At 41.6% G+C, this 72,089-nt stretch overlaps 1 long non-coding RNA gene across 2 annotated transcripts; it reads right to left on the bottom strand.

Moving 5' to 3' along the window:
• Positions 1–20,987: 20,987 nt before the first annotated feature.
• LOC148112262 (uncharacterized) lies at positions 20,988–43,857 on the bottom strand. 2 transcript variants are annotated; one of them, XR_015729590.1, is made up of 3 exons: positions 43,637–43,857; positions 36,248–36,372; positions 20,988–22,786 (listed from the first exon to the last, which is right to left on the bottom strand). It is a non-coding gene; the product is annotated as an uncharacterized LOC148112262 (long non-coding RNA). The 2 variants fall into 2 exon arrangements; XR_015729591.1 differs by lacking the exon at positions 20,988–22,786 and adding an exon at positions 33,635–35,153.
• Positions 43,858–72,089: the final 28,232 nt, after the last annotated feature.

The raw sequence follows: 72,089 nt of genomic DNA, 5'->3' as shown, positions 1-72,089 counted from the left end.
AAATCACAAGTCTTTTTATAAATAAGTGTTTTTATTGTTTGGCTGTGCACCGCCCTGAGTCCTTCGGGAGTAGGGCAGTATAGAAATCTAATAAAATGTAAATGTAAAAAAAGTCACATGACCCTGGAATGCCGTAACCATCATAAATACATAAATGTTGCCAAGCATCCAAATTTTGGTGCTCACGTTGAAGCCGTGAAGGTTGCAAGTGTGTCGATTGCTCAAAAGTTCCTTTTTTTCCAGTGCTGTAACTTTGAATGATCGCCACATGAATTGTAAGCCGAGAACTATCTGTATTGTTGAAGTTTGGAGACTGAAGTTTTACTCAGGCCTCTAATATGTTTGGATGTCATTCTATAGCTATCTGTTTTTGCAACTTTCCCTTCCTAGATGTATGCATGAACAGAGCACGCTCTCTTGGCAGCAAGATACGTCGCTTGGTATTATCTGCCTGGAATGCAAAATGAGTCTTTAAAAATCTGACTTCTGTGGCTGGAGAGTGGAAGTCTTTGCATTTTTTTGGAGTCCTTCTTCGTGCATATGGTCAAAACTTTCCAAGCACACTCCATTAATTCCAGCCTCGCTTTTGATTAGATATGAAACTGTAGCGGGCTCCATAATTTGTGTGTCTCTTTCAGTGTCATGGCTGAGACCCATCCCTTCAGAGTCAAGATATGCTTTGAAGCATGTTGGCTAATGTGACCTTGACTCAGAAAAGTTCTGCTCAAGGAACGCTTGTAGTGGGGAAGTTGAGGGATGCATAGAATGTGCGAATTGATCTGGTCAGTTTCTGATTGACATGAAAACAGTGTTCCGAAGAGGGAGCCAAGCTATTCTCCAAAGCATCCTGAGGGTAGGACAAGAAGCAATGGGTGGAAATTAATCAAGGAGAGAAGCAACTTCGAATTAAGGAGGAATTTCCTGACAGTGAGAACAATTCATCAGTGGAAAAACTTGCCACTAGAAGTTGTGAATGCTCCAACACTGGAAGTTTTTAAGAAGAGATTGGATAACTATTTGTCTGAAATGCTTTAAGGTTCCCTGCCTAAGCAGGGGGTTGGACTAGAAGACCTCCAAGGTCCCTTCCAGCTCTGTTATTCTATTTCTGTTTTTAAGGTTGTTGGGATGAAGCCTATCTAAGAAACATCTGGATGTGACTTCTTTAAAAAAACCCACCTCTTTAAAGAGGGAATGGAAGGAGATGGCTACACATTTGAAAAGATGTTGTGGTGACGATGTCTTGCAGTCCCTGGTGAGCAAAAGAGGTGTTTTTGTTCTTCTACTTTTTTTGGTAAAAATAAAATAAAAGCATCTGCGTGCTTTGTTGCTTTGGAAAGTAAGTGGACCCCCCCTCCCCCTTTTGTTGTGACGGCTGCTCAAGTACCAAAAAACAGCCCACTATATTCAGAAAAAGAGTCTAAACAGTCACTTGTCTGAAATGGACTAGAAGACCTCTAAGGTCCCTTCCAGCTCATTCTCTTCTCAGGTGTTCTCAGATTGCCTGCCTAACTTGATTTCTTCAACTGAAGGCTTTCCAGAAGTGTCAGATTCTAGCATTCATGTTTCTCATTAAGTTGAAGATGTCAAAATGGTACCATGACTTCGCAGGACAAAAGGGTGAGAGGAATCCCGTCTCCATTTTGAATTTCAGTACAAGGTTGATAGACCTTGCATGGACCTCTGCATATTCCCGGCAGATCTATGACAATTCATTGGGGCCAACTCGCCATGGCCAAGTGGCCATGGCCAAGTTGCTATGGAACAACTTGCCACACGCAACTCGCCAAATGGTGGAATAGAATCACCAAAGAAAGGATGCCAAAGGAGGGACAAAATGATATGTGAAGAATTATAAGAATCATTTTTTTCAATTATTTTAAATAATTAAATTGAATTGTTAAATTGTCCCACAGTGAGTTGGCTGTGATGACTTGACTGTGGCAAGTTGGTTGTGATGTGTTGGCCAAAGTGAGTTGGCTGTGGTGAGTTGGCCATGATGACTTGGCTGTGGGGAGTTGGTTGTGATGTGTTGGTTGTGATGTGTTGGCCAAAGAGTTGGCCATGGTGAGTTGGCCACAGAGAGTTGGCCATGGTAAGTTGGCTATGGTGAGTTGGCCACAGAGAGTTGGCCATGGTGAGTTGACTGTGATGAGCTGGCCACAGAGAGTTGGCCATGGTGAGTTGTCTCATTCCTGCCGCAGCAGCAAGATCTGAAAACAGCTGCAATTTCTGAATAAGGCAGCCCTGTGTAGGTAGGACCGTATTATACCATTCTTCAACCTGGACGATACGAGTGCATGAATAACCATGGACTAGCTATCTCACTGTGTAGGAAAGGTTATAGGCAATGTTATCAGCCTGAGCAGATAACACACATCTGGATATACTGAGGCTCAACAAAGGCGTATCTGTGATCAACCCCCCTCCCGCCCCCCAACTGTGCAGCTGATCCTTCAGGGTGACAGCAAAAAAACCTTGCCTTGTCAGGACTGAGTTTCAATTAATCGCCTCTTCTGCCATCCGGCGCTATATCCAGGCATCATTTGAAACAGAGTTAGTTCAGCCTGACACTCGGCCTTCTCCCTGCTCAAGACCCAGGAGTTTTTCTCCCCACTGAAGGCCTAGGGCTTCTTGGAAAATAATCAGAGAAGTTTGCCCTCCTCCCTGTATTTAATTATCAGCCAGCAGCACAATTGCTTTCCTGGCTGAGTTTGGAGATGGGGGCGTAAGGGTTCCAACCAATCCTTTTTAGAACTTTACATTTGCATCTTCTAATAGCAGATTTGCTTAGTAAGGTGGATATCTAGGACAATCAGATGTCCTACTTTGCAAAAAGAAGAAGAAGAAGTAGTCCTTTGTTTGGGAAGCATTCTTGATGTGAAAGTTTGTTTAGGTCAAACCTAGTTTAAAGATAAAATATATTGGGGTGACGGGATGGCAATGTTCCAATATTTGAAGGGTTGTCAACAGAGAAGAGGGGGGTCAACCTATTCTCCAAAGCACATGAAGACATGACAGGAAGCAATGGATGGAAACCTATCAAGGAGAGAAGCAACCTAGAACTAAGGATAAATTTCCTGACAGTTAGAACAATTAATCAGCCTCCAGAAGTTGTGGGTGCTCCATCACTGGACACTTTTAAGAAGAGATTGGACAACAATTTATTTGCAATAGTATAGGGCAGGGGTCCTGAAACTATGGCCCATGGGCCGGATACAAAGCCCACATGGGACCATGAGGCTGCCCCACCCACATCGCCCCACCTACCTGCTGGCCCCAACCCACCTACTGGAAGCTGAGGAGGCCAAAAATGGGATGCTCAGAGGTCTCAGGAGGCCAAAAACAGGCCAAATTTTGGGCGGCAGTGTGGTTCTGGAGGCTGAAGAGGCCAAAAACGGCCCCAGTTTTGGCCTCTCTGGCCTCCAGGGAGAGAGAGAGAGGGGGAGAGGGAGAGGGAGGGAGGGAGAGAAAGAGAGAAAGACCCCTCCCACACACGCACAAACAAATTAAAGTTTAATTTGTGTGTATTGTTTAATGGACTGCTAAATTGGCCATGCCCACCCAGTCACATGCCCACCTAGCCATGCCCATCCAGCCAGTCTGGCCCCCCAACAGTCTGAGGTGAATTACCTAGCTTAAAACCAAGGATCCCCCAGTTCAACCCAGAGCTATAAATGTTTTTCTTTATTAATAGAGTTATAATATAGCAACTGGCCCATAATTTTAACATAAAGCAAATAATTTGCATGAAGAAAATCCTGAGTTCTATACTTTGTATTTCCAGTTTAGAAGTGGCCTCGGACCATCATAGCATCATGAAAGCTGAAAAGATGGACCACTGATATATTTCAGGGTTCTCAGATGAACTTCTTATTTTGGCTACCAAATATGGTTTCCCCACACCAAACCACATGGCCTGGAGCATTATCTGATTAATGGGCTCAATTAAGAGATCAGTGGTGCGATTGCAGACTAAAAATACAACTCTGATTAATCAGAGCTAGTCATCTTCCACTGCCTAGATACATTCTATTGTTTTCTTTTTCCCTTTTCTCTCTCTGCCCTTTCTTCTAGAAGCTACATTTGTGCTTGAGGGAACTCAACTGAAGAAGCTTCTTGGATGAGAAATGAAACGTCTTCAAGGAAAACTGAGAAAGTCCAGTTGCCTCTTGAAAAAGCACCTTTGGGATAACCGTGACCTGGATGACTGAGAATCTCCATAGACAATCCCCTCTAGTTATGTCCTGGTTGTGGAATTCCTTCCCTTGGTGTGTTATCTGTTTTATTTGTTTGTAACGATTGCCATCCTGGTCTCATGTGACTTTTATGGTATTAAAAAAAGACCTTCACACTGATACTATTTTATCAGGGTGGCTAGTTAGGTTTATAGAAGATAGATAGAATTCTTTATTGGCAAAGTGTGATTGGGCACACAAAGAATTTGTCTTTGGTGCATAGGCTCTCAGTGTACATAAAAAGAAAAGATATATTTGTCAAGAATCATAAGGTACAACACAGAATAGAATAGAATAGAATAGAATAGAATAGAATAGAATAGAATAGAATAGAATAGAATAGAATAGAATAGAATAGAATAGAATAGAATAGAATTCTTTATTGGCCAAGTGTGATTGGACACACAAGGAATTTGTCTTGGTGCATATGCTCTCAGTGTACATAAAAAGAAAAGATACGTTCATCAAGAATCATAAGGTACAATACTTAATGATAATCATAGAATACAAATAAGCAATCAGGACACAATTAATATCAATATAAATCATAAGGATACAAGCAACAAGTTACAGTCATGCAGTCATAAGTGGAAGGAGATGGGTGATAGGAACGATGAGAAGATTAGTAGTAATAGTAATGCAGCCTTAGTGAATAGTTTGATAGTGTTGAGGGAATTATTATTATTTGTTTAGCAGAATGATGGTGTTCGGGGAAAAAAACTGTCCTTGTGACTAGTTGTTCTGGTGTGCAGTGCTCTATAGCGTCTATAGCATCTATGGTATTTTGATATTGCAATCAATTAACTTCTATTTATAATATGGGGGGCAACTCTGAGGACAATCACATAAAAAAAGCTTGTTACCATACAGCTGTTGTATTTACAGTGGGTAGTAATATTCCCTGATTGCTTTCTTTAAAAAAAAAAAATCATTATCTAATTGATCTGCAGTACATCACCTTGATGATGCTTATGGAACTGCAGTTCAAAAGTATTATGGCTAAAGTTACTAATATACAAATATACATCGAGGCTTTGGTCCAGAACACACACAAAAAAGTGCCTCTTTCTATATTGGATAATTGATAGAGTTGGCTGCTGCAAAATGTTGTGATGGTGGCTTTCTCCTTAAAAGACAGCGTGTCCTTGTTCCATTAGAAGAAGTGGTTAGTTCAGATTTATGAACTGCTACGGGTAATGGAAATATCCATGCTTATAAACTGGTATCCAACTGTGAATTGAACCTTAAGTGGTAAAGACAAGTTTCTCCATCTTAGAAGTTCTGAGAGAACTTCGGATAGTTGACAACAAAATAATAATAACAGTAACAGAGTTAGAAGGCACCTTGGAGGTCATCTAGTCCAACCCCCATAGACCTATACTAGGGATTCAAACTGCCAAACTGCCGACCTTTCTGATTGACAAGCTCAGCGTCTTAGCCACTGAGCCACCTAGCCAATAGAATATAAATAACATATAAATAAAAGACCATGGAGAATGGGAATCTATGGAGATCCAGGTCATTGTTGTCTCAAAGGTGCTTTCTCAAAAGGCAACTGGATTATTTTTTTCCTTAAGGAAGAGAAAGAAGAAACTTCTCAAAACTGATGTTAAAATGTTGCATAAAATTGAGATCTAAGAAATTCATGAATGGGAAGGGAACAAGAATTCACACAACCCTTTTTGCAATTCCTTTGTTCTTTCTAGAGTGCAGCTGGTTTTTCATGCAACAAACAGGGTTTATTAATTCCTCTTCTTTACTAGCTAAACCCTCCAGCTAACCTTCCGTACACAAGGAACATCTTCCTGTGTCTCAGTATTATTTTGGGTCTTGTGAAGGTCTTGAGAAATTGAGTCTTGTCCAGCTCTTGCTGTAGAGGAAATGCAAGAGAGAGAGAAAGAGAGACACACAGAGAGAGAGACAGAGAGAGAGAGAGAGAGGAAGAGAGAGGGAGAGAGAGAGGGAGAGAGAACACCATTACTCATGAAGTTAGAAAGAGCCATGAGCAAAGAATCATAATAGATTAATTTTCCAAATGAGTTTTGGGCAGATTTGATCAAACTTGATAACCAGTTTCCCACCATTGAGTTAGGACTCATTGAGTCATTGAATCACATGACTCATTTAGTCACAGTGTCGGAAGGAAGCCTGAAGTCTCAACAAACTTCACAACAAACGCAATAGAAGATAATCTCTCTGGATCAGGGTTGAACTTGAAATCTTTGGTGTTCTTGTAGCTTGGTTGTTTGCTTGCAGATATTTCATGACCCGTCTAGGTAACATCATCAGTGCAAGTGAGTGTGGTGTTTACTCCCTAATTAGCTTGCCCTGCCAGTGTTGGTGGGTGTGTGGTTTTTTTCCTTGGCAGTTCCTTGGTTAGGGTATTCTTTTCTGCTTGATTGTTTCTCTGGTGTTAATACCTACTTATTAGGGTGTTGCCTGCTGGAAGGGATATGTTCTGGTCATTTTGTTTCCTTCTTAGCTTTTTTAGTCTCTCCTTTCAATGGTGTGTAAACAGGGTTTGTTTCTATGTGTCTGTTGATGGCTGATTTGTCTGCATGCCAAAACAGTCATTAGTAGACGCAGAGCCATAGACACATTGCAACAAATCTCAAAGCAATTATACATTATCAGTCATATGTGGACTTGCAATCGCTCCCTATTGTTTTATTTCTTCCAGCAGCAGGCTGGGAGGGAAGTGTTTGTCCTGGCTACTTCAGATGCAGATGTGATGGGCAAGGTTATCCGCTGACTTTACAGCTAAACCTGAACTTATGTTTCCCAGCGCCTAATCAAATGGGCAAACTACTGACATTGTGTGGGACTGTATTAAAACAGATCAGATTAGATCAGGGCTCTGCTCTTATTCAATGGCACATCATCATACAATGGCAGAGAAGTGACTTGCTTTTAATCTACTGGGCAAGTACAAAGTAAGTGATCTGGTAATCCTTGCATAATCTAGTTTAGGAGGAGAAGATTAGGCACACCTGTCTAGAAATAACCCTCATTAGGAGCAAGTCAAGTAAATACGGAAAATGCAGAGGGAGGGAAAAAAAAAGACTTTTTAGTTTCTACAGACTGAAAAATTAAATGTGGAATTTATTTGGGAGACTACATAGTTGGCATTAAGCATACTTTTCTCTACTGAGAAGATAGTGTCTTCTCCGTTGCAAATTATACATGACTTTTGACTGGAAGATCTAAACGCAACTGGTAAGCCTAAGAACAGGACACCTCCTTCCATGCACTACAGACAGGGATATGTTCACATTCCCACATGCTCTGAAGCATCTATAGGGTGTCAATATGAAACACAATTCAACCCTAAGGGAGAATCCCAGAATTTTTTAAATCATAAGACCACCGGGAGATACAAAGATATGACATACTGGTTCACAACTTCTCAATTACATTATACAACAGTAGCTTTTGATGCATAGATACTTAACTTCCAATGTAGAAGAAAGCTGAATGGGCAAACGTTTAGAAAAAAAAAAAGATGACACACCAGTTAATATGGAGAGCCAATTTGATCTAGTGGTTAAGACACTAGTCTAGAAAACAGGAGATTGTGAGTTCAAGTCCTGCCTTTACCATGAAAGGAGGCTGGGTGACCTTGGGCCAGTCCATTCTCTCTCTCAGCCCAACTCACCTTGCAAGTTTGTTGTGGTGAGGAAAACAGGAGGAGGAAGGATTATGTTAGATATGTTCAGCACCTTGAGTTGTTTGTAAAAACAATACAAATGGGATAAAAATAAAATGTAAAGTAAAATAAATAAAAATATACTGTTACATTTCCTTTTGATCATAGTTGCAAATGTTTAGTAGGTATTTGATGATGACAGTGGATAATATTTTAGCCTGACATTGTCTTCCAAATATCTTCCAAGTCCTACATTTCCCTCGGGGAGTTAATCATACTTCCAACCCAACCAATCAACCCAACCAACCAACCAACCAACCAACCAACCAACCAACCAACCCAATCAACCAACCAACCATCCACTCATTCAACGGAATGTCAAATGAATGAGTTCAACCAAAAACTCAACCCTGCCCTTATTTGCCATTCCAGTAGGAGAAATTTAAATGTAAGTATGATGTGAATAATAATCAGATGTGTCAGTCTGTTAAGTGGAAGGATTTTATTGCCTTTATTAATGTTCTGTGTTAGAACATTCAAGCTGTAACAGAGCTACCTTTAATTATAAACAACTCTTTAGCTGTCGTATATTAACCTCGCTAGTTTTAAGAGGGTGGAGTGTAATTTATTAAGCATTATTTAGCTGGTATACAAACTGGCTTTAGGGTGGAGTCCTAATAAGAACCTTTATGAAGACTCCAGATGCCTGCGGTGATAAAGGTGAAATGCATTGGAGGAAATTTCTATGGTTGATTTGTGGATGGGAAAGAGACTTGGCATTCCTGATCGACTTGCTAAAGCCACAACACGCTGAATTAGGTGAAGAACAAGAACTGGAAGGAGAAATAGGGAAGGGACTGCATGGAAATATTGCTACCCTACATATACTTTCTGTCTGACCTGTCAAGGCCACATTAATCACTGTCTGGATTTCTGCAGGAATTCAAAGAGAGGTACTGAAGTATTGAGGAAGGGGAGTGTGATGGCTCAGCTGTTAAAGATGCTGAATTTGTCAGCTGGAGTAAGGTGAGTTCCTGGAACTTGCTTCAGCTCCTGCCCACCTAACAGTTCAAAAGCATGCAAGTGCAAGTAGATAAATAAGTACCACTTTGGTGGGAAGATAACAGAATTCCATGAGCCTTTTGTATATAGCCATGCTGGCCACATGACCACAGAAGTGCCTTCAGACAACGCTGGCCCCCTCAGCCAAGAAACAGAGATGAGCACAGTGTGCTAAAGGCCGACACAATCAATCAATCAGAATAGAGATGAAAGGGACTTTGGAGGTCTTCTAGTCAAACTCCCTGCTCCAGCAGGAGACTCTATACCAGTGATGGTGAACCTTTAGACACAGAGTGCCCAAACTGGAAGGTGCGCGCATGCCAGAGCACTGGAAACCCAATGACCAGCTGGCCAGTGCCCAAGCACACCTTGGAAATGACCAGCTGGCTGAGCTGGAGCGATGGCACGCATCCCCACAGAGAGGGCTCTGCGTGCCATCTCTGGCAGGCGTGCCATAGGCTCACTATCACGGCTCTTTACCATTCCAGACAAGTCTCTTCTTAAAAACCTTCAGTGATGGAGTCACAACTTCTGACGGCAAGCTGTTTCACTGGTTAATTGTCCTCACTGTTAGGAGGTTTCCAGGTTGCTTCTTTCCATGATTAGTTTCCATGCATTGTTTCTTGTCCTGCCTTCTGGTGCTTTGGATAATAAGTTGACCCCAACTCTTCTTTGTGTCAACCTCTCAAATACTGGAAGACCGCTATCATGTCCCCCCTAGTCCTTCTTTTCTCTAGATTAGCCAAAATGAAGTGGATTTGGAGAAGGTTGACTTGGTAGGACTTTGCATTCCTTCCTTCAATTTAATTTGATCAAGGAGAGAAGCAACCAAGAACTAAGAAGAAATTTCCTGACCAGTGAGAACAATTAATCAGTGGAACGACTTGTCTCCAGAAGTTGAGGGTGCTCCAACATTGGAAGTTTTTAAGAAGAGATTGGACAACCATTTGTCTGAAATGGTAGAGGGTTTCCTGCCTGAGCAGGGGGTTGGACTAGAAGACCTCCAAGTTCCCTTCCAACTTTTCTATTATTTCTATTTCTAAATCCTGCAACTGTTCTTCATATGCTTTAGTCTCCAGGTCTTTAATCAGGAAGGAAAGAAAGGAGGGAGGGAGGAAAGGGGATGAGAGGAAGGTAACAAGGGAGGGAGTGAAGAAGGAAGGAAGGAAGGAAGGAAGGAAGGAAGGAAGGAAGGACGGATGGAAGGAAAGAAGGAAGGAAGGAAGGAAGGAAGGAAGGAAGGAAGGAAGGAAGGAAGGAAGGAAGGAAGACATTTCCTAGTAATAGAAGCAAGCATCCAATGTTTGGAGATTGTACAGATTCCATGCAAACATTTCTGTGGAACTTCTTGGAAAGGAAAAGCAGTGCTGAGTCTGATAAAATCCACTCCCTTTCCAAGCTGTCGGATTTCAACATTTCCCCACCTGACTCCTTTTCCCATGTCAAAAACCGAAGAAAGGCATTTCATGCTCTATTTCAACATATTCGGATGTTGTTAGCTTTTGTACTCTCTCTCTCTCTCTCTTTATTTTTTTTCCATGCGTTTCGTGCCAAGAAACATGAGTTGCGGCATTATGAAACCACAAAGAAGCATTTGCTCATACAAATTACTCATTCGAAGAATTTATCAATTCAATGAGAACAGCATGCAACCGCTTCGGATCGAGAGGAAGAAGAGAAAGAGAAAGAAAGAAAGAAAGAAAAAAAAAAGATAATTTCCCATAACGAACACTTCATACCACCATGGAGATTTTCATAACTGGTGTAAAATACACTTGCAAATGAAAAATACGAAGCACACCTTGATAGAACTTGAGTGCATTTTAAAGAGTGATGAGCCCAGGGAGGGTGTGTTGTTTATATTTGCTTAGTCTATTTGTTGAGGATGCCAAGGGATAACTAGTCCGAATGCTGAAATACAATTCCAACATCGTATTTGCAAAGCGATAAATATTTGCAATGTTACACCTGGCCACGCCTGAGAGTATACAGGCTGGAAAAATAAGCACAGGAGCCAAGTAGCAAATTTGTATTTTTAATTGAGAGCTGTTGGAACACGTCCTACATTTGTCAACAATTGTGTGATGTTATCTGACATGTTTCTTCTGATGGGTTTTCCATTGCTTTCTTCTTGGTTGGCGATCAGGGAGTTTCATCTACACTTAAACTGTGTTACTGGTTTTGTTTCACAATTAATGGTTTCTACCTCGTTTCTAGGGCAAGCCTCTTCTGTAGCTTTTGGGGTTTGAAGTCAACAACGGGGTCATGAAATCAGCTTTCTAGGAGGTTTCGTGGTTCGGAACCTAGGAGTACTCATCTCAAATGATCTAAGCCCCAGAGCTCACTGTAACAGCATCACCAAAAAGGCATTAAGAGTTGTTAACCTAATTTTGCGAAGCTTCTTCTCTGGTAACATCGAACTGCAAACTAGTGCATACAAAACCTTTGCCAGACTAATTCTCGAATACAGCTCATCTGCCTGGAATCCACACTGTATGTCAGACATTAATACTATTGAGCGGGTCCAGAAGTATTTCACAAGAAGAGTATTCCACTCCTCTGCTCATAATAGAATCCCTTATGCCAACCGGCTTGAAATTTTGGGCTTGGACAATCTGGAACTGTGCTGCTTGTGGTCTGATCTAAGCATAGTACAAAATTGTCTGCTACAACGTCCTACCTGTCAACGACTACTTCAGCTTCAACCACAATAATACATGGGCAAAAATAGATACAAACTCAAGGTAAACCGCTCTAAACTCGATTGTAGAAAATACAACTTCAACAACAGAGTGGTCAATGCCTGGAATGCTCTACCTGACTCCGTTGTTACATCTTCAAACCCCCATAGCTTCAACCTTAAACTGTCTACTGTGGACCTCACCCCATTCCTAAGAGGTCCTTAAGAGGGAATGCCTAAGCGCACCAGCGTGCCTATTGTCTCTGTCCCATGTCACCATTTATTTGTACTCATTACCTGTGCTCATGTCCATGTTTATACTTATACCTGTTATCTCATACAGTACATGTTTGACAAACTAAATTAAAAAAAAAGGCACTTTCTAAGAAGTTTCATGATTTGTATGGATCCAATTTCACTTCATCTTTGTTCATGAGAGATGAAGAAGTTGATGGCACCAGGGTGAGATCTTGGGTGCCTGGGGGACAACTGATGAAAGGTCCGCTACGACACTGCAATGCAAAATCTACATTTTTTTTAGACTTGTGTCTTGACATCAAACCAATTTTGAGATGGATGGAGCTTGTCTCATGACCTCGCAATCTATTTTTCGTCCCTGTAATTTTCACTAGATACCTTTGAATGAGATCTACAGGTGGTTTCATTTAAATCATGGCTGTCCAAACTTTGGGCTTGCCTGGGGCACACTGAGTCAAGAGGAATTGTCTTGGGCTGCATATAAAATATATAATTAATGTACTGTATATCAATCACACAACATTCAAAGTTTACGATCTTGCGGGATCATATTACTAGCTGTCCAGGGCCTGTGGACTACAGGTTGAACACTCCTGATTTAAATTAAATTTGATTAAGGTTTAAAAGTCTATCGAGCTCAGCTCTTGGTGATTTCCTGAACAAACGGTGTCATTTTTCCCTTATCAATAATATTGAAGTAATTCACCTTGGCTTCTTTCCAAGATTCTGTGTTATTTCCATCTAGCCTACTACTTTGCGTTGAGAAATTATAGGAATATGGGTGAAGGGAGAAGAAAGAAGAAACATGGCTTCCAATGAACAAGTCCAGAATTTTACAGAGCCTATTATAACTTTTACCAAAGGTAAAAGCATCCAGCTGTTAATCAGGGGTGAATTTTTTGAGGTTCTGCAGGAAAGTGTTAATTGACATGAAGAACTCAAGTCAGGAAATGCTTGGAAGTTAGCAGCTTGTTGAAACACTGCTCACCGACCCATGTTAAATGAGTCCTTTATCAAATGCCTTCAAATTGGATTTTAATTCTGAAACAGAGGTAGGTTGTTGCATTGGTAAATGTTTACACCTAACTGTCTAAAAAGAAAGAGAGAGAGGAGTGTTGCCCAATAAAAAAAGATTAATAGTTGTGTCTTTCTTTCTTTCTTTCTTTCTTTCTTTCTTTCTTTCTTTCTTTCTTTCTTTCTTTCTTTCTCTCTCTTTCCCTTCCTTTCTCCCTCCCTCCCTCCCTCCCTCCCTCCCTCCTTTCTTTCTTTCTTTCTTTCTTTCTTTCTTTCTTTCTTTCTTTCTTTCTTTCTTTCTTTCTCTTTCTCTTCCTTCCTTCCTTTCTATCTTCCTCCCTCCCTCCCTCCCTCCTTTCTTTCTTTCTTTCTTTCTTTCTTTCTTTCTTTCTTTCTTTCTTTCTTTCTTTCTTTCTCTCTCTCTCTCTCTCTCTCTCTCTCTCTCTCTCTCTCTCTCTTTCTTTCTTTCTTTCTTTCTTTCTTTCTTTTTTTTTTTTTAAAAAAACCCCTTTAGAATGATCTGACTTTATTAAACTCTGTTATAGACGTAATAGCCTGCCTTCTGGGATTGCTGTTCTGAGCCAAAGGAGCAGGATAATGGAAACTGTAAATTAAAAATAAATTTCAGCATTTGGCCTTTTCCATTGAAACCTATTAGCAGAGTCGAAGATGGAGCAAAAATAATCAGAGGTAAATGAGGCCTGGGCTAGTCCAGGTTTTTTTTTTTAGAAGAAGAGATTTCATATTAAGGGAACTTCTATTTCTGAAATACAGTGCCAGTCTTGGAATGTACAAGTATATTTGTTGCTGCTGTTAGTTGCGAAGTCATGTCCGACCCATTGCGACCCCATGGACACTCCACTGTTAGAGCTATTTCTACAAAACAAGCATTCTCTGGAAGCCTTAACCAGGTTTAGTGGCTGAGAATATTGGGTGGCGGGGAGAGCTTGGATTCCATATTTATTTGAAAGGGTGATGCTGCCTCTCACTTTAAGATTGTTTCCATCCATAATATTATCGGGGTCAAAAAACCTAGACTGGTGACAACACTGATGAAGCCGTTTTTCTTTTACATATCTTCCAATGTCTCATTGAGTATATAGATAAGTTGTGACAGCATCATAAATTGTGAAATGTACCGATTGACAGCAAAATATTGGATATTGCTCAATATTTTATCCTTATTTCATAGGGTAAGGTGAACAGATGCTTCCTTAGCTACAATTACATTGGTGCATCTGGAGAACATCAACCTATCTGGGGAAGAGGAGCCCCACAGGGCCCATTTCTCTCTTCCCAGCTTTCTTTTGTCCCAAGGCAACAATTTTCCTTAAGATGAAAGATGGTCTCCGTTGATATCACCAACAGAGGCAGCCAACTTCCTGCCTTCCTCAACTTCTTATTCTTTGTCTTGTCTGAAGATGTCCAATCAATTGTAGAGATTGTATGCTGGACCAGCAGCGTTTTTCCCTCGGATGTGTCATAGAAATTGTAGCTCTCCGGGAAGAGTGGGATACGGTGGTGAAGATTGCGCATGGTTATGGAATCAAGGTAGATGACCCACTTGGATTTAGGAAATGCAGTTCTCTCGAGAACATCCTGGTTATGTTTTTATTCTAAACCTGGTTCCAAATATACAGAGTTATTATGAAGATTTGAAGATTCATTATCAGGGGTGGGCTACTGGGGGTTTGCAGGGGTTCGGGAGAACCTCTAGCTAAGATTCTGTGCAGTTCGGAGAACCCCCAAATCCCATTCCTGGCTGGCCCAGCCCCTCCCAGGACTGTGGCCCGTTTTGGATGCAGGTAAGTGCAGGGCACGCGTGGAGGCTCAGGGAGGGCGAAAAATGGGCCTACTGGAAGTTCAGGAAGGCTAGAACCTGGGGAGTAAGTGCAGGGCCTCCAGAGTCTGGGGAGGCTGTTTTTGCTCTCCTGGAGGCTCAAGAAAAGCCTCTGGAGCCCGGGGAGGGCCTTGTTGCAGGAGGCCGACTAGGCCACTCCCACCATGGCCACACCCATCCAGCAACCAGGCAGAGCTAAAATTGCTAAAATTTTTGAAGCCCATCCCTGTTCATTATGGATGGAGGGAAGAAATCTAGATAACATTTTCATTTTGCTTCGCAAATCCAGCATCTTCTGAAGGAACACAAACTCTTTGACTGCGTATCTGAGCAACTCCTCTACAGAAATCAAGGTATGAAGGTGTGAGGCTAAGCAGCGCAGTGGCTTCTTGCTTTGCATTGAGCATTCGATTGGACATGTCACTCATTCCCGGGTTCATTCAGTGTTCTCACCTGTAAAACGTAAGTGGCCGTGTCTTTGCTTTTAAGAGCACAACTCCGTTATCTGGGTTCTTTTGTCAATTTGGCCCGATGTGACAATTACAGCTTTTTCAGAGATGAAGCTTTGTAATCCTATTATTCATTCATCAACTTGCAAACGATAGCAGGAACTTGCCAAGAAAACTGCAGGAGCTGCTTTCCTTTCATCGGTATGAAACCAAGCTTAATTTAGGCACAATAGGTGTGTAATTTTAAGGTTTTGTGGAGCTGAAATCCAATCATATACTTGACTGTTAGATCACAAAAAAAAAAAAAAAAAGAAAGAAAGCCAAACACACAGCCAGGAGAGGAGGAGGGAAAGGGAGCTAACTTTGCCTCACACAGTTTAATCCAGTGTTAGAAACAATTCCGCCTCACGCAGTTTGATGCTATCTTTCTTCGCGTCAAAAATGTCCAACGATGTAACGTGTCACTTCTAGGCAATGTTTTGTCAGAACAGAGCAACGACTGATAATTCCTACAATCGACTGGGAAGATGCCCTTTAAACAAGACCGAAACCTTCAAAATTCACATCAGATTTCTGGTCAGGCAAAATTGACTGGCAGCCTTTGTTTTATTCCAACAGACAATTATTTAGCTTCACCCAGCAAATACAAGGGGAGCTTTATTTATTGAACATATGGATGCTTCACTTCCCTTTCAAGAAGTTTTATCTGGTTTTTTGTCTTCCAGTAGCTTAGACTAAGACTGCAAAGAAAAAGAAAAGCATCAATTGGTACCAAAAAAGGGACTGTCTTCAAGATGAACTGTGTAGTTCCTACAATATTTTTTTTTTCAGCTTCTCTATCTATGCTACAGCATCGGTGGTCTCCCATCCAAATATTAATCAGGCCTGACCCTGCTTAGCTTAATAATTGTTATGGGACGAGGGTTTGCTAGGTTCTCCTCAACTCCTTTTCCTCCTGAACGCCAAGCAAACTAAAGTCTTCTGGGTGTCCCTGAATTACCCATTCGGAGCGAAGCTTCAAATGGAACTGTGGAAAGGATGAAATCTGTCAACTCATATTGGGTGTCATCGAATTGATCTGGAGGTTTATTTGCACACCCGCTTGCACATGAATACTATGAATAGAATCAAGTCAAATATCTGAACAGAATAACCTTGAGGATTTGAAGCACATCTGGGAATGCTTTGCACGTTCCTCAATTGTACTTCTTCATGGTTTGGAAATTATTTGAAGTTCTGCAATTGGTTCTGATCCTCTGCCTTAGTGTCAAAAGAGGGGCTTCAACCTATTCTTCAAAGCACCTGAAGACAGGACAAGAAGCAATGGATGGAAACTAATCAAGGAGAGAACCATTCTAGAACTAAGAAGAAACTTCCTGGCAGTGAAAACAATCAACCAGCGGAAAGACTTGCCTCCAGAAGTTGTGAATGCTATCTATCTATCTATCTATCTATCTATCTATCTATCTATCTATCATCTACCCATCCATTCATCCATCCATCTCTATCTCTATTATCTCTCTCTGTCTCTCTTCTATCTATCTATCTATCTATCTATCTATCTATCTATCTATCTATCTATCTATCTACCTACCTACCTACCTACCTACCTATCATCTACCCATCCATCCATGATCCATCCCTCTATCATCTATATCTATCTATCTATCTTCTATCTATCTATCTATCATCTATCTATCTATCTATCTATCTATCTATCTATCTATCTATCTATCTCTCCAAATATATCTCTCTTAAAGTTTCTAAGTTTTTTTTTTGCTCCTACGTTCTCTACACCGAATGCCTCATTAAGGTACAAATATGTCATTTTAAGACACCCTGATTAACGAGGCATTTTATGAGGCTAATATAGTTAAAAAAATTTAAACTCCTCGAGTGAGGTTCTGTAATTACCCGTTCGTTTAGATTTTCTTTTCTCTCTCTCTTTCTTCTTTTTAGAGGCGATAACTAATCACAAGTGATCAGAATCACACGGAATGATAGGATTTATGATTTTCCCACCGGAGCGATGTTGAATCATTCAAGCAGGTTAAAAACTGCACTTTTCTATGACAGCAGCTGGTCAGCCAGCTCCCCACACCCCCGATAAGATGTTTTACTATACAGATAATTATTTTTATGTGGGAGTGTGTGGTTCCTCACCAATATTTGTGCAAATGGAAGCAACCCCTGTTGCATAAGTCAAAGGTCCAAGAAAGGATATCATTAAATGTTGGATTTTTTAAAAAATCTGCAACGCCCAGGGCTTTGTCTGGCAGTGTAAGACTTTGCGGTCGACGGGCCTTTGCCCATGTAGTAATAAATATAATAAACATTGCATTATTGATGATGATCATCATCACTAATATTATTATGACCTCAATTAAACGCTTTCTCCTTCTCCCATTTCTGCAGACACATTAGCAACTAAAGACAGACAGTTTTGCTGGCCGGCCTTCCTTGGATGCACGGCTTTCCATTAAAATCAAATTGATCAAACCTATTTCCCATTTTCTCGGTGAATGGATAACTCTAATGGGTCACCTCTCAGCGGGGGAAAGGAGGGAGCTCCCTCGTTAAAGCTATTAACACCTTTTGTTGTGGGGCTCCTGTTTTCTTTTCCTTTTTTAAAAAAACACGCCCCTGGGAAGGTTGGAGAACTTGAGACCTTCCAATCTGTTCGGGATTGGGAAAAGCTGTGACTTTTGAGGGAAGTGTTTTAATTACTCGTGCTGCCTCTGCTCTGCTAGGAACCCGTCAGATTGCTGACACTTAAAACAAGTCTTTTATTTAGTGGTGAAAAGCAGAGGCAGCCCAATTAAAGCTGATTTGGACCAAGGCAGTTCTATGGTATTGATCTTGTAGCGTTGAAATGAAATTCCCCCTATTGTTTCTCCCATCATTTCCATGGGGGATATTTCTTTGGGGGAAATATTGCGCTGGAAAGGTCCACAGAATGGACATCTCCTGTGGCCGTTAGAACTTTCTACAGCTGTTTAAACTCAGCTAGGTGGCAACCCTTGGTTGGTCTTGTAGGAAGTTAGCACTCACCCCTCTCCTAGAAAAATGAAATATTTTAGGATATACTAAAAGGGCAGAATATTTTCCCTAAAAGAGAAGTAGAAACTCAGAGAAGCAGAAATTCAGTCCCCCACCTTTGTTAATGGACCATTAAGGCCTCAACCAAGCTCACTCATTTCCCCCCACTTTTGTCAATGGACTATCATCTGCAACATAATAGGACCCATCTAGCAACAGAAACTCCCCACATGGCACCTGGGAAGATTACATCAGCCAGCAAGGCTAGTTATGACCTCTGGCAGCAACCAATCAGGATACTCTTCCTGGGCTCCAGGAAGTTCAAAGCCAGAGAGGGCATAAAACCAAGGGACTCGCAGCATCTCGACCCCCTTTTCTGTTCAGAAACTCAAACCATGTGATCCTGTCCACCATTAAACCATCTTTCCAAGCAGTCTCCATGTTTCCAGTGTCTTTTTCCCCACTTGGAGCTGAACTCAGAAGGATATTTCTTCTAACAGTCTCAAGAAGTTAAGCAGATCAACTCTGGCTAACTTGGGATGGAGACTCCAAGAAAATCTACAAGAGGTGCAGACCAGAAAGGTCAAAGAAGGCCAGAAAAATTCAAAAACAGTGTACCTTTGTTAATGCCAAGGAAAAAAAAGAGAATAGAATAGAATAACAGAGTTGGAAGGACCTTGGAGGTCTTCAACCCCCTGCTAAGGCAGGAAACCCTATAGCATTTCAGACAAATGATTGTCGAATCTCTTCTTAAAAACTTCCAGTGTTGGAGCATTCACAACCTCTGGAGGCAAGTTGTTCCACTGATGTTCCACTGATGTTCTAACTGTCAGGAAATTTCTCCTTAGTTCTAGGTTGCTTCTCTCCTTGATTAGTTTCCACCCAATTGCTTCTTGTCCTACCCTCAGGGGCTTTGGAGAATAGCTTGACCCCCTCTTCTTTGTGGCAGCCCCTGAGATACTGGAACACTGCTATCATGTCACCCCTAGTCCTTCTTTTCATCAGACTAGACATACCCAGTTCCAGCAACCATTCTTTCTATGTTTTAGCCTCCAGTCCCGGCTCAGTGGCTAAGACGCTGAGCTTGTCGATCGAAAGATCGGCAGTTCAGCGGTTCGAATCCCTAGTGCTGCATAATGGGGTGAGCTCCCGTGACTTGTCCCAGCTTCTGTCAACCTAGCAGTTCAAAATCACGTAAAAAAAAAAAATGCAAGTAGAAAAATAGGGACCACCTTTGGTGGGAAGGTAACAGCGTTGCGTGCGCCTTTGACATTGAGTCATGCCGGCCATATGATCACGGAGACGACTTCGGACAGTGCTGGCTCTTTGGCTTTGAAACAGAGATGAGCACCGCCCCCTAGAGTCGGGAACAACTAGCACATATGTGCGAGGGGAACATTTACCTTTACCTTTACCCCTAAAAGTAAAGAAGTACCCAAGAAGTCACTAGAAACTGAGCTGGATTCAAAGAACAAGTTCATTTTGTTTCTGTTCAATAAAATAAGAAAGAATCCTGAACCTGCTTCCTTAGGGAAACATTTGCAGGCAGCCAGTTGATGGAACCAATGATTTGTTTTGTTTTCCTCACGGTGTTCTGCATTATCTCTAGCAGAGATAATCTCAGCTTTGCTTTAAACAAGCAAGAAATGTCTCTTTTAGCTTCCTCGCATGATGGGCGACCACAGAAGGGGTTGGAGGCAGCTCATCCATCTTATTTTCTTAAATGAAGACCTTCCCACTTAGAGCCCCTGCAGGGAAACACTCTAGAAGCCCACCTACCACCAAAAACGTCTTCCTTGGCAGAAGTTAATTTGTTTTTACTTAAGGCATTTTAAGGGAGGGGTATCCATACCTCACTAAACAGCAAAAAAGGCCTCTCACTTAGCACTGCTTTGCTATTGATGGGGGTGGCATTTCAACCACCATCATCTTAATACAGTCTGTCATTCATACGCCGTCTGGAGACTAAAATCAATAAAGAGTGAGAATGGACTTCCACAGCTGGTAGAAGAGGGAGAATAATAATAAAAAATAAAGCTAGAGATGACTAGAAGGAGAAATTTTATTTTCCTTTCGCCTCCCCCCCCCCCGTGTAGGGATTTGCTGCTTCATTAAAACCTATGTACAGGCATGCACAAACAAACACCTATTAATTATTGGTAAACATTTTTAGAGAAAGATGCAATTTCATAGACTGAGCTGATGTTTAATTGGTTAGCAATAGCAATAGCACTTAGACTTATATACCGCTTCACAGTGCTTTTATAGCCCTCTCTAAGCAGTTTATAGAGTCAGCCTATTTATTTATTTATTTATTTATTAATCAGATTTCTATACCGCCCTACTCCCGAAGGACTCAGGGCGGTGAACAGCCAAGATAAAATACAGATAATACAAATATTAAAAAATCCCTTAAAATTATTAAATATTTCGGCCGAAACACAGATTAAAGCACCCAATTTGTAAAATCACGAATTAAAAAAAATTAAAAATTTAAAAGATGGGAGTTAGGCCAGGCCAGCTTGCTGAAATAGAAAAGTTTTGAGAGCACGGCGAAACGTGCGCAGGTCCGGGATCTTCCGTATCTCTGGGGGGAGCTCGTTCCAGATGGTAGGTGCCCCCACAGAGAAGGCTCTCCCCCTGGGGGCCGCCAGTCGACACTGTTTGGCCGACAGCACCCTGAGGAGCCCCTCTCTATGGGAGGGTACTGGTCGGTGAGAGGCTATTGGTAGCAGAAGGCGGTCTCGTAGATACCCCGGTCCGATGCCATGGAGCGCTCTAAAGGTGGTAACCAAAACCTTGAAGCGCACCCGGAAGACCACCGGGAGCCAGTGCAGCTCGCGCAGGAGGGGGGTCACATGGGAGCACCACGTCGCTCCCATAACCACCTGCGCGGCCGCATTCTGGACCAGCTGGAGCCTCCGGGTGCTCCTCAAGGGGAGCCCCATGTAGAGAGCATTGCAGTAGTCCAAGCGGGAAGTAACGAGAGCATGAGTGACCGTATTTAACGAGTCCCGATCCAGAAAGGGACGCAACTGGCGAATCAGGCGGACCTGATATTGCCCCCAACAATCTGGGCCCTTGTTTTACCTACCTCGGAAGGACAGACGGCTGAGTCAACCTTCAGCCAGTCAGGATCGAACTCCTTCAGTGGGCAGAGTTTGCCTGCAATGCTGCATTCTGCAGTAAAGCTGGCTGGGGAATTCTGGGAGTTGTCGTCCTCCAGGCTTAAAGTTGCCAAGGTTGGAGACCCCTGTCTTAGAGAATTTACAGGAATGCAAAGGAAGAGTATGAGTAAAATAGATAACAACAACAGTGAGTGAGCCAATTGAAGTTTGGTTTGGGTGATGGGATCTGGAAAACTCTCAATGGTTGGGTTAAAAAAGAAATAGAAAGTTGCACACCTCTCTTGTAATGAGAGAACAAGGTTAATTTTTGTGGCGATCACTCTCTTAGCATGCCAACGACATGCAGAAGATTCAGAGTTCCCTCCTGTGAGGTTGGGAAAAAAAAATTCCCAGTTGATCTAATAGAGATTGTGCATAATGAGCTAAATAGACTCACATATGTTTGGGTTCTCTGCTTTGACACAAAACCAGCCACCATTCCGTTGAGTTCTGGAATTCCGTGGCTGCATGAGAATGCTCAGATTTGCAACTGAGCTGCAAAGGTCAGGAGTCCAGTTCAAGTGGTCAGCTTAAAGCCATTTCACTTAACTATCCAACATCTTTCAACAATACTACAAATTGGGCCGGGCTTCCATTATATGAAGTGGAATGAGGTGGGATGTGACGAGAGAGATAGACTTTTTACCACTGGTGAAATCCAATTTTTTTTACTATCAGTTCTGTGGGTGCGGCTTGGTGAGTGTGATGTGGCTTGGTGGGCATGGCAGGGGAAGGATACTGCAAAATCCCCATTCCCTCCCCACTCCTGGGGGAAGGATATTGCAAAATCTCTATTCCCTCCCCACTCCTGGGGGAAGATGGTATATGCCGGTTCTCTGAACTACTCAAAATTTCTGCTACCAGTTCTCCAGAACCTGTCAAAACCTGCTGGATTTCACCCTTGCTTTTCACCATGCTTGAAGGAATCCTCCACCCTCAAGGATTCCCCCCCCCATTATTTTGTTTATTTTTATTTATTTATTTGTTCAACAAACGCGACAAATTCAAAGACAAAATAAAAAAATCAAAATGTGAGAGAGGTGAGGTCCACAGTATTTAAGGTACAATGATAGCTGGGAAAGTTATTGGCTGAGACAACTGAATCTGGTAAGTTCTTCGCTCGGCTAGGAAGCAGTTCCTTGTTTAGTCCGTCTCGGAAGTGATAGACCAGCGTTCGACAATTTTGTTAGAAAAATCTATTTTTTTACCATCACGTTTAGAGCGGTTTCAGTGAAGAGCAATCAGACTCCCTCCTCAATGCGTGAAGAACATCAAACACGGGTATTTTTCTTCCTTCAGAGGGGAACAAAAATTGTTCACAAGGATCTTCAAGGCCTTTACACACCCATGGACCTTTCTCACGTGGACCGATGTGCTTTCTGGGACCGCGCCTTGCCTAGCTCGAGAAAGAAGAGAAGAAAGAGCCATTGTCACGAAATAACCCCCGCCTAAAGTACAGCTGGGGCAAAGCCATTAGGGAAAGCAGTCAAGCAGCAGGCCACATCTGTGATTAAATACTCCATCTTCCCAGCTCCCCACTGCTGTATTTACTGCTCCTTAATGTGGCATTGTTTACTCACAATTAAACTCTTTACCATTAATTTAACTTTCAGATGTTGAATTGGTCACACGGATTCAAATCCCAGAGCTCGGACAGATGTGTTCTATACACTTGTTTAAACACAGCTCTCATTAGGAAGTAATACATGTACTGCAAGCTGATTACACCGCTAAGGCAGGGTGCTTTATCATGGATGGAGGGGGGGGTGTCCTCTCCGGAGGCCCCAGAAATTTGTCAGCTGCTCCTGCCGCTGCTGCAGTGTCTTTTCTGCCTGCTCACATAATGAGTGACAAGGAAAAATCCAGGTTGCCTTTTCGGGCAACAATAGGAATTATGTTGCTTCAGCCCACCAGCCCGCCAGCCAGCGTGGCCCCCCTCCCCAAAGAAAGCTGTAGGGCTGCTAGGATAAGGAGACATTAATTGTTGTTGGTCTACATCTCACAGCCCTGATAACAAATGTTTGCAACCAAAGCACTGTTGCGAAGAGATAAACAAGCCTTCCTCCTCCTTTTTCAAGCCGGTATAATTAAGCACAGCCTGCCAATGGAATCAAGATTTGCCTGGGAATATTGAAGCTGTGAACTGGTCAAGGGGCTGGGGTTGCGGGCAAACATTTCTCAGCAAAGAAAGCCATTGCTCCATGGGAAGTGTCCCAGGAAGTATCCAGACAAGGCCCAAGCATCATCACCGTCTGGTGTCAAGCTCATGCTTTCGGCCTCCGTGGAGAAGGAAAAGGAAAAAGTTCAAAGTTGCAATCCGTTTTTGGCGGACAAAGAGCTGTGGATGCGTCAGTCCTCCGAGATATGATGTCAGTGGGCTTTAAGGTTTCTAAATAAAGTTTTAAGAATTCCAAGAACTGGACGTTGAGCTACCCTATAGGACAAGGAAAGAAGGACTGAAGAGCATTTGTATGGGAAAAAGAGAGTTTGGGTTGTAAATGCGGAATGTATAGAAATGAATGAAGAATGAAGAATGAATGTGACTCTTTCCCCAAATTACATTCGATAATAACGGAAGAACTGAATAGTTGGAAGGGACCTTGGAGGTCTTCTAGTCCAACCTCCTGCTCGATCAAGATACCCTATACCTTTTCAGACCAATGGCTAACCAGGCTCTTACTTAAGCACCCACAACTTCTGAAGGCAAGTTGTTCCACTGCTTAATTGTTCTCACTGTTAGGAAATTTCTTCTTAGTTCTAGGTTGCTTCTCTCCTTGATTAATTTCCATCCATAATAAACTAATAAACTAACAAAATCAAAGTAACGAAACTTCTCTTCAAAAACTCCCAATTCCCAAACGGTGGCGGCGTTAATATTTGACAGCTTTCTCATGGTAAATGAAAATTTATGGATGGCTATTTCTTGAACCCAACATCGTCAGCGAGGGGAATGCAAATTCATTTTAAGAGATGACTGACTCCCTTTGAAATTTGATGGACTCTGCCATTGGCCGCTCTTTAGATTGAACCTCTCTTTTGTGAGCCAAAATAACACTCCCTTCCAGCTCTGTTACTCTAACAACTGGATCTGGATTACGGTCCATTAAGCGTTTTGAAGAGCTCAGGCTAATTCTGGGGCATTGTGTAGTGTGGAGGGGAGCCCTTCTTCTTCTTTTTTGCTGAAGCCCACACATTCATGGGTGAACTTTATTAGTATTTGTGTGAGTGCCACACCTGCGGGTTTTAAATGAGTAACCCAACAGTTGTGAGTGGGTCAAAGCAGAAAGCCCAAAGTGCAAAGGTCAAACTATTGTGGATGGCAACTAAAAGAGAATTGCTTGTTAATGATACCTTCTTGAGAGCTTTCTTCAGAGAGTTGGTGGTGTCAAAACACTACCTCAAGCTATTCTAGCATTGTCCTTTGAATAGGGGTTAAATTATTCTGTTTTGTCATTAAGTGGTCCTTGATTGGCAAGCCAATACACAAAAGGAGGTGATCATTAAGGGCCATAAAATTGTTAGGGCCCTTGAAAAGTGAATTGTGAAGCGGAGGCAAGAGTTCAGCCGGGCCTGTCTTTCTTTTGGGCAATTGCAGCTGCAAAGAAAGGATGAGTAAGGCAACTCTTGAGTGGTAACATTAAAGAAGTTCCTTTTGATCAACAAACCCACTCTTTTGGAGATGTGCTTGATTCTCATTTCTTTTTTTAGGTGAAATGGGAATATATGGCCAGTCTGTAGATTGAAATGAATTTTGTAGAGGCTGTGATAAATTGAACAGAATAGGGACCTTGGAGGTCTTCTAGTCCAACCAGTGGTGAATTCTGAACCAGTTTAGTACATATACTGGGGTGGTGGTGGTGTGATCAGCTGTAGCACGCGATCTTCGCAGCCTTTTTTTTACTTTTAAAAGCATTTTTTTACAACCCATTTGGGCGAATAGGTTGTAAAAAAACGCTTTTAAAAGGTAAAAAAAGGCTCTGACGATCGCGCGGCATAGCTGTGATTGTCGGGGCCTTTTAAAAAAATTTTAAAAGCATTTTTACTACCGGTTCTGGAGAACCAGTAATAAAAAAATGCTTAAAAAGTTTTTTAAAAAGTTCCAACATTCACGCATTGCTCAGCTGATCGTTGGAATTTTTTTTTTTTACATTTTTTACTACTGGTTTGGTGAACCAGTAGCCTTTTTTAATACCGGTTCGGGCGAACTGGACCGAACCGGGAGCATTTCACCCCTGAGTCCAACCCCCTGCTTAAGCAGGAAACTCTATACCACTTCAGACAAATGGTTATCCAATCTCTTCTTGAAAACCTTCCGAGTGGAATATCCAAAACTTCTGAAGCCAAGTCATTCCACTGATAGATTGTTCTAACTTCTTCTTAGTTCTAGGTTGCTTCTCTCCTTGATTTGTTTTCATCCATTGCTTCTTGACCTGCCTTCAGGTGCTTTGGAAAATAGGTTAACCCTCTCTTCTTTGTGGCAGCCCCTCAAATATTGGAACACTGCTATCATGTCACCCCTAGTCCTTCCTATCACTAGACTAGCCATACCCAATTTACAGAATATAAAGACTATACAGAATATAAAGTCCTTATGGATGAAACCTTGAGCAAAGCAGTGTACAGCCATAACCCAGATGGTAGAAATTTGCAAGTGTTTTTAGTTAGGAATTTTTACTTGAAGCTAAGCCGTATTCAGAACAGAATTCTAGTTGGGATATTAATTCAAAGTGATGGCATTTTGCTTAGATACAGATATACCAAGTTGTCTGCCTTGTTCATTTCATTTTCCTTGTAAAAACTTTATTGCTCATTAGCCCTTAGCCCATATCAAAATGCAGAACAAAACATAAAACATTACACAATAAAACCATGTGTAACAATGCAATTCAAGAAGATGAAAAGAATAACATAAGGAATATAATATCATGTCTCTGTGTCACACCTACAATTTACCCCAATCAGACCCACCTACGTGGATCTCAACTGAACTATTTTACTCAAATAAAGGGCCATGTTATATGTGATTTTTGAGTTCTGAATGCACATGAAATATATTGTTTTAATATAAGGGCCCCAATAGGTCTTTTGCCTAATGTCCAGTCCAAGATAGGCAATCGTTCTTATACAGTCGACCGTCAAATAATATATGTGTACTGTATATATTTGCGGTGGCTCAGTGGCTAAGATGATGAGCTTGTCAATCGATAGGTCAACAGTTCAGAATAGAATAGAATAGAATTCTTTATTGGCCAAGTGTGATTGGACACACAAGGAATTTGTCTTTGGTGCATATGCTTTCAGTGTACCTAAAAGAAAGATACATTTGTCAAGAATCATAAGGTACAACACTTAATGATAGTCATAGGGAACAAATAAGCAATCAAATCATATTAGGAAACAGTCAATAGAAATTGTAAGTGGTTCGAATCCCTAGTGCCGCGTAACGGGGTGAGCTCCCGTTCCTTGTCCCAGCTTCTGCCAACCTAGCAGTTCGAAAGCACATAAAAATGCAAGTAGAAAAATAGGGACCACCTTTAGTGGGAAGGTAACAGAGTTCCGTGCGTCTTTGGTGTTTAGTCATGCTGGCCACCTGACCACAGAGATGTTTTTGGAAAGCGCTGGCTCTTCGGCTTTGAAACAGAGATGAGCACTGCCCCCTAGAGTTGGGAACATATGTGCAAGGGGAACATTTACCTTTACCTATATAACTGTTATTGGTGGAGTTCCTCAAATACAAATGCATTCATTATAAGGGGCTTGGTTAAATCTTCCACCTTTTTTTTCCTTGTAGAAAAAGATCCAGCAGAATGATAGGCTCAGGATACAGGCTCAGCTGAGTGCCAAGCAAACTGGAGCCCATTTAAATACCAAATGTGGGCATCTGGATGAATAAGGGCCTTAGGCCTTAGCCTTTTTCCATAGCTCCTCTTTTTTCAGGAGCTCTTCAAGGGCCTTCCACAGCCTGCAGCTGAGCCTTAGGAACCACTTTGATAGTTCATGCTTGAAAGACAGCTGGTTGCTGGCATGTCACTTACTCCACGATTCACCAGACATCAACAGTGTCACAACCATGTTGCCTGTTACTCTTGTGTGTTTTGACCTACAGATTTCTTTTGGATTTCCTTCCAACGCTGCTCTCAGTGTTCTTTACTTTGTGCACCAGCTCTATGAATTGTCCAAATCAACCAACCAACAACCAACCAACCAACCAACCAACCATTGTGTTTCTATGTTATGCCTCCAGAAGTTGTGGGTGCTCCAACACTGGAGGTTTCTAAGAAGAGATTGGACAACCATTTGTCTGAAATGGTATTGGGTTTCCTGCTAGAGCAGGGGGTTGGACTAGAAGACCTCCACGGTCCCTTCCAACTCTGTCATTCTATGATTTATGTGAAGTGAGACAATGGAGAACTGTCCTTTTTTATATAAAAAAAATAAAGAGGCGCTCAAGTTATATATACAGAATCTAGAACCATGATTACATTTGAGTCACATTAGAGCCAACTAAGAATCAACCGTACATTGTTTTCCAGTTCTCTTGATAGCCAGGTTTGATTAAGCCCCATTAATTCAGACTATATTTGATCCTGCACATGTAGAACATCGTCAGTTCCTGGAGCCTTTCATCCCATATTCACAAAATGCAAATGGCAAAGTTCAAAGAAGGCCACCATCAATCCTGACCTTTTGCTTTTCTGGTGGCTGAATTGGCCATTACCTTAAAAATGATGTATTGATCTCCGGGCTGCCCTTCCACCTCACACTTTCAAAACAAAAGTTCTAAGCCGCTAGAAGAGCTCACAGGTCACAGCACTGGAGACCCAGGTCCACCCTCAGGAAGAGCCATTAGCTTTGCTTATCTTTTGAACTGGACTGGAGATTTACCTGATGATCCATTATAATTAGGTTATCCTTAGCTCTTATGGGTCACACAGAGAGACGTTGGGTCCTCTTTCCATGCACACACATCTACGCACCCTACCCCAGCCCCGAGGCTGCTAATCTTAATTGAATCCATTTCTTGGCATATGTTGACAATGAAAGATTACTTGAAGCTGGGAGGCCTGGCTGGACAGAGCATCCAGAAGGAGTAGGAAGGGAGAGGGGGGATTTAATGTGTACACTTATTCCCATTTACTTCCATTCTTCAACGTCCTGGGTGATGTACCTCTTGCCACCTAGCTTTTGAGCAATTGCTTCTAAGTGTCCCTCTCTTCGTACTTCCCAAGAGTTGGAGAAACTAATTTGCTTGAGATGTACAGACCAGTGAAGATATTTATTGCTCTCGCCTTCATTTCAACTTCAGTTTTTGGCTGATGGAATCTGGGGATTTCAGCTGGACGTTCTTGGAATCGATACCTTGAGAGATGTTCTGAAGCCAGGCAGCTGGGCATCCAGTGAAGTTGGTCTATGATGTCTCCTTTATGCCATATTGGGACCTCTCACTGGTTTTTCAAATTCAAAAATGCTGGTAGGCAATTAAGACTCCCAATTTGTGCTGATCTCCAACCATTCAAGATAGGAATCTGGTTCACAGGCTATATACTCCATCCTAATACCAAACCTCTTCTAATGTGACTGTTGGGAGATGAGCTTAATGTATCCTATACCTCTAGCCAATTGTTTTCACAGAATTTATTGAATTTCATAGTTGATTGAGCAACTGAAGGATGTTTGTGGAGATAGGAGATGACTCTCAATTTTGTGATCTTCTGGAAGGGTGGAAGAGGCAACTGGGTGAGTTTTTTGAGGAGTAAGTAGTTATAAGGGTGGGAATTAGATATTTTCAGGAGATCAGAGAATCATAGGATGGGAAGAGACCTTGGAGGTTTTCTAGTCCAACGCTCTGTGGAAAGCAGGTGTCCTCATACCATCTTGCTTGTCCAATCTTTTCTTGAAAACCTCCACACTGAAACAATCATCTTTTGGGTTCCCCACTTGTGGATAGATTTTTTGGTTATGATAAGAAATTAGAGAAACGAAATGAACAATCACCTCCCTGATTAAAATTATCTTTGTGTAATGAGTCTGCAACAAAGCAAAAATGGTTTTTTGATACATAAAGAATGAACTCTAAGCAACTCCTTGCAGATAAAAAAATCTAGTTCTTCAGGTCCTTCCGATGACTTCCTGCTTTGGCGGTGCCAAAACCATTCCAGCACCTCCAAATTTTGTGTCCCTGCTCCTCCTGTCCTTCCTTTCACCCTCACCAACCACGCTATTTGGGAAAGCACAGCTGGCAACAATTCACCAAGGTCCAAGGCATCCTTTGAAGGCATTCTTAATCATTGCAAGGGATTCTGTGCCAGTGGTTCTGGAGACAGGGTAGACGTAAATGAAAAATTTTGCTGTTTCAACAAGCCCCATGTTTTTCCACTCACGAGAATTATTTTCTTATTCATATATGACTAAAGGGGAACCATCTGGGACGGAGAACATTTACCCCTGAGCTTTCCGAGAAATGCCTTCCATCCTTTGCCATGAGGCAAATATTCCGCAGATGGGCCTGAACCTGGAAAGAGTTCTGGTTTTTCCAGAATAATTAGAACAGCTTTTTATTGAAAACAAGGTCCCTTGGTTTGTATTTGAGGTCCTCGGTCTATTTTGTTGCTGTAGAAAGAAAGGATCAAAGGTTCTTCTTTTGGGGGTTCAGCCAGTTGAAGGAGAGTTCCCCAACTCCAGTTCCCCCTTTTAGCGAGGTTTAATTCAATTGTGTGATTCCTTTTTTGGGGTGGAATCTGTCAATAGTCTGGCATCCCACAGGTGAAGAATTTATCTCTACAGCCTATTCTCTTAGGGAAGATGGTATCACTCCTTCCAGATGGACTCAGCTGAAGGATAAATTCCATTTCCTCTTATCAATGACAGCCATCCCATTTGCATATTCTGCTGGCGAAACTGATAATGGGTGGGTGGAGTGATTAATGGGCCATGATCTACAGATAGATACCTGTTTGATCAATGTCCAGCAAATGGAACTGTCTGTTGTAGAAAAGACTGCAAGGCCTTTCATCCACCAAGGAATCCCTCCACCGCAAAACTACTCCTTGAGTGAAGTAGTAAAATACTTCACAGTCATTCAAGGCTTCTGGACCATCTCAAGTTCAGAGAAGATAAATTACTCATGAGTAAAAATATGTAACGATGGGTGTCTTGGGCTGTTCCTCAAGATTGCCATTATTCCAGTATTTTCTCTTTCTTATGCTTCTGTTTCCCTTTGGAGAGCTTCTATAAAAACCTCCTCTGTGGGTGTATTTATATGTGCATACACGCAAACATATATAAATACAAATATGACAGACAGAATGATGGAGTTACACAGTTTTCCTCCTCCTCCTTCTCCTCCTCCTTCTCCTCCTCCATCTCCATCTCCATCTCCACCTCCTCTTCTTTTTCTTTTTTCTTCCTTTTCTTCTTCTTCTTCTTCTTCTTCTTCTTCTTCTTCTTCTTCTTCTTCTTCTTCTTCTTCTTCTTCTTCTTCTTCTTCTTCTTTTTTTCTTCTCCTCCTCCTCCTCCTCCTCCTCCTCCTCCTCCTCCTCCTTCTTCCTCTTCCTCCTCCTCCTCCTCCTCCCTGTCCTTCTCCCTCTCCCTCTCCCTCTCCTTCTCCTCCTCCTCCTCCTCTTCCTCCTCCTCCTCCTCCTCCTCCTCCTCCTCCTCCTCCTCCTCCTCCTCCTCCTCCTCTTCTTCTTCTTCTTCTTCTTCTTCTTCTTCTTCTTCTTCTTCTTCTTCTTCTTCTTCTCTTCCTCTTCCTCTTCTCCCTCTCCCTCTCCCTCTTCCCCTCCCCTCCCCCTCTCCCCCTCCCCCTCCCCCTCCTCCTCCTTCTGCCAGGGTATTCCTTTTATAGTTGATTTGACTGAGACCCCTTCAGTGAAGGTTGAACCTTCTCCTGAAATATATTTATTGCGGTCATTTAATCAGAAAAAGCCAGTCATCTGAAGTTATTCCCAAGAGGAGGGTACTTCAAAAAGGAGAGAGTGAGAAAGTACTAAAAAATGCAAATATGTTACCAGTTGGCAGAAGGGGAAGCTTTCTTCTAGTGAACATTTAAGGTTGTTAGACTTTATTGTATTTTTCATATCTTGTTAGCTGCTGAGAGACTTGAGATTGGCAAAGCACATTCGATTAATAAAAAATAATAAATACACAAATAAGATGCAACCCACAAGTCCTTTTCTGAAAAGCTTTGCATACAAGGAGAAATTGATCTTTAAAGGTTAAGGTAAAGGTTCCCCTTGCACATATGTGCTAGTCGTTCCCGACTCTAGGGGGCGGTGCTCATCTCCGTTTCAAAGCCGAAGAGCCAGCGCTGTCCGAAGACGTCTCCGTGGTCATGTGGCCGGCATGACTCAACGCCAAAGGCTCATGGAATGCTGTTACCTTCCCACCAAAGGTGGTCCCTATTTTTCTAATTGCATTATTTTTATGTGCTTTTGAACGGCTAGGTTGGCAGAAGCTGGGACAAGTCACAGGAGCTCACCTCGTTACCCGGCACTAGAGATTCGAACTGCTGAACTGCCGACTTTTCGATTGACAAGCTCAGCATCTTAGCCACTGAACCACCACGTGCCTGACTGATCTTTGGGAATCGGAAATGTGACAACCTCAGTCACATAATCCCCTTTGACGACCTTCTGGCAAGCAAAGTCAAATAACCATGTTACTCACTAAATAGCTGCAGATGATTCACTTAAGAACAGTGGCAAGAAAGGTTGTAAAATGGGGGCAAAACTCACTTAACGGCCGTCTTCCTTAGCGTGAGAAATTTGGGGCTCCATTGGGATCGTAAATTCGAGGTCTACCTGTATCCTGTGGTTGATGGTTGTTTTTTTTTAAAGCCAATGATAAAATATTTCATCACTTGTGCAGCCAGTTGTAAACTTGAGGTTATGATAATGTTTTTCTACAATATTTTTTTGACCTTCACCCTTCCCCTCTCTCCTATCCTCTTCATAATACTATTGGTTGTTGTTTCATCTGTTTAAAGAGCTGTAACATCAGCTGGAGTTGTTTCAGACTTCCTTTCATTAAAACTCAAGAGCAGTTCTCCCCATCCGTCATTTTCTAAAGTGTAATTACTCGAACGATAAAAATAGCTTATTGTAACAGCAAGCCATTGAAAGAAAAGAGTCAGCGTTTCCCATAATCAACATTCTTATTGAGAGGTTTACAATTTGCTTGTGTGAAGAATGAAGTGGAGCCCATGTTGGGATCTGGCATCTATTGATGTTATTTATTGATGTTATTTATTCCGGATGTTAATTTTTAATCCACCTCCTCTGATGATAAGCACTTTGGATGAAAGAGACGAGGGTTGTTGCCTTCCGTTCTGAAGAAGGAAATTGCACCGTGCTGAACAAATGTGAGCAGAGATGCCTGCACCTTTCTGATGTGACTGTTGAGTGGATGGAGGGAGCATTCCCTAAATTTAAGAAATGCAACGTCCCAGCAGGCTGTGAATTCGGAAGGGTGCGCGTGGATTCATATCTTTTTTCTATTTCCTTAATATAACTTTATTTACATTTGAAGAAGAAGAAGAAGAAGAAGAAGAAGAAGAAGAAGAAGAAGAAGAAGAAGAAGAAGAAGAAGAGGAAGAGGAAGAAGAAAGAGGAGGAGGAGGAGGAGGAGGAGGAGGAGGAGGAGGAGGAGGAGGAGGAGGAGGAGGAGGAGGAGAAGAAGTAGTACTAGTCAAATGTGCAGGGGAAAAAAAGAAAATGTAAAGTACTTTTTCTAACATACGCAGTTTCCAGGAATGAATAAATGAATGAATGAATGAATGAACAAATGAACAAATGAATGAACAAATGAACAAATGAACAAATGAATAGCAGCCAGTTTGGTATAGTCGTTAAGGTGCTGGCTTAGAAACCAAGAGAGTCTGAGTTCTAATCCTGCCTTACGCATGAAAACTGGCTGGGTAATTTTGGACAAATCACCAGGAGACAGTGAGTTCTAGTTCCTCACGAGGCATGAAAGCCAGCTGGGTGACTTTGAACCAGTCCTTCTCCCTCAGCCCAACCCAACTCATAAGATTGTTGTCAGCAAAACAGGAGGAGGGAGAAATATTATGCATAATTGTCACCTTGAGTTACTTATAAAATAGTAAAACCAGAATATAAACATAATAAATAAATAAATACATGATTCTTACTGCAACACATTTTGTTGCAGTTTCCCTGAAAAATGCATTTTTACTAGGAAGGATACATTTTTATTTTCATTTTTTTTTTAATGAAACAGCCAGAAAGTGTATAGTAGAATACAGAATATACTAATTCTCACAACCCTTCCGATGGAATGGAATAAATTTCTTTCTCATCCCGGGGTGTGTGTTGTACGGAGGCAAGGAAGAATGGAAAGGGGTGGGCAATGAACAGATTGGACGAATCTTTCCCATTTCTGATGTGGTTTTCACACGCTTTTGACTTGAAGGCTCTCTGTGTTGCAGGGGAAAGTGGTGTGTACGCCATACAGAATGCTGATTTTTATTCTTTAACCTCCCTTTAATTGCTGTGGTCACATTAATAACCCACGCTTAATAACTCACAGCTTGGAATATTATTTAATATGGTTGACAGAGACTTGGTTAAAATGTCAGTGTGGGTGAGAGCTTGATGATTGTCAACTTTGCGTGGAATGGATAGCAAAAGAGCTGGGGGGTTTTTTGTGTGGTTTTGGTCTGGGAGGTTGTGTTGACTGTGAATTTTTTCATCACATTCTTGTCTGTGTGATATTCAAGTTGGTGCCAAAACGATTTATGGGTAATGTTGTCTTTTGTATTGAAGGCTTCTAAGCTAATCCTTTTTGGCTTTCTTGTTTCCTGTTTTCCTCCTTCTTTCTGTACAAATATACACAACTAGCTGGACGCCCGTGCTTCGCTACAAAACTATGTGATCGGGCGTGATAAATTGACACTTAAAGCCTGAAACTTAACGTGGAATGTGTAACTCCGTAGCATCAGAGCATGTTAATATAAGGCAGCTGGCAATTGGAACAGAGGGGCAGGGGGAATAGAATGAGTCACATGCTGGCCATACCCTCTCCCGGTTTAGCGAATGGGTAGCATCAGAGCGTGTTAGCATATGGCAACTGGCAGTTGGAACAGAGTTCTTTTCAGGTGGGGAGGGGGAGTAGAATGTCTAACTCCTTAGCATCAGAGCATGTTAATAATAATATAGGAAATACTAATGCTCTGATGGCCATTTCAAAAAATCCTTTCTTAGTGAGCACCTAGAAGCCAAGAGGAACATACGTGGCAAATTTCAAGTTTGTAGGCTTTATGGTTCTGGAGATTTTGTGATGATGCGTGAGTGGTATTTCACTTTTATATATATATAGATGTGGAGGAGGGGAGTTTTATTACACTTCTATATCGAGTGGTGTTCTATTGCATTTTCTTTTGCCAAGAATGCCAAAGTTTCATACAGGCTTGTGAGTTGAATTCTTAGCTCTGTTCTTCAACAACAATGGAGCATCTGGTGAATGAACCTCCAGAACTGTCGAACTTCCATCTGTCAGAAATGGTGTAGGGTCTCCTGCTTGGGTGGGAGGTTGGACTAGATGACCTACAAGGTCCCTTCCAGCTCTGTTATTCTGAATTGAAAGTAATCAGGCATAGGTGTCGATGGTGATAAAACTGGCATGACACCATTCCACCAATCACACGAATAATGTTCTTCATCCTTCCCCTTTGGTGGGACCTCTGTTGCAGAATGACATCGTGCCAAGCGTATTGGCTTTTTGACACAACCTGGTTGTTTGGGTAACTAAAAGCATGACAACATCAGTTCTAGTTTAGAAAAGCTTCCTAAACAAGCAAGCAGAGTGCCATTGATTGGAAAAGTATTAGGTAATAAAGTAATGTTACAGCGTGTTGCAATAGATACTACTTTGAAGGAAATCCCACTGAAGTTGTTGTGGTTGACCCCAAAATAAATAGTTGCCAAGAGGCCAACCTTGAATGAATTACCTGTACTACTTCTGAGTATATGATTACAGCCTTTTAAATGAAGGGATTTATTTTCATCTTCTTCTCTATCCGCCACTTCTTTTTCCAGATGCTGATTCTAATATTAAACTTGAACGGGCCTGTAACACTAGCTTTCTTTCCACCAGTAAACCCGAGCAAACATCTGTAGCTCCGTAAAGGTTTTGAAAAGGCTAACACAAATGAGCCCAGACAACATGGTTTTGAAACATCCAAACTTTGGCTTTTTTCTCTACTCTTAGCCCCTGCTCTTATTAAAATAACATTTATTAATGTGGAAGTGTATGAGAAAAAAAGAAAGAAAAAAAGAAAAAGAAAGAGAGAGAGAGAGAGAGAGAAAGAAAGAAAGAAAAAGGAAGGGAGAAAGAGAGAGAAAGAAAAGAAAGAAAGAAAAAGAAATAGAGAGAGAAGGAGAGATAAAGAAAGAAAGAAAAAGAAATAGAGGGAGAGAGAAAAGAAAGAAGAAAGGAAGAAAGAAAGAAAGAAAGTTCTCTGCCATGCTTTTGATTCACATTTCTATGTTCCAAACTAGCCTGAATTCAAAGTAAATAAATTTGAAGAGTAAAGGTTTACATTTGATTAGTTACAGTAACTTCAGAGTGATGTAGGGTAAACAAATCAGTCTCACCTATGATTATCAGATTTATTATCAACTTTTCAAGAATTGCAACAGAAGCTAGTCCCCACCCTCCTCTTAATAAATCACCTGCTAAAATTATTCCTAAGAAGCACAGCGTTGGAAGTACATAACTGGAGGAAAGCATCCACTTTAAGAGACCACTTGACCTTTTAAAATAATCAGGAGGTTGAGCAAAAGTTACCCAATGACCTGAAACTGTTCCTAATGACCACTGACAACCTAAGTCAACTTACCTATCTCCAGATTTTGGAGATCCAAAGAGCAATCTGGCTTTGTGGAAAGTGAGCTGCCCTTTGTTACTGACTCTTAGATCAGGAGAAATGCGAATGCGTTTGGAAGACTTCCAACTCCCAGACCCCTAGAAATATGATTCAAAACATATAGTTATCTTTTGACACCTGCCCCTGGCCAGCTAAAACCAAGTTATGTGATCTACCTTTCAATGAGATTATTTTATTTTATTTCTATCCCACCCTTTGTTTTTACAAATAACTCAAGACGGCAAACATAGCCAACATACCTTCCTCCCTTTATTTTCCCCACAACAACCACCCTGTGAAATCAGTTGGGCTGAGAGGGAGGGACTGGCCAAAAGTCACCCAGCTGGCTTTCATGACTAAGGCAGAACTAGAAATCACCGTCTCCTGGCGATTGGCCCCAAATCACCCAATCGGCTTTCATGCCTAAGGCGGGACTAGAAGTCACTGTCTCCTGGCGATTGGCCCAAAGTCACACAATCAACTTTCATGTTTAAAGTGAGACTAGAAATCAACATCTCCTGGCGATTGGCCCCAAATCACCCAATCGGCTTTCATGCCTAAAACAGGACTAGAACTCACTGTCTCCTGGTAATTGGCCCAAAGTCACCCAGCTGGCTTTCATGTCTAAGGTAGGATTAGAACTCACAATCTCTAGCTTTCTAGCCTGGTGCCTTAACCACTAGACCAAACTGTCTCTCTTACTCTTATCCTACCGCTATTCATTACTACTAATTATTTTACTACTTAGTACTACTTGTCCATTTTATTTTCCCTCTGATTGGGGGTTAAGCATTTGAAGATCTTGATTTTAATCTAATCTTGATTGTAGGAAACATGACTTCTGCAATAGAGTAGCAAATGTCTGGAACACTCTACCTGATCCTGTTGTTAGTCTCTCTAATCCCCATACCTTTTACCTTAAACTGTCTACCATGTTCATGTTTCTTAAGAGGTCCCTACGGGGATGTGCATAAGCGCACCAGCGTGCCTTCCGTCCCTGTCCTACTGCCCCCATTTATATGTACTCATTTTATGTGTTTATGGCTATGTTTTGCTTATTTATTTCCTTTTATATGTGTCCATGTCTATACTGTTACTTGTTTCCTTGTACTTGTTGACAAACAAACAAACAAATAAATGCTACTTAAGTCACTCTGGGAAAATGTCGCAATTGTTCTGAAATATATTGCTCAACTGCCATGCTAGAACTCCTTTTGTCAATGGTCATTTTCATCATCATTGCTTCTTTTTCAGATGGCTGGCAACTACTCAGGGCAGAGTGGGAAAGTGGAGTTATTTCATCTTAAGAAGGAAATAGAGCACACACCCAAATAACATGGTGCTTTTCACTAGGCACAGAAAGGCAACTGTGATGATGCAAGAGAGAGTCAGAAACAGATGAGTTTTTTGCCAAAAAGAAAGCTGGCCTTTGCTTTGACACGTTGCTTGAAATGTCACTCAGATGTCTTCCCTCTGGATTTAGTATTCCCAAGAGATTGGTAGTACACCAACATGACTCATCCTGGCATACCAAGATTCTGAAACTTATGATTTGTTATGGTTGCAAATCTCAAAAGCTAAACTCCAGTTCCACGGCAATAGGTCCCCTGTGGCTTGACCAGGTTTGTTTTGGTTTGCTGACAGCCAGGAAAGGAGGCCATCATTTGATGATGCTTCTTCAACATTCTTGCTCTTCACAGAGATGGGGTCAATTAGAGCTGGCTTTCCTCCCTTCTCTTATTTCTTATAGGGAATGGTTCCAACTGGTAGAGTTTAGGCAAGATGCTCACACTTACAAATCAACAATGCTTTAAGCTTTCATAAAGATGGAGAGAAACCACCTCCAGTTAAAACCTAAACAAACTCTGAAACTGATTTCCAGGAGAGTTGAGAACCTTCATGAGTAGAGAAAAGAGAGAACAATGCTTGAGCGGATTTAAAGCACTGACAGTCTAGGATTGCGGCTCAGAGACAAGGCATTTTTGTTGTCCATAGTGCAGTGGTGGGATTCAAATATTTTAACAATCGGTTCTCTGTCCTAATGACCAGCTGGGTAGGCGTGGCTTGGTGGTCATGTGATCGTGGGGGCATGACCAACTCAATGTCACTCACGTCGATGGACGCTTTGCCTTAGTTGTTACAATGTAATAAGGGTTAACCAAAGAGGCAGTTTCTGTAAACAGGGCAATAAAGATTAGGCTAGAAACACCACCAGAATGTTTCCTTCCTGCCTTCCTTACAGGATTAGCCCTGTAAAGTGGAAAAAAACAAAATAAGATTTCTTCCAACAACTGGTTCCCCGAACTGCTTAGAAAGTTAACAACTGGTTCTCCTGAATAGGAGCGAACTGGCTGAATCCCACCACTGCCATAATGAAGAGGAAGATGGTACCATCATATGCCATGCACATGAATTCATTGAAGCCTGGTACTCAACAAACCCATCGAACCAGCCTACGAGCCTGTAAGGAGTTGGATCAATCGAGCGACCGATGAATGACAGCACCAACCACCTCTTCACCAGCTGACCTTCGCACGACACGACCGCTAAGTTGTGCAACGAACTGACCACATGATCACAGATGATCTATATACTGTATTATTTGGACTATAAGACACTCCGGACTATAAGACGCACATTAGCTTTAGAAAAGGAAAACAAGGGGGGAAAAAATCTGCCTCTGCCTCCCAGCAATTTGCCTCCTTGCAGCAAACAGCCTGGTCAGCTTTAGCACAGCCTGATTTAGCACAAGCAGCTGATTGGCAGTTGGATTGGCCTCCCAGAATACCGCTGATCAGCTGTTCCAGGCTGCGGGATTCGCCGCCACCATCCCCGCCTCCGCGCGCCCTATTTTTGGCATCCGTGTGTCCGGTTTTCACCCCATTCCAGGCAGTGGGAGAGGCCACTGCCTATCACTATCGATTGTCACTGCCATTCGGGAAAGTTTCGCCATATGGGAAAGTTTACTGGGTGGACAATTGAAGACAGCAGAGTAACTAAGTGTCAGTAGGACAGGCCTGCAGCTGTCTTCTCCAACACCTTGTGGTCATTCTCCAACATCTACAGCCTGAATCATTCAGCCTCGAGTAGCTTAATAGTGTGATTGTTGCTCTGAACTGTCCCTCAGTCCATCTTAAAAAAAAAAAAACCCGATCGTATCTTAAGCACCGAGTGTACCATACAGTTCTTCCTGCGCCGTGTTTCTCCTCGCCACTCTACACACATTAGCTAATGATCCTTATTTCTAATTAGTGGAAATTGACTATGGTCAAAAGGGACACTTGAGTCAATTAACCAAATTATATATTCAAATCTCCGAGCTCCTGACCCAAAGCTTTTTTTTTTTTTAAATGGTTGATGAAGACATCACCAAGCAACTGCGGAGCCCAAATTAAAGTCCCTGGCTTAGGTGACGGGTAGAAGTGGGAGAATAACACCGTAAGAAAGTGTAGCTAATCTTATCATTCTGGAATGGAAGCTTTCCCCTGGAGACAGGAGCCTGAAAAAACCAAAGGTCTGATTCGGGAATTCTCCTAGCCACTGCTGCTTGTCCCATTTAAGTCATTTCAGATTAAGTTCTTTTCCGTTGCTCATGGCCAGGTCAGTAGATGGTCATGAATTGGTGGTCTTCAGGCCAAGGAAGAGTCATGAAGGTTACACCAAAGTTGAAGGTTCCTGCTTGGCTGTTTTCTTCAGCTTCACTGAAGCAAAGGACAAGAAGCAGGTGAGAAAAGATCGTTTTGTGACAGGATGAAGGGAAGCTTGATAGCAGTCATGTCTGACCATTATTTAGCAATTTGCTCTGTTTATAAGGTTTGTGAGCTTCAATTTGTGTCACGTGCAAGAAGGGAAATGAGAATAAATATTTGTACTTGTCCTGAAAATGAGACTCTTTGGCAGAAGCTATAGACTGCGTACACAGTCCTAAAATACATATGTACAGTTTGACCATCAATGATCTCCAGATGATAATACAAGGCCATTAATTATCTCCAAAGTTTATGTCCTTTACTGTTGATTGCCTGAGATCTGAGTTGACTCCACTGGGCTTCTTCCACAAGTGAGCCACAGTGGCGCAGTGGTTAGAGTGCAGTACTGCAGGATGCTTCTGCTGACTGTCGGCTGCCTGCAATTTGGCAGTTCAAATCTCACCAGGCTCAAGGCTGACTCAGCCTTCCAAAAGGTGATGTGGAAAACAAATTTGAAGAAATATATTGTTAAAATGGTAAAATGATTAATAAGGAAATATGACATGATAATCTGGTCCACCTTTAGAAAACAATGGAGATTAAGATATAAGTGTGAAATATTAAAAGGATTGTGTGCAAATTAAAGGATAAAGAATATTGAAAAATGTATGTGATAAAAGGGAGAAATAAAAGAATGAAATGAAATAAGATTAAGATTAGGAGGTAAGGGCGGATGGCAATATTGATTATATATTAAATATAAATTAGAGATAAAAAAAGGAAAAGTAGAAAAGGAATACAATGGCAGAAATTGAAATATATAAATTAAATTTGGGGAAAATAAGCTGTATGAATTTTGACTCGGTCAATACTCTATTCAGAAAAAATGTATGTTTGTCTGTTTAAAAAAAAATAAAATTTTTTAAAAAAAGGATGACTCAACCTTCCATCCTTCCAAGGTGGATAAAATGAGGATTTAAATTATTGGGGGCAAGATGCTGACTCTGTAAACCACTTAGAGAGGGCTGTAAACAGTGGTGGGATTCAAATAACTTAACAATTGGTTCTTTGCCCTAATGATATCTTCCAACAACCAGTTCACCAAACTGCTCAGAAAGTTAACAACCGGTTCTCCCGAAGTGGTGCGAACTGGCTGAATCCCATCTCTGGCTGTAAAGCAGTATAGAAGTCTAAGTGCTATTGCTACTAATCTGAAATCAGATTGGCACTCAGGAAGCCAAGCCATCTGATTATCAACTTAATATTTGTTCTAAAGGAAATAACTGTGAAAATTCTTGCTCCATCCTGTTTCCCACCTTATGAGATTTCCATGAATTTGCCAAATGGAAAAACATCATTATGGTCAGCAACCATTTTTCATCTTCTACTCTTTCACCATTCTTGAAAAGTCTATAATGCTGGGATAGGTGGAAAGAAATAGAAGATGGCTAGCAGCAGCCTAGATGGACCTGAAGGGTCTGGAGAAGTTTTATCTTCTTGGTCACTAAGAGTCAACATGATGAAAAGATGATGATGATGTTATCCATTCAGTTGTGTCCAACTCTTGGCAATTTTATGGGCCAGGTCTCTCCATCTCTTCCCACCTTGCACTACTTCTTTGAGTAGAGTCTACACAATCCATCCAAAACAATCTTACCAGTCTTACTTTGCCATGGACTCTCAAGACTATTACAAGACCATTTCTTTATTTGCCGAGAGCCACCACAGCAAAGAAAAAACTAGGACAGAGGACTGAGCTGGGTGGGGAGATGGGACTGTTTTCAACCCCTTCAAGACCCTCTTTTTGCAATCTCTGTTTTATTTGTATATTTAGTGGGACTCCTGGCTGATGAGAAGGTAGCTGCTGGTGAAGATGTTGGAAAAGTGATGGGGGAATGGGATGGGAGAGGGGAAGGCAGAGCTTCTGCCATCCAGCTGTAAAATCTTGACACTGCACCGAGCCAAAATTGTATCACCGAAGCTCTAATTTTATTTCCTTGGAGAAGTAATTTTGCTTTGGCATTTACAGTATTTCCTTTCCTAATTGCATCTTGTAATTAACACAGGAAGGTAAACAGTAAAAAAAAAAAAAACTAGCTGGTTTGGGAATTAGAAGGTGTTTTCATCTTAAAAGTGCTTCCTCTTAAAAACAACTTTCTTCATTCTTTACTTGAGTTCTGCCAATACAGCTGTCTATTCTCAACGTACAAGGCTGAATTTCTAGGAATTGCAAAACAGGCAGACGCATTTTAGCCTAGGTAATGTTGCAATATAGCTTATGTGGTTGGTTTTACTATGTTCTTTCAACTCAGGATTACTTCAAAGAAATTAAGAGTAAAATTGGATTGATTGGTACAGTTAATGTAAGAATGGCTAATCATTCATCCTAATATGAGATTTTCCATTTTCCTTGGACTCATAATCCTGGTTTGGTTGTAAAGCCTATATTCAGGGGGAGGAAAAATAAGCACAATATAGTGCTTAATTGACTCTACAACACAGTCCTTTCAACAGTTCCCAAAAGGCTCCACACCCATGCTTTTTAAATGTTTTTAATATGTTTTGTTATTGTTTTTTTAACTTTGGGGCCAAATTTATATGTATCTTTTAAAATTGTTTTTAATGTTTGTATCTATGTTTTTTACTTTGGCTGTACACCGCCCTGAGTCCTTCAGGAGAAGGGCAGTCTATAAATTTGATAATAAATAAATAAATAAATAAATAAATAAATAAATAAATAAATAAATTAGCACCGCTCAGGTGAGCCTGATGACACAGAGAAATCTCCAGGTGACCTTAATGACTCGACTCGCTAAAAGAATGCAAATGTCCAGATGTCTGCAAGGAGTATAAATCCTTCCATTCCCCACCATCCACTTAAGAGCTGAAGAAGCTTCTCGGCTAAGAAGCGAAATGTCTTCAAAGAAAAACCAAGGAAGTCCAGTTGCCTCTTGAAAAAAGCACCTTTGGGACAACCGTGACCTGGAGGACGGAGAATCTCCATACACGTTAATTGACTGATTTAGAGAACTCTACCAGAAATATTAGGGTTTTTCACACAATCAACCAATCAACTTACAAAAATGGAAAATTGGGAAAAAGGGGGAAAAAAACCTAATATTTTTAATAGAGTTGGCCGTGACGAGTTGGCTGTGGTGAATTGTCCCATTCTGGCCTCAAACAATGCAAAAGGAAGTCAGCACATTTCCCTCCTGTCGTAGGAGGGATGCTGCTAAGAGAGAGAGAGAGAACATCCCGTTGTAAATCCGAAATCCACAAAAAGAGAAAACGGACGTTATTCCCGGCCCATTCGCTGTCAAAGGGAAGCTCTCACCGAAGCGATCTGCAGATAACATGCCCCTGACTTGTGCCTAGCACTCATAAATGCCAAGTTGTGATACATTCAGAGGTGGGGTTCAGGAGGTTCTGACCAGTTCTGGAGAACCGGTAGTGGAAATTTTGAGTAGTTCAGAGAACCAGTAGTAAAAATTCTGACTGGCCCCGCCCCTATCTATTCTCTGCTTCCTGAGTCCCAGCTGATTGGAGGAAATGGGGATTTTGCAGTATCCTTCCCCTGGAGTGGGGTAGGAATGGAGGTTTTACAGTATCCTTCCCCTGCCACGCCCACCAAGCCACACCCACAGAACCGGTAGTAAAAAATTTTGAAACTCACCACTGGATACATTTCTTGGTGATGGTCACAAATATTAAAGGAGGCAATAAAGCTTCTAATATCTCGTAAGTAAGCTGATTTTTCTAAAGGGCTGGAATCAGCCGTTGTGGGAGAGGCAGGGAGCGTGGGTGGATTTCTGGACTACAAGGCCTAAAGCAAAGTCTCTCTCTCTCTCTCTCTCTCTCTCTCTCTCTCTCTCTCTCTCTCTCTCTCTCTCTCTCTCTCTCTCTTTCTTTCTTTCTCTTCCTTCCTTCCTTCCTTCCTTCCTTCCTTTTTCTTTCCTTCTCTTTCTCTTTCTCTTTCTTTCTTTCTTTCTTTCTTTCTTTCTTTCTTTCTTTCTCTTCCTTCCTTTTTCTTTCCTTCTCTTTCTCTTTCTCTTTTCTTTCTTTCTCTTCCTTCCTTCCTTTTTCTTTCCTTCTCTTTCTCTTTCTCTTTCTCTTTCTCTTTCTCTTTCTCTTTCTCTTTCTCTTTCTCTTTCTCTTTCTCTTTCTCTTTCCTTCCTTCCTTCCTTCCTTCCTTCCTTCCTTCCTTCCTCCTCTTTCTCCCTCCTCCTCCCCCTCCTTCTTTTGAGAAATACCAGTTGGGTTCTTAGCCTTTCTAAGTGTGAGTTTCAATCTGGCAGCTTCTCCAGGTGATGAGTTAGCAATTGATGTGAACAGCCTCCGAAAGGGGCCTTGTTTTCATATCAGGAGAAACAAATGAATTCACCCTGAACAACAGTTTTTGTACTCCGGGAGATTAATATCTGTGTTGCTCAGGCTTGCTGAAAATAAATTAACTTGTGATGACACAATTACTGTCTTAACAGCATTCATTGCAGACAATTACATGGTATATAAGATACTTAATGTAGTTTTGTGATGAATTTAGGAAATAATTGAGTCAGATGCTGGTGCTTCATTCCATATCGTGCGAGGACATCAGTAAGTGGGTGATTTCCAGTAAACAGAAATGTAAATCAGGTGTTCTCTCTCTGGTAGCAGGCTCAATTCTGGCTAATCATTCATAAAGAATAATTTATCTTCTCATTTGCATACTGTCTCTTTTTGCCAGCAGACTGTTGATCATTCATTGAGTATTTATTCCTAGCAGTATTTTATTGAGGCTGTTTGATTGAAAAGAAGCACAAGACACCCAGAAATAGCTTTGGGTCTTCTGAATAACTTAGCAATTTTTTTAATTTTTTTTTTTGGGTGGTGTAAAGAAGACAACTCACGTTTTCAGATGGAAAAAAAAAGAGAATTATTGTTTGATGTTGTGCTTTCTTTCTTTACTGTTTGTTGATTACCAATAAAGGAGAATTATTTGTAGCTCAGGGTTGAAGTGTGGGATCCTTGGTGCTCTCTGAGCTTGTTTGTTTTCTTGCAGACATTTCGTGACCCATCTAGGTTGCATCATCAGTGCTGGTCTGTTTGTTGATTGATTGATTGACTGATTGATTGAAGTTCCATTCAAAAGATTCGGATCAGATCAAGTTAGGTTCATTTTTGTCCCCTGTTTTCCCTCATTGGTCGTGCAAAGCTAATTGGTGAAAAACAAAACAACATTCTAAAAGACTTCTTTTTCTCTATTCTTTCTGGAAAATGCCTATTCTTAGACTTTGTTCAACCTCCAGTAAAAAGAGGGGGAAAATAGAGATTTATTAGAGCTTCCAAATATATTATTTTGACTGAATTCCACCACTGCTTTTTTTTTAATTTGAGCACAAGACAAATCACTTTTTAGTGGAGATTTTTAATACCCTGAGCTGCATGTAAAATTCACACATCTGCCATGACCTTTTCTCTTTAAATGGTTTCATCATTGTGACCAACATAGGCTTAAAGGAAAAAATGTAAAATTCATTTCTAAGAAGGTTAAGCAACTCTCGCTGTGTCCTTTCCTCATTAATCTGGACCTCTCTGACATGAAAACCGTGGTCTCCTTAATTACATTTTGGTGTCAAAGGACACTTGAAACCAACAGATAAACATTCTGGCCTCCAGAGTTCATCCTTGTACTTTAATTCAAGGTCAGGAAGTTCAAAAGTTCTCTTTGTTAGGACATCAATTAAAGAAAGGAATGGAAAGCTAGTCATCTGAGAGTTGCTGCTAAGTTTAATGAATGGTCTTATATATATGTACAGTATATGTCATTTCTCCTTTGGCCTAACCTCACAAACACTTCACAAAGCAGTTAGAACAAATTATGGTAACCCAGAATCCCAATAAACCAGTGGCCAGTTTGCAGTGATGATTAATCCCCACAAAGAGTTTAATTAGCTTTTTCTTCAGTTTTTGCCAACAAGCAACTTACAAACATGAATACTAAAGGCAAGGAATCTTCATTCCCATGTCAAACCATGTCAAACCACATAGTAGGGCTGTATTATTAACTATTATTACCCTTCTCGCCTTTCCTATTCCTTTAGCCTCCTATAACTATCACTTTGTTGTTGGTTATCTTATGATTGATGTTGATTGCTTTTATTTAGTATCCTATGATTATTACTGAGTCTTGTATCATATGATTTATGGGGATTGTATTTTATAATTATGATCATGACTTATCACTTGTAGCTTGCATGTACACTGAGAGCTTATGCACCGGAGACAAATTCTTTGTGTGTCCGATCACATGTGGCAAATAATGAAGAAAGAAAGAATGAAAGAAAGAAAAAAAACAAAGAAAGAAGGAAGGAAGGAGAAAGAAAGCAAGAAAGAAGAGAAAGACAAAGAAAGATGGAGTGGATGAATGGATGGGGGAAGGAAGGAAGGAAAGAAAAGGAAGAAAGAAAGAAGAGAAAGACAAAGAAGGAAGAGAAAGACAAAGAAAGATGGGATGGATGGATAGATAGATGGATGGATGGGGGAAGGAAGGAGGAAGGAAGGAAGGAAGAAAAAAGAAAGAAAGAAAGAAGAGAAAGACAAAGAAAGATGGGATGGATGGATGGATGGATGGATGGATGGATGGATAGATGGATGGAAAAAGGAAGGGAGGGAGGGAGTACACAACTTCTAAAGCTGAGAATCAAGGCAATGTGAAATTTCATGATGATGGGATGGGACGCAGAACTTCCCACTCAGACACGATGGTTGCATTCTGGGAAATTTGTGTGGGTTGGTCTTGGGAGTTGCTTTGGAATACCTTGTTTGTGAACCACCACAACTAGGCCAAAGAGACTGCCAGTTCCTTCGATGTGCCATGAATCACATCTCCTCGGGGTTCTCTGGGCAAGGATGAAGAGGAGCGGTTGGTGAGAAGCTGCCAAGCAAATTAGAATGTAACAGTATTGGAACATCGAAGCGAGCTGCCTCTGCACATTTTTCTCAAGCTCGGTCCAAATTTTGCAACCTCTCTGTCCGAAATTTCAAAATGAAGGAGGCCCTTTCCTTGCTTTCCTCAGGATAAAATTGCTCGGTATTTTCATGCCCGTCAACCAGACTCACTTTAATCTAAACGGAGTCCCCTCATTCCATGGAAAATAAATTTATCCTTTACTGAGGCTTTTTTTTTTTTGGATGCTGAAGTAATCTTTTGGCAAAATCTTTACAAATCTCAGATCAATAATTTAAGGTTGAACCACCATGTTTTCATTGGCAATGGACAGCATGAAAAAAGCTTGTTGCAGAACCTGGCTCAATAGTAGTAACTATGAGGGGGATCTTGGAGTCCTAGTTAGACAATCACTTAAATATGAGCCAGCAGTGTGCTGCAGCTGCCAAAAAAAGCCAACACAGTTCTAGACTGCATTAACAGAGGGATAGAATCAAGATCACGTGAAGTGTTAATACCACTTTATAATGCCTTGGTAAGGCCACACTTGGAATACGGCATACAGTTTTGGTCACCATGATGTAAAAAAGATGTGGAGACTCTAGAAAGAGTGCAGAAAAGAGCAACAAAGATGATTAGGGGACTGGAGGCTAAAACATATGAAGAATGGTTGCTGTAATTGGGTATGTCTAGTTTGATGAAAAGAAGGATTAGGGGAGACATGATAGTAGTGTTCCAATACTTGAGAAGCTGTCCCAAAGAAAAGGGAGTCAACCTATTCTCCAAAGTAACTGAGGGCAGGACAAGAAGCAATGAATGTAAACTAATCAAGGAGAGAAGCAACCTAGAACTAAGGAGAAATTTCCTGACAGTGAGGACAATTAACCAGTGGAACAACTTGCCTCCAGAAGTTGTGAATGCTCCAACGCTGGAAGTTTTTAAGAAGAAGTTGGACAACAGTTTGTTTGAAATAGTATAGGGCTTCCAGCTTGAGCAGGGGGTTGGACTAGAAGACCTCCAAGGTCCCTCTCAACTCTATTATTCTGTTATTCTGCCTGTCTGTCTGATATATTATTTCTGCACGCTGGCTGGGGAATTCTGGGACTTGAAATCCACCTGTTTTAAAGTTGCCAAGTTTGAGAAAGGCTATATATATTTGCTCCAGATTGCCTGCTGATGTATCTTATGCACTTTTTCTCGTTGAGGGTTTTTTTAACCTCTCAAATCTCCAGCAAGGCGAAGAAATTAGTCCTGGTATCTTCTCTTCTCTTCTATTCCATCAATCTTTTGTTTTTCTAACAGTAGCTGATGCTACTTAAGCCATATGTTGATTCGTCCTTAACAGACAAGTTTCATAGGCTCTAATCTGGGAGCCACCCACGAGATTCCCTTGCAAAGGTTACAGAAACTCCATACAGTATCTGTGTTTTCTGATGGAGCAATATTGTTTGTATTTGTTCAAGAATTCAGAAGTCCCCTGAAGTACCGAGAAGCTTAGTGGACCTAGGAAAGAAGCTACAGAATTATTCCTTTGTACATGAAATCAAAATTTGCACAAAACGTCCATCTCTCAGAACAGCAGATGTTGTAAATTGTTTGTGGGCGGGCATGTGAGATAATTAACTGCTGTTGTTTATCAGCAAAGCATTCATGGTTGTTTTTTAAAACCATTTTTTGGGGGGAGCAATTATACCTGGCAAATATTTTGCAGAGGTTACCGGTGGGCGGATGTAAGAGAGAAAGGAACATTTCTGGTTGAAGGCATGCCATGCGTGAAAATCCTTCTTTATTTCTTGCATCTTTCTTGCATTATTTCACCGATTGATTTTCTTAATATCTGTGGGAGGTTGACTTTACATCCGACTTCAACAAACCCAACACACATTGGGTATCCCTGTTTTTGAATTATAATGTAACCACCTCAATTTTTCAAGGCAGGACGTTTCATCGTTAACAAAGAGAACTTCAAATGGATACAAAGTTTATATTTATTTATTTATTTATTAAATTTATTTGTCGCCCATCTCATATAGAAATAGAGTTGGAAGGGATCTTGGAGGTCTTCTAGTCCAACCCCCTGCTTAGGCATCACTCCCAGCAGCTTATAGCATTCAAACATTCAAACCCTAACGGATAAATATTGATAAGTATTACTAAATTATCAGCAGTTCAAATTTTTTATTTTAGTTTATCAAAAGGTAAAATGCAGAAATGCAAAAGGAAAAATTGAAGATAATGGAGGAATAGGGGAGGAAAAGGGGAAGAGAAGAAAGTGTAGAGTAGAGGGGAGGAAAGAAAGAAAAAAACACTGACTTCTGACACCTTTTGGTGCAGGAGAATAAGGTAACCTCAACTTTTTACTTTTATATAATAATATATAGTAGCCCATCTCTATAACATCGAACCTATCTAATCAGCAAAACCCAAAATCAAAATCTTGTTTTTTCCCACCTCAAGCACAAAGTTCAAAAGTAATTTCCAAGTAGAAACAATATTAATTGTGTTCTATTCTTTAAACAAACCAGTCATTTCAGAGTATCATTGAATCATGAGATTTTCTATGTGGTAGCTCAGTCTTCTCATGCGTGGGGCCTCTCAGATGTGTTGGACTTCAATTCAGTTCAGACCCAAAGAAGCTTCTTGGATGGGAAGCGAAAGAAAAACAAGAAAGTCCAGTTGCCTCTTGAAAAAAAGCATCTTTGGGACAACCATGACCTGGATGATGGAGAATCTCCATAGACTTCAATTCAACTGTGTCCTCCAACTGTCTAGGGAGATTCTCCATCATCCAGGTCATGGTTGTCCCAAAGATGCTTTTTTCAAGAGGCAACTGGTTTTTCTTTGAAGACCTTTTGCTTCTCATCCAAGAAACTTCTTTAGTTGAAAGGTCTTCAAAGAAAAACTAGTTGCCTCTTGAGAAAAGCACCTTTGGGATGTCCTCCAATTGGCTTAGACTTTAGCTAAATTGGAGATAAATGACCTCCTGAAACCTGGAGAAACATCTTCCCCAATTCCTTCCATTGACTGTAGTGCTTTAGACTGGAATCCAGAAGACCTAGAAGTAGTAAATCATCGGCTAATCCTCAAATGAATCCCGAAGCCACGTGTTAGTTAGTTGTGGGAGAAGAAGGGAAGCCAGCATAAATTTGTCTGATGTAATTGAGTATAATTCTCAAAGTCTTAAGTTGTGTAAGATCATCGCAAACTTGCATCAATCTATATCTCCTTCCAGATCACGGAGTGCTGACAATGGAGGAGCACTAACAACGCGGGTTTGGCCCCAGTTAATCATGCACCTTTGGAGAGATTACACAAATACCCAAAACATGTTTAGCAAATACTTGATGGTTGGAGTATACCAGTTTTCCTGGTGACAGCGGAGAAATGAAAAGCAGCATCAGGAGGAGAAAGAACGCAGGGTTGATCAGATGATTGCTATCTGGCCAGGTGAGGCTGCTGGCAGTTGTGTGTTTACGGAACAGTTTAAAAAAGATTTTAATTAATTGTTGAGATTGTATGTGTCAAGAAGATAATTTACAAAGGCATTTCCGATCAAGTTGCTGGCAATTACAATCCTATGGGTGGAGTACATGCTGAGTGGATTCGGGACCATTTTTTGGAGGGATCTTTCAATCCATCTTTATTTGGCTGTGCGTTCATTTGTAGCGCAAGGCTAAAGCCGCTTTTCCAAATAGTTAATCTGGGAGGAGAACCTATAATCTTTATCATATGATACATGTCATTATTTTAGGCGGAGGAAGAAGTATTGGAGATCTGAATTGGCTAGTCTAGAGAAAAAAAGGACTAGGAGTGACATGATAGTATTCCAGCCACCACGAGAAAGGGTTGGCAAAGCAGCTGGCTCAGTTCAAATTGGATCTGACCGAGAAGGAGGCTCAGCAGAAGAACCTCACTGAGGACTAGGAGCATAGGCTTTCCAAGCAGCGGGAAGACCTGTGGGAGTGCAAGGCCAGGTACCGGCGCCTGGAGGCTCAGCAGGCTGAGATGGTCAGCCAGTTCCAGGTCATGATGTAGTCCCACTGGAATGAGGCCCTCCAGCTCTTCGTCACCAGTGGTGCTTCCCTCCAGCCTTCACCCAAAGCCCCACACCAGGAGGCTGAAGTAGACCCTAAATCGGAATTTCTGACCCCCTCCGACCTGAACAAAAAGACCCCAAAGGGGGAGACTTTCTGCAGCAACACAAGCATTCATTGCACGTATCTGGCCCAGGGGCCGTAGTTTGAGGACCCTTGATTTAGTGCAATATAAAAAATGCAAATAATTTTTCTGCGGACCATCAAAATTTTCTCATGGACCATCAGTGGTCCACGGACCACCCATTGGTGACCACTGGACTAGAAGACCTCCAATATCCCTCCCAGCTCTATTCTGATTGTAATTGAATACAATTCTGAACCCAGCCAGCTCTTGCTTCATTCATCAGTGTGAGAACCTTTGTACAGAGTTTTTGGCTGAGGAATACTGGGAGCTGAAGTCCACACAACCTGAAGTTGCTAAGGTTGAGACACACAGAATAACAGAGTTGGAAGGGACCTTGGAGGTCTTCTAATCCAACTCCCTGCTTAAGCAGGAGACCGTGTACCATTTTAGATAAGTGGTTGTCCCATCTCTTATTAAAAAACCTACAGCGATGGAGCTCCCATAACTTCTGGAGGCAAGCCGTTCCACAGATTAATTGTCCCAACTGTCAGGAAATTTGGCCTTATTGTAGATCAATGCCATTACTTGGTGCTGAATTAACTAGAGCACTTTTCAACAGAGACCCCCAAACTGATCCTCCATTGTCAATCTATGCCTTTCTTTCCCCTGACTTTGGGATGTTTCCCACACCCAGGGGTGGGCTGCTGGGGGTTCGCAGGGGTTCGAGAGAACCTCTAGCTAAGATTCTGTGCAGTTCAGAGAAACCCCAAATCCCACTCCTGGCTGGCCCCTCCCACCCTGCCCCTCCCCTCCCAGGAGTCCCCACATGGCCCATTTTGGATGCAGGTAAGTGCAGGGTGGGGAGGCTCGAGGAGGGTGAAAATCGGGCCTACCGGAAGTTTGGGAAGGCTGGAAACAAGCCCATTTCCAGCCTCCAGAGGGCCTCCGGAGCCTGAGGAGGCCATTTTTGCTCTCCCAAAGACTCAAGAAAAGCCCCTGGAGCCCGGGAAGGGCCGTGTTGCAGGAGGCTGACTAGGCCACACCCACCATGGCCACGCCCAACCAGCAACCGGGCAGAGAACCCCTTGCTTAAATTTTTGAAGCCCACCCCTGCCCACATCCCAAATCTAGGGTTTAAGATCTGCCTCTGGAAGCCAGGAGAATCGCTGTCGAAGCCAACAAGAAGATTGCTCAATTGATACAGTGGGGTTGACATCAGCCTAATGGATTTAATTCACTTGTAATCATTTAATGGGCTGAAATTGAACCATCGCTTGACGTTCAAGCAAAACCAAAGAAAAAGCTCCAGGAAGATCCAACGGCGGGCCACTAGATTAATTTCTAAATGAGTCTGAGGGCTGGGCCCACCAGGAAGCCAAGAAGGAGAACAGGCTTCTTCTTACAAGCTTAGTCCTGCGTGCTTAGCTTTTTTCCTCACCACCCACCCCGTCTTCCTTCGCTCCCCCCCCCCCAAACAAGCAGTGTGGTCTTGCTCATTGCTAACACTCCAACCTGAAAGACTTCCAGCCTCTCCCTCTGTTGATCTGAGACACGATCATAAATCACAAAGGCTTATTTGGCTTCTGGCTGACGAAAGCTCCCAAAGTAATCCTGGCAATCGGGAAGACTTTGCTGTGGGTTCGGGTGTCCTCTCCTGCCCCACACTCTTTCTGCATCTGGGAAGGTGGGACTTTGGGGTTGTGATTTACAGCTCCTCTTTGGTGTGTTTTTTTTAATTGAGAATTTACATGATAATTTGTGGCTACACGATTAAGGTTGGGCTTATCTTAGGAAGCGATCTAGGAGAGTTGTGGAGAAAACCCTAGGGGTGCATTCCAGCTTTTTCAGTTATCCAATCAATTGCTGTTGTTTCCAACCTCCTTGTCTTCTTTTTCTTCTTCTTCCTCTTCTTTTTTTTAAAGAAAGAAACAGGAGAGAGAAAGAAAAATGGCTGAGTCTGGATGCAGTTTGATCTCCCGCTAGAAAGGTCAAAGGTCCAGCGACTCGTAAAAGAGTGGTTTGAAAAGCCAGGAGAGGTTGTGCTGCGATTGTAAAAACTAGATGCTCCCACAACGGTAGGCGGCTGTATAAATGACAAACCGTACAATAATCAGAGCTGTTACTCTATCAGGCGCATCTTCACCTGTGCTACATGGATGACTCCATCAACGTGGGTTTATTTAGCAGCTGTGGGAACGTGTAGGGTTACCTCGCGTGAGAGGTCAAGTTTCCTGAATTGCAGCATGCACATTAACTATCTCGGTTGGGGAGGTTTGTAAAAGGTGCCATTAAAATGCACACAACTGTTGTTGCACGTTACACCTTGTAATCACAGAAGTGGGGAAGAAAAACAAACTTGGAAATGTTCTTGCAAAGCATGGAGTCCAAATCTACTTGGAGAGGTAAGCAGGAAGTTGACTTCATACTCTTTGATTGGAGTGGCCCTCCAGAATTAATGATATGTTACTTTGTCCTGAGGAATCAATTCCCCCACCAAAAAATGTTGATCACCTAAAAGCACCATCAGTCGAATGAGACAGAAATGGTATAACTTGAGAGAGATCCTATGAACTCTACTGAGATTTAATGAATGTGAAATGGAAAGGAAACCCAGTTTAATTTTTTGCCAACCGGCTTTTGAAGCACAAATCAATTTACTACTTAAAAAAATAAGAGGAACCCTTTGCCCAGGAGAATATAGAATTATGCTTTAGGAGGGGGTAGATTGTAGAACATAGATGAGATCTGTTTGTAAAAAGAAAATACAAAAGGAAGAGAAGGAAGCAAACAGTTGTTATTAACCAAGTCTCTCCTCCTCCTCCTCCTCCTCCTCCTCTTCCTCCTCCTCCCCCTCCTTTCTTTCTTTCTCTTTCTTTCTCTTTCTTTCTTTCTTCTTTCCTTCCTTCCTTCCTTCCTTCTTTCTTTCTTTCTTTCTTTCTTTTCTTTCCTCTTTCTTTCCTTCCTTTCCTTCCTTTCCTTCCTTCCTTCCTCACTTCCTCATTCACTTATTTACTTACTTACTTACTTACTTACTTACTTACTTACTTACTTACTTACTTACTTACTTACTTACTATCACAGTCCATAATCTCCCCCATGGTCATATAATTAACTACAGTATTTTAATGACACTCCCTTTAGTCTTTTTTATTATTATTATTATTGCTACACATCCACTTAAGAGCAATAAATGGTAATCAGCAATTAATCTGCTGGTAGGCAAATATAAGATGCTACATGATGATTTGACAACACTGGACTGAGTCACTTGCCTAGCATTGTCTTTGTGTGAAAAAAACTCACTTACAAAATACATATGTGGGAAATGTTCCTGCTGTACTTTGGGATCGGAATCTGTGGCCGATTCTCTAGATTTTGTATAGGATGCATTGCAAACATCAGAAAGGATCAGCTACAAACTTCTGAAACTGTTCTCCATTCTACCTCCACCTTCTGTGTTGGTGAATCTCTATTTCTCCTTCTAGTCAATTTTGACCCTTGGGAGTTTCACAGTGGGATCCATGCAAGTTTTCATTCTTTTGTCTTTTCGGAAACAACACATAAATTGTTGGTTTGCCAATACCTTCTTTTGTGGATTTGTGCAACTTCCAGAGTAGCCTCCAGCCTTCAGGCTCCCTGGAGGGAGGGATATGTCCACAAATATAATTACTATTTAACATACATTACTATTTTGTTCTTATATACCTATCCCTTGTCCTCATTTACATATTTGTCTTAATATTATCCAGTATCCATTTTACAAACCCTAATTCCTTTTTGTTCCAACTCCTTTTCTCCTTTCCAACCATTGGTTCACTTTGTTCCAAATTTTATAGTATTCTGTCTTGTCCTTGTTTTTGAGTAATAGTTCAGCTTGTCCATTTCTGCACAAGTCAAAATTTTCTTTATTATTTCTTCTTCCGGGGGAGTTTCTTCCTTTTTCCAGTATTGCACATAAACCAATCTTGCCGCTGTTATAATGTGCAGCATTAAGTATATCAATTCTTTGTTATATTTCTCTTTTGTGATTCCTAATAGGAATAATTCTGGCTTCAGGTCTATGTTTGGTCCAATATCTCCTCCAACCATATCTTAATCTGGCGCCAAAAATCCTTGGCTTTCTTACATAACCACCACATGTGATAGAAAGTTCCTGACACTAAATTGCATTTCCAACATTGTGGTGATAAATTCTTGTTCATCTTTGCTAATCTTGTGGGCGGGAGATGCCACCTGTAAAACATTTTATGTAAATTTTCTTTGTATGCGGTGGCTAATGTTAGTTTTCTGTTTCTCTCCCATAGGTAAAGGTAAAGGTTCCTCTCACACATATGTGCTAGTCGTTCCCGAATCTAGGGGGCGGTGCTCATCTCCGTTTCAAAGCCGAAGAGCCAGTGCTGTCTGAAGATGTCTCCGTGGTCATGTGGCTGTCATGACTCAATGCCAAAGGCGCACGGAATTCTGTTACCTTCCCACCAAAGGTGGTCCCTATTTTTCTACTTGCATTTTTTACGTGCTTTCGAACTGCTAGGTTGGCAGAAACTAAAACTAAATTGTAAGACAACCAAAATCTGAGATGGACGGCTCTAGAAACTGAATAAATAAATACATTAATACATAAACCTTCACCATTTAAACACTTGTATAGAAGTAAAGGGACATGGTGGCTCAGTGGCTAAGACACTGAGCTTGTCGATTGAAAGGTCAGCAGTTCAGCAGTTCAAATCCCTAGTGCCACGTAATGGGGTGAGCTCTCGTTATTTGTTGGACAGTGCTGGCTCTTCTGGCTTGGAAACGGAGATGAGCACCACCCCCTAGAGTCAGGAATGACTAGCATGTATGTGCGAGGGGAACCTTTACCTTTACCTTGTAGAAGTAATGATCTCTGTTTTAGTGCAGGGCAGGGGTGAAATGCTCCCGGATCAGACTGGATCGCCCGGTCCGGTAGCAATCTTGGCTGGTAGTTCAGTGATCCAGTAGCAATCCAGTAGCACCCATCCGGGTTTTAACCAGGAAGTAAAGTGTTTTTTTACCTTCTGTGCATGTGCAGAAGGTTTTGCACATGCGCAGAAGGTCTGCACGCACACGTAACGCGCATGGCACGTGAGCTTCTGAACCGGTAAGGAAGGTAAGTAGATTTCATCCCTGGTGCAGGGGTATCCCCACTCAGGACTCTGGTAGTAAGGAAATATCAAATTCCAGTGTTGCACCACGGTGCACAGGCTCCACCCCTTTTCTATTGGTGTCATACTATCTCACACACAAACAACACTGCTGAGATTCTGTGTCACAATACCCCTAACACTGCTTTCATAATTTTGCAGAGATCTCTGTTTGGGCGTGATCCCTCCTCCCGTTGAGTCCTAACATTTGGCACGAAACTGAATTTTCTAATATGAAACAAGAGGAAAGTTGTTAAACAAATAAGCTGTCACGTTAGCTGGAGTTAATCTGCTTAATTTGTCATTCGTTGAATTTAATTCACATTTATTTTTTCACTTCGGCTCTCTTTGGATGTATTCTTTGGCGTGTCAAAGAATAATAATAGCACCTATTCTGAAATAGCTGTTCACACCTGGCCTTTACGTTTGCAAGAAATGTGCTGCATTCTACAATTATTTCAGCTGCTTTTAATAATAATAATAATAATTTAAAAAAGCACGTGGTTTTCCCTGTGGCATTCACTGTGAAGTGAAAGGTGAACTTAGAAGTAGGAGAGCAAGAGTCTTGAAGCTTTTGAACTTTGGTGTTTTGAACCTTGGTATTGGAGAAGAAGCTTGAGAAGAATATGGGCAGCCAAGTAAACAAAAAAATGGATCATCAAAGAAATCGCCTCAAAATTCTCACTTGAGGCACACATGAGCAGGTTGAAATTATCATATTTTGGATACACAATGTGTATCTCACCTATAAAGGTGAGAAAGGCGGAAGGAAAGAGAAGAAGGCCAGCCACAAAATGGATAGACTCAGGTATACTAGGTTGCACCTTTGGAAGATGACATTAGCACAGAACATCCTGGAAGAAGGTCTATCTATGTTGTCACCAAGAGTCAACTTGATGGTACATAAGTAAGTAAAGGAGAAGGAGACGGGGGAAGAGGGGAGAAGGAGAAGGAGAAAAAGGAAGAGAAGGATATGGAGTCAGAGAGAAGGAGAAGGAATGAAGTCAGAGAGAAGGAGGAGAAGGAAAAGGAGATGGAGTCAGAGAGAAAAAGAAAGAGAAGGAGAACGAAGGGAAGGGAGGTGAAGTCAAGGAAGAGGACATTATAAGATGACATTGGCACAGAACATCTTGGAAGAAAATCTATCTATGTTGTCACTAAGAGTCAACTTGATGGTACCCAATTAAGTAAAGGAGAAGGAGACGGGGGAAGAGGGGAGAAGGAGAAGGAGAAAAAGGAAGAGAAGGATATGGAATGAGAGAGAAGGAATGAAGTGAGAGAGAAGGAGGAGAACAAAAAGGAGATGGAGTCAGAGAGGAGAAGAAAGAGAAGGAGAACAAAGAGAAGAGAGGTGAAGTCAAGGAGAAAAATAAGAAGAGGGTGAAAGAGAAGGAGAAGGAAAAGGAAAAGGCAGTGAATCTAATGATTAGTATTCCCTGATTCTGACATCAAACCTCCTGCTTAAACTTAGGAACGTCATTCTCTCAGCTGGGTCTACATTGCAAGACTGCTGGTAGTATCAAAAAAGATACACTTCCCTGCAGAGACCCAAAAAACAATGTTGTGCTCCCAAAACTACGTTGACTTCTGTGGACCTGCACTGAAAGATCATTTAGACAGCCTCCTGCAGATCCGCATAATTCCCCAACCGATGGCTATTGGATTGGTGGTCCAAAATATTTATGGGAGGGTCAATCCAGTAGACCCTGAAGAATTCTTGTTCAGAGAACTTTTGTTCAGGAACTACCAAGGTATGCCTACGCCTTTTTGTGCATTCCATGGGCATGTATCATGTTACCAGAAAGAACTGACATTCAGATGTCTTAAATTCATTGTCTTTCCCCCCCCCCCAGCACATACCTCACTTGAAGCTGTTCAAATACAGGAAGAGAGAAAAGAACTATTTACAATGTTCACAGGGCAAGGTATTAATTAATCTTCCCCCTGTACAGTTTCTTTGTGGTGTAGAGCAAGCGCTGACAGTGTTGGGTAAACAAGAAGATTAGCATATTTGCAAACTGGTCTAAGTTACTTTGATCAGTTGATCTTTCCTTGTATGAGACCAGCTCGGAGGCACCTCCTTTTCTTGTTTCTCCCTCTTTCGTGGGACAAAAATCGGTAATCCTTTTTACACTGTTCTCAGATCCATATTTACCGTTTCCAACTTGTCTGGGGCCAGCTACAGCTACTCTGTGAGGTTTTGGAGTTTGTTCAGCTAGCTTCTTTCTTTTCTTTTAATTCTCGTTGGGGGTGGGATGGGGTGGTGGTGGCTGACTTGATGATTCAGGTTTAGTTTGGATTGGTTTGCTCTGTCAAGCAACATTCCAAAGAAGTACAAGGAACTAAATGGATTTAAATGAGGCGAATTCTTGATAAAGCAAACCAGAACCGTTGATAGCCAACAGTGGGAAGAAGATGATGAAAAATTGTTAACTGTATTTGGATTTATACTCCCTCCCTCCCTCTCTTCCTTCCTAATAACAAAATAACAGAGTCGGAAGGGACCTTGGAGATCTCCCTGCTCAGGGAGAAAACCCTATCATTTCAAACAAATAATTGTCCAATCTCTTCTTAAAAATCTTCCATGTGGGAGCACTTACAGCTTCTGGAGGCAATCCGTTCTATTGATGAATTGTTGTCAATGTTGGAAGAACAATTCCTTCCTTCCTTCCTTCCTTCCTTCCTTCCTTCCTTCCTTCCTTCCTTCCTTCCTTCTTTCCTTCCTAAATTACAAATGGCTCTCAGAACATGGATTTGCATCCAGCGGTAGAGTGTTTTGATTTGCAGCTAAGTGCTATTAAAAGCTCATCAACTTGCTCAACCTATTTTCAACAGTCCAGACTTTTTAAATTAGGACAAGTTCCCTGCTGTTATTCAGGGTAAACAAAAGCAAATTGAAATGCAGTTGAGTTCACATGTCTTCAAGTTGCCAAGTCCTGCTCTCTATGTATAGGGACGTGGTGGGACAATTCCAGGATTCCTAATCTCTAAAACATCTCCAAATGTGTCCAAAAGAACATTTACTCCCTTTTTTCAGCTAGTAGGTCCTGTTCGGATGGAAACAGATGTTTGAATATTCAACAAGATGCTTTCTCGATAATTCTAATAAAAAACCTGCAGCTAAACCAGTTACAAGAGTGATACAATTCATATGTGGCTAAGTAAGCTTTGTTTACAACAGTCTTGTACAAACCATCAAAAGTTGTCAACAGTAGTAGATCCAGCAAGCCTACATTAAGAGCAGCCTGATTATCTCTTTATCTGCCAAAAGCAGAAGATAAAAAAAAAAGATTGTATTTTGGGAAAGCATGGTTTCACAACTTGGCTATGATAGAAACAGTTTCTATCTTCCCAGGAAAGTGGTGTGAACGTGTTTACAAGGGCTGAGCATTTGCAAAGCCTGACTTACATACAGCCCAAAATGGGGAGCGACTTGGCAGAGACATTCACAGCCTCCCACAGTTGTCCTGAAACACCCTCTGATTAGGATTCTCCCCTTAGTAATTTCAGTATTAGGCAGGGACACTTGTTGATTGTGTGCACGATGGAAGCTGTGGTAGCTCACATGCATAACAGCATTTTTCACATTATTTGGGCCCCTCCTCTCATTGTTGCATCAAAGCAACAATCAACTCAAGACATTCTTCCCGTTTAGCATCCACTCATCAACTATATCTGGACCAGTTGATACCATCAGCTCAATCCATGATTCCTGGATTGTCCCACTGCTAAGTTCAAGTGGGAAAGATGGAGTTGCATGTTTTGGGACACACAGAAATGTGTGGCATTTGTGGTCTCTCATAAACAAAAATAGAGCCACGTTTTGGCTTATACACAGAGGATGAGAAATTGTCTTTGAAATGTTCTACATGATGGATATGTAATGTATGTATTGGAGATTTTTTTCCTGCAAATAATTTTTCTTTCTTTGAATAATAAAAGTCTTTCCTACTCAGTTCCCTCAAATGACATTGTCCATGAAATGCTTTATATCTTATTCTGTGATAGATAGATAGATAGATATAGATAGATATAGGTAGATAGGTAGGTAGATAGAGATGATAGATAGAGATAGATAGATGATAGATAGATAGATAGATAGATAGATAGATAGATAGATAGATAGATAGATGATAGATAGATAGATAGATAGAGTGGTGGATGCAGCTAAAAACTCAGCACCCTCTCTTTGAGTACCCACAATTTTGCACATTCCAAAGACACAACTGATAACAGCAAAACAGGAAGAAGACAAAGAGAAAACCACAAAGTTTTAAGAACTCAAACTCCTAGAAAGGTACAAATGGAGTATTTTTTCCCCTCCTCCCAGGAACCTTCATTTCCTCTTTGGACATCTTTTAACAGCAGCTTGAGGTTATTATCCGGGACTCTGATTTTGTTTTTCCAATAGCGAATTCCCTGGGATGATATATCCTCGCCATTAGGAGTTTAGTGCTGGTTAGTTGTCTTTGGCGGTTTGATGTTGCCCTTTTAAAAGTCGGCTTAGCCTTATCGTTCCGTTTCCATGCGGTTCATATTTCACCCCTCCGGTGCCTTTAGATGTTTAATACACGGGACACAAATTTAGGCTGCCTGTTTGTTTATATTAGCGGGACCTCTTTCCTCCGCTCAACATTCTCAAATGTTCTCTGGTTGGAGCAAAGTTATCTAATGTAATCCACTCTTCTCTTAAGAGGGATATTCCACTTTGTTCATAAGCGCATAACATAACTCTAGTCCCCGGTGATTTCGTTGTGAAATGAAAACCCAGACACTCATCCAGATGTCTTAGAAGATAAGGGCAGGCCTAATCCTTCTGTCACAGAGGACTTCAGGAGTAGAAATTCACCTATACATCATCACATCCTTATTAGCTTGGACCATTACAATCCCAAGACAAACATTTTCCACTGGTCCCGCGCTGAAGCTTAGCAGTGTTAAGAAAACAGCCCCTGGCAAAAGTGTTATTTTAGGCTGAAACAAAAGTTGACATGAATGGCAATAGAAACAGAGCGGTATTGTTTTCCTTTTTTTCGGGGCAAACCTATAACTAGTCTTAAATGAAAATCCAAGGCACCTTTAGATGTAAAAAGGCCCTCGCTCCCGAGATGGGCTGATCGGATGTCAGGAGGCTCCCTTTGTGGGTTCAAATTCCAAAGCCCCTTGTCTTAAGCAGTTGGGATGCATGAAGTGGGGAGGGGGTGGGAAGGGGGGACAATTAAGTCCGGAGAAGCTGAAAGCTCCCTCTGATTAAAACCCGAGATGCTGATTGACTTTGAAAGAGGGGAATCCCTTCCAGTTCAAAGAAAGGCAGAGAGAGGGGAAAAGTTAGAGGGGCATCTGTGGCATTCCCAGGAAACCTGCCATTTGAGAAACCACAGACAGGGAACCTGATGTTCTGGAAAGAGGGCAGAAAAGAGCAACGAAGATGATTAAGGGACAGAAGGTTAAAACATATAAAGAACGGTTGTGGGAATTGGGTATGGTTAGTCTAGAGAAAAGAAGGACTAGGGCAGTGGTGAAATCCAATTTTTTTTAGTACTGGTTCTGTGGGCGTGGCTTGGTGGATGTGGTGTGGCTTGGTGGGTGTGGCTTGGTGGGCATGGCAGGGGAAGGATACTGCAAAATCCCCATTCCCTCCCCATTCGGGGGCCAGCCAGAGGTGGTATTTGCCGGTTCTCCGAACTACTCAAAATTTCCGCTACTGGTTCTCCGGAACCTGTCAGAACCTGCTGAATTTCTCCCCTGGACTAGGGGGTGACATGGTAGCAGTGTTCCAGTATTTAAGGGGTTTCCACAAAGAAGAGGGGGTCAACTTATATTCCAAAGCACCAGAAAGCAAGACAAGAAGCAACCAATGGAGACTAATCAAGGAGAGAAGCAACCTAGAACTAAGGAGAAATTTCCTGACAGTTAGAAGAATTAATCAGTGGAACAACTTGCCTCCAGAAGTTGTGAATGCTCCAACACTGGAAGTTTTAAAGAAGAGATTGGACAGCAGTTTGTCTGAAATGGGATAGGATCTCCTGCTTGAGCAGGGGGTTGGACTAGAAGACCTTCAAGGTCCCTTCCAACTCTGTTATTCTGTTATTTCTGGTTCCATCCATCACTTTCTGCCCAGTTTTAGTTAGTTTGCAATTGTATTTTGAAGGTTGGTTTCATCTATTCCAGCTATGGACATAATCTCTTATCAGAGGATGGAGACTCAAAGGCATCTCCAGTTGTGTTTCATAAATGAAGTTGTCATAGAGTTGGCCATTTCTTTGTTGAGGTTCCTCAAGTCACTGCTATCTTTAGCTTGTAAGGAGATTGCCGAGCCTGTCCTTTGTGTGTGAAAAGTTGCATAATGTTTAACAGAGATGACTTTATCAAACCATCCATTCAACCTTTCGTTTTGACCCTGGTTAGAATCTCTGTTTAGATTTGCTTTCACTCCAAGAAGCCCCCTTCTCCCTTCTCTTAATTGAAAACATTGCCCCCACAGGCATTTTCTGGATTTCTCTGTTTAGTTGACAGTAGAGACGAAGGAGAGAGGCATCAGTGTCTTGTTATCCAGATGACAACTCCCAGGATTGTTTCAGGCTTTTTTCTTCTTCTTGTCAGTCTCTCAACACTGGGTAGTTGTTCTACAGATTTGCTCCGTGCAGAACTGGATCAAAACATTTTACCGAGGTAAAACAGGAAGATGCCTCCTCCTTCCAGCTGAATTTTTCTTTAGCGTTCTTGACAGTTTTGGAACACAACAAGAACATCTTGAGGTGGTTCAGGACAGGCTTTGTGGCACATAAGTTTCTTTTGTGATACTCCTACTGTCGTCCCTCAGTAGCTATTGTTGTTGAGGGAACACATTATCTGCCTAATGGTAGGGATGGCGGTGGCTGTAGGCGAGATTTTTGGGGATGAAAATTTAGAAACTCTAAAGCAGTGGTTCCCAACATGGGGGCAATTTAAACCTTGTTTAAACCAAGTTAATGGCCTTTTAGGCTTCCTTCACATGAGTAGAGTTCACTTTTTGAGTAAAGTAAGAATTATATGTCATGGGAGGAGGGGGCATCAGGATTTTAGAGATGCTTAGGTGAGGCATGGCCGAAAAAAGGTTGGGAGCACTGGTCTAAAGCAATCAGCAGCGATCAACTACAGAAAGGCAGTACCAATCTATTGGCTTGTTTTATAGCCTTTCACTACAGGTGGTTCTTGACTTACCACAGTTCATTTAGTGACCATTCCAAGCTACAACAGCTCTGGAAAAAAAGTGACTTATGACCGTTGCAGTTTCCCAGGCTCATCAGATCACCTTTTGGGATCTTCTGACAAGCCAAATCAATGGGAAAGCCAGATTCACTTAACAACCTTGTTACTAACAACTGAAGTGATTCAGTTAACAACCGTGGTAAGAAAGGTCATAAAATAGGGAAAAATTCGCTTAGCAACTGTCTCACTTAACAACAGAAATGTTGGGGCTCAATTGTGGTCAAAAGTCAAGGACTACCTGTATATATATAAAGTCTGCTCTTCCAATTATCCAATTATCTAAATGGATAACCTTCATAAAGAGACCTGACCAATTGTGGGTTTCAAAATTTTTTTACTACCGGTTCGTTGGGCATGGCTTGGTGGTCGTGGCATTACTTGATGGGCGTGGCTTGATGGGCATGGCAGGGAAAGGATACTGTAAAATCTCCATTCCCACCCCACTCCAGGAGAAGGTTACTGCAAAATCCCCATTTCTTCCCGATCAGCTGGGACTTGGGAGGCAGAGAATAGATGGGGGTGGGGCCAGTCAGAATTTTTACTACCGGTTCTCCAAACTACTTAAAATTTCCGCTACCGGTTCTCCAGAACTGGTCGGAACCTGCTGAAACCCACCTCTGGACCTGACTATATGTTTTCTGTCTATTTTCTGTCTATTCTGAGAAATATCCATGGTCAATTTGAGAAGACACAAAACCTTTGAAATGGTGATGGACCAAGGATAAGTACTTGGAGTTCTTCATGACATACATGTTCTTCCGGGTCTTCTTAAAGCCAGAAAAACAACAATAAAAGGATTACAATGTCTGATTCCGCCTCCTTTGTGGTTTGAGTATTCATAATCTTGGAGGTGAAGAAAAATGTTGTAGACCACATGTTTCCTGCTTTAGACTTCTTCCCATTCAAATGGAGAGGTATAATTAACTTAATGATTCATTAGCATCCACCCCATGTTTTACTACTTTATATAAGCACTTAGGAAACCAGAGTGACTATCTTTCAAATTAGCATGTGGGAAAAGTTCCTCTACTCATTCAAATCATTGCAATAGCTTCTATCAAACTAGAACATGAGAGGACAATCAACATTTGATTGGATTAGGTATTGTTTAGCTTCTGTTCTTGCTATTATGGAACTTCCATACTTTGCAGGTTTCTCCCTTTCCCCTAAGTTCTGGTTTTCTTCATTCCTTGTGAGGAAATTTTGAGCAGTATCCTTTCAGTAAATGGTGATCTCTGATCACATCCATGTATTATCTTATATCTGGGCTAGGACACCTTGCTCAGGGAAATTATGTACCAACGTAACGAAGAAGCTACATCTACATTCAAAACCAAAGAGGTATTTGAGGGTTCAATAAATGGAAGGAGCAGGCCAGAGATGCTTCTGGTGTCACTGAGAACATGATCAAAATTATTTATTTATTTATTAAGAAGATTTGAGGAGCTGCCCAACTCACTCACGGTGACTCTGGGCAGCTTACAGAAAACCCCAAATTCAAAATCCAATAAAGCCGTACATCACCCTCAGGTCCCTAGGTCAACTGACAAAATGATAACTTCAGGATCTTTTGAAAGAGTGTCAAGGTAGGGGCCGGTCTTATCTCTGCAGGGATGATGCACCACATAAAGGGGACTACCACAAAGAAGGCTCTTCTCTTCTTTTTGGTCCCACTAAGTGAACTTTCTTAAAAGAGGGGACCCATAACATCTCCTGCCTCCCCATTCTGGTGGGTTGGATAGATATAACTGTGGTCCTTCAAATAACTTGGTACCACCTTTGTAGAACTCTGAATTAAGTGAAACATTTGACAGTCATGCTGTCACCTGAAGCCGATAGCTATAGGAAAAGACCAGGCTGAGCCTGAGGGAGGAGTAAAACGTGTTATCAGTTTGGAATCCCTTCACACTCACAAGAGATGAATTCAAATCCAGCCCACCTTGAATTCCATTGACTCTTATCTCCCGCAAATTTGCCTTGACCATTAGTAGTTCAGATTCTTGTAGAGAGATAGCACAGAATAAACTCATACTCATTTGAACAACTCTGGTTCCCGATTTCTTACGCCTGACAATCGCTCTCCTATCACGGTTTGGAGAAGACCATCCAAGTGACAGTTCCCTAATTTAACTATCACAGGACCCATGTTTCAGGAGCCAAAACATCTTCATCACATGAAGTAGTTAAAAAGGGATCATTCAAGGTGATGACATTGTTCCCAGCCAAAGAAGTCCAAGTTTTCTGGATAAAGCTTGTACGAACGAAAGCTGGACCATATTTTTAGCATCGCAAAAACAGAAGAGGAGATATAAATTTTTAATGCACCTGGATTAGCATAAAGGCTTAGGTTATTTTCAGTAGCTTTAAAAAAACACACACAGACAAAAACCAAGCCAATTATGGCTTTGGGATGTTTGTAGATATGAAAACATGTATTTCCATGTAACAAGCCAAACAGCTTCACGTTCTCTTCCATCCACTTGGTTGGAGCGAGCTCTATAATTGACATAATTACATACCTTGTATTAAAGCTAATCTTGTCTAATGTAACAAAGGACATCCAATATTAGGTCACATTTATTTTTTCATTCTCTGACACAACAAATGGACTTAATTGGGACTTTCTGCTGGTGTTTGGCATTTCGCAACCGGTGAATTTTTGTTTCGGAGAGGAACACTGAAATATTTCCAGGCAGAAAAAGGAAAAAAAAACAAAAACCCACACCTAAATAAGAAATAGGAGTTTGAAATAAATATTGATTAGATAATAATTAAAGTTATCAATTACTGTCAAAGTTAAATGACAGATTATGTAAGTATAATGTAAATATAATGTAACCACCCTGTTTCCCCCAAAATAAGACATCCCTTGATAATAAGCCCAATCGGGCTTTTGAGCGCATGGCAATAAGGCCAAGCACTTATTTCAGGGTTCCAAAAAATATAAGACAAGGTCTTATTTTCGGGGAAACACGGTAGTATGGTTAAAATGACTGTTATAGTTGTTATAAAGTATAGAAAGGTAAAGTAGAAGAGTGAATTACAAAAGCAGAATACACATGCTGACACTGAAGGCTGTAAAAATGTGATGCATTGTTATGTTTGTCTTGTTTTTTATTGTTTTTTACCCCTGTATTTTCTATTTTTAAAGGTGAAAAATGCTTAAAAACTATTTTTTTTTAAAAAAAAACCACACACCAATTGTTTGCATTCTGTGCTTTTTCTTCCTTCCCCAAAACCTTACCTCTAATTTACATAGGCATCATTTGTTATATCTAGTAAACTACTAAAAGCTTTTTTTTGGGGAAAAAAAAACAATTAAAGGAATCAAATGGTTGACTTCCTCTAGATTTCTCCCAAATCAGTGCTAATTAATATTGCCTCCCTCCTTTTTTTAATGGCCTGGCAAGAAGGCACCATTTAAACAAATCAATTATGAATGATTTTCTCCGTGTAAACATTTAAACAGCCTCAGGGTTAGCTGAATGTAAAAGAACAGTTCTAGAAAACAACAGGCTATCCTAAGGTCAGGTTATCGCCATTAATGATGGCAGTGCGCTAACAAAACGTCTGCTTTTGGGTGGTAGAATTTCCTTAAAGACTAAACAAAGTGCTACTGATAATGACAAATAGATCCCCCCCAAAAAAAATTACCAAAAAAAAAAAAAAAAAGGCAATTTGTCCAGTAATGATTGGATAAAATGGATGACTTTAATGGTGGTTAACTTTTGAAGCACTTTAAGGGAGCAAGATGCAGAATATGAGAATGGATCCCTGGATGCCTGTAGCTGCTGTGTTTTTCTTGGTCCCCTTAGATTTCAGGGGACGTTTGCTTTACTGGGAGAGCAAGTGGGCAGAGCAAGTGGTTTGAGGCTTGAAATCAATCTCCGGAGATGATCAAGGTAATCCCTTGACAAGAAGATCCTCCTTCAGTTGGAAAAAGAGAAACTATACAGCAGCCTATATTATATATAATAAGCAGATAAGGACCAGAAAGATATATAACACTTATGCACTCCCAAACACCATAATGCTATCCTCTCAAAATTCAAATGATCCCTCCATCTCAGCCAACTCCTCCTCCTCCTTCCTCTTCTGCCTCCTCCTCTTCCCCTCCTTCTCTTCTTCCCATCCTCCTCCTCCTTCTCTTTCTCCTCCTTCCTTCTCCTCCTCCTCCTCCTCTTTCTCCTCTTTCCTCCTCCTCCTTCCTCCTCCTCTTCCCCTCCTCCTCTTCTTCCCCTCCTCCTCCTTCCTCCTTTTTCCTCCTCCTCCCAATTCTCATCATTGAGGTGAAGAGTTGACAAAACTAGAACTCACCATCTCCTGGTGATTGTCCCAGAGTCAATCAGCTGCTTTTGTGCCTAAGATTAGGGACTAGAACTCATCTTCTCCTAGCGATTGGCCCAAAGTCATCCAATGGGCTTTCCTGCTAAGGTAGGACTTGTCTCCTGGTTTCTAGCCTAATGCCTTTGCCACTAGATTAGACCAAAGAAGGAACAATCCTATTTGTGAACCAAGAGAATAGAGTTTCGTATCAGTAATCGAGATTCAGAAGATGAAGGAATAGCCAGCGTGAAAGCATCCAGGAAATCAAACAAAATTTCAAGATTCAAGGCCAAGCAATTACAAAAGAATTTCCAACATGTCCCACTGTCCATAATAGAAATTTTAAACCAGACACTTGGAGCCTCCACCCTAATTTATCAATCCCTGATCAACTCTGGGTTATTTGGCACCAGTCACCTACTCCCTGTTTACTCACAAGCCAGTGGGTCCTCCCAGGTGGCTCTCCCAAGCAATCAGACGCTCCACCACTCTGCCTTTGGCTCTCCCCATAACGTCATCAGTGCTCTGGTAGATCTGGAGGCTGGATCGCTGGGGCTGAGTCAGAGACTGGGTGGAGGACTTTGAACAGAGTTCTGGAAGTAGTTCCTGTGCAATGGTTCAGAATCCTTCCAGCTCCTCTTTCTGCAGACTCTTCTGAAAAGACCATTGGTTAACAGAATAACAAAGTTGGAAGGGACCTTGGAGGTCTTCTAGTCCAACCTCCCTGCTTGGGCAGGAGACCCTATCCTGTTTCAGACAAGTGGTTGTCCAATTTCTCCTTAAAAACATACAGTGGTGGAGCACCCACAACTTTTGGAGCCAAGCTGTTCCTCTGATTAATTGCTCCAACTGTCAGGAAGTCTCTCCTTAGTCCTCCGTTTCCCATGGGAGTTGACGTTCAACCTTTCAGTAAGGATTGTGTGACACAAGGTTGATCTCGGGGGAGGGGTGAAATCCAGCAGGTTCTGACAGGTTCTGGAGAACCAGTAGCGGAAATTTTGAGTAGTTTGGAGAACCGGTAGGGGAAATTTTGAGTAGTTCGGGGAACCAGCAAATACCACCTCTGGCTAGCCTCAGAGTGGGGTGGGAATGGAGATTTTGCAACATCCTTCCCCCAGGAGTGGGGAGGGAATGGGGATTTTGCAGTATCCTTCCCTTGCCAAGCCCACCAAGCCACACCATGCCCACCAAGCCACGCCCACAGAACCGGCAGTAAAAAAAATTGAATTTCACCATTGTCTTGGGGGATCCTTGATGCTCTCTTACGATCCTGTTGCAGCATCCCTACAGTCACGTGGTCAAAATTCAGACGCTTGGCAACTGACTCATATTTATGACGGTTACAGTATCCCGGGGGGAGGGGGGTTGGTTTGTCACGCGATCCCCTTTTGCAATGTGCTCATTCCATCCCTTACTGACTCAATCTATAAAAGGCAGGAGATAATAGAGAAGATTGAGATCCAAACAGAGGTGGGCTTCAGCAGGTTCTGACCAGTTCTGGAGAACCGGTAGCGGAAATTTTAAATAGTTTGGAGAACCGGTAGTAAAAATTCTGACTGGCTTCGCTCCCGTCTAGTCTCTGCCTCCCAAGTCGCAGCTGATCGGGAGGAAATGGGGATTTTGCAGTAAGCTTCCCCTGGAGTGGGGTGGGAATGGAGATTTTACAGTATCCTTCCCCTGCCATGCCCACCCAGCCACGCCCACCCAGCCACACCACACCCACAGAACCGGTAGTAAAAAATTTTGAAACCCACCACTGGATCCAAACTCTTCGTTTTATTGAAAATTGAAGGACTGGAAGCAGGCGGGAGGGGCCTTACTTTTGCAATTTTAACGGAAGCTCAACTAATGGTGTTCACCGGAGCCTTTCCTCCTTTTCCTCCCTCCCCCCCACCCCCGTCTACCTGTGGCAGCATTATTCATTGGGGAGAGTACCCCAGGCAAAATATTTCGCTTAGTGTTGTGCTGGCTCCTGTTTAGTTTTTAATAAATTAAATTCTTTCTATTGGTGCAATATTCCTTAGACAAGCACTTCCCGGAGAGGCTGGAGATGAACTTAAGGAAATTAAAAGCTCTTCCTGCTGTATAGCAACATTGCAGGTGGGGGATGGGGTGGGGTGGGGAGGGGAAATCCACTTATTTATTCCATTTTGGTTGGAATAATTTTCCTTTTATTTAAAAAAAAAAAAACACCTATTGCCGTTCTTTATTAAATACTGTACCTGGAATCCCATCAAGTCAGTTGGTTTTTTCCTGTGCAGCTATATCTGTTGCAACTTGGTACAGTAAGTCGTTTTGAGCAAGATGGATGGATTCTCTGGAGCTGTAGGATACCTGTTTTCTCTCTCGTTTAGTGAACAGGCGATGCTTAATGGATCTGTCATTTTAAATAACGTTAGTCTATCTTGTAAATAAAGGGGAGCCGGTGGGGGAAAAAATGCAAGCGTGAGACATGCCAAGGGAAGCCTTCATTCATGCTTAAAGGCGGAGGAAGGAACAACAAAAAAGAAGGTTGCTGGAAGTAGAAAAATTCTTTGGATTGTTTTGACAGCTTCACTGGTAGGGTGTCTTCAACAACAACCTACACAAGCAGCATGCCAGATGCAGATGGGCCTTTGTGCAATTCGCTCTCTCTGTCTCTGAGAAAGGAAGGAAGGAAGGAAGGAAGGAAGGAAGGAAGGAAGGAAGGAAGGGAAAGAAGAGAAAGATTAAGAAGAATGGAATGGTTGGATGGCTGGATGAAGGAGACAAGGAAGGAGAAGGGAAGAGAGAGAGAGAGAGAGAGAGAAAGAAAGAAAGAAAGAAAGAAAGAAAGAAAGAAAGAAAGAAGAGAAAGACAAAGAAAGATGGGATGGCTGGCTGGCTGACTGACTGACTGGATGAAGGAGGGAAGGAAGGGGAAGAGAAAGAAAGAGAATGAATGAATGAATGAATGAATGAATGAAGGAAGGAAGGAAGGAAGGAAGGAAAGAAAGAAAGAAAGAAAGAAAGAAAAGACAAAGAAGGATGGGATGGATGGATGAAGGAGGGAAGGAAGGGGAAGGGAAGGAAGAGAAAGAAAGAAAGAAAGAAAGAAAGAAAGAAAGAAAGAAGAGAAAGGCAAAGAAAAATGGGATGGATGGATGGTTGGATGAAGGAGGGAAGGGGAGAGGAAGGGAAGTAAGGGGAGGAAGGAAGAGAAAGAAAGAAAGAAAGAAAGAGAAAGAAGAGAAAGACAAAAAAGGTGGGATGGATGGAGGAAGGAAGGGGGGAAGGAAGGAAGGAAGGAAGGAAGAACAGAGGGAAGGAAGAAAGGAAAGGTAATAATGATTTATATTATCCACATTTCGAAAGATTATAATTCATAAAAATGAGAAGAAACTCCAGTCCTATGCATATATGTATAGGAGGGGTGTTATTTCATGCTCTTTTAAGCCCTGAGATGACTTCAGCGGTAGAGGGGGTGGGGAAGTCTAACTGCAAAAACAGTAGGGAGAAATAAAACTGAGTTTAAGCAAAAGAAAAAAAAAGGAAAGAAACTAGAATGTTGGCCAAAACCTTTTGTCGATTTCACCGATAGCCCTCTCTGATGCAAATTGGCCTCTTTTAACGGCAACAAGAGAAGGAAAAAAAAACAAAAACCCACGGGGTAATTTATATTTTCTTCCTAAAAAAGAAAAAAAGAAATTATTTTAGCTTAGAATTCCAATGTGTTCCTTATTACACGCTTTCACAATTGGGTGATGTCCTCCCGCTTGTAACATGTGAGCTGATTTAAAACGTCAGCGCAAAACAGCCAAAGGGCGAAAAAGGAAGAGTGGGTACCCAGGATGGATTAAGTTTAAAAGCAATCATCATAGAAGCAAATAAGACATTAAAAAAAAAATTATTAATAATCGTCGTAAAGCAGGCCTGCCCACCAGGTAAAACAAAAATTCCCCGCTATCGGTTTGCTAACTGCAGCTTTCTTTTTATGTACGAGTTGCATTAAATGAGGCATTTAATTCAGCAAACCTTACAGTCCGATTCCTTTGGAAAAAAAAAAAGAGAGAGAGAGACTGGGTTACTTCAATTTGTAGCAAACCGTCCCCTTCTGATCAAAGGCTTGCAAGTCGATTCCAACATACTGCTTAAATTAGGCTAACACCAAAGTGTTTGGCTCTGGGACAATATTTGGAATGTCTTTACCAAAAGCAAAAAAAAAAAAAAAAATTCCTTTGCACATATGGTTCCAATAGCCATAATGCCAGCCGTATTTTTTTTAATGGGCTGACAAGGAGCTACGGCGTAATTCTCCCTACTCAAAAAAAAAAAAAAAA

Source organism: Pantherophis guttatus, chromosome 11, assembly GCF_059756535.1.
Source record: "Pantherophis guttatus breed Tessera chromosome 11, ASM5975653v1, whole genome shotgun sequence".
Lineage (NCBI taxonomy): Eukaryota > Metazoa > Chordata > Lepidosauria > Squamata > Colubridae > Pantherophis > Pantherophis guttatus.
This window is presented reverse-complemented; position numbering and strand designations above follow the sequence as displayed.